We start from the raw sequence: 60,948 nt of genomic DNA, 5'->3' as shown, positions 1-60,948 counted from the left end.
TGGGGATTATACGTTGGACCTGTCGACTTATAATATGTGAAAAACCAGTTTCGACACCGCGCCACCGATGATTAGAATAGTGGTTTCTGGACACTGTTGCCACTGGTGACTAATAATAGTAGTTTCTGGCACTTTGTGCAACCCATGCCACTGGGTTACGTGGCCGTAGCCTATCATGTTGAGATTATTATATCAGAGTTTTGTAAAAATAATATTATTTGTAATTTATTCCAGACATTATCCTGTATTTTGATCTGATATACTCTGACCCCACTCTGGGGTATTTTGTTGTTTACTGGGCTAGTGTAGCTCATTATTCTGTTTTCTTCATTTTTTAGATCCAGAGGCTTGATCGCACGGGGTTGGAGAGTGCGTTAGAGTTTCCGATGATTTTTCAGTTATTGGCATTTTAGTTAGTTTAGTTTGGATATTTGAATTATGTTGGCATATGTTATTTTGGAGTTTTGTAAGACTGCTTTTGAACGATTTTAAGTATTTTGTCAATTTTAAGCATCTGCTATTAATCCTTAAATAAAGTCTTGAACATCTGTATTTGCTTTGATGTAATCCGATGCCTTGCACGTCTACGCGGCCCGACGTGCGGGCGTGCGGCGTCTGCCGCGCCTCGGGCTCGGGGCGTGACAGATGTAAATCACCAAAACTTTAATACCAACTTTATTAAATCTCTCAATTCAAATATTTTTTTAAAAAATGGAAAAATGGAGAAGATCGACAAAAGTAATGTCTAGTTCCTCTTTTCTTTCGTTAATCCATAACAAATGAAGATACATAGCTTTTATTTATGCTAATGAGGTCCTTTTTGGAATAATTTGAGTTAGAATCCTTTTCTAATTTAAAGAGGACACAACCTTCTCAAAATAGACATGACTAATGGTAATATTCATGAAAAAGCTAAAATTCTACAAGAGATAGATTTCAACTTGTACATCGATTTTGGCTAAAAAGAGTCAATCGGTGCTGCTCCCCTAAGCGGCGTCGAGGAACGCCGACCTTCATAGCCTATCTCCACTGCCACCGGGACTGCGCTGCTCGGATCCATGGCTCATAAAATGTTTTCATAGAGCTCAAATAAGCCATCAAAAAAGATTATTGCTTTTGGCCATTATAATAGAAGATATGATCATTATTTGCCAAGTTAATATAAGAATATTGACTAATGCTACCTTTTACAATTAAAATGACATGAAATAGAGGCATAATGGTGTTGTTATTAAAAAAAGAGAGTCAGAATTTATAGAGTATGAAGTTGTTTTCTTTATGCTTTCTTAAAAGAATCTATATAATACATGTCATTATAAGAGCCCTTTTCACATTTAATCATGACCAAAGTCCCTCCAAATAGACTAGCGGAGGCATCTATTATCGCTAAAGACATTCTCTAATCTTCAAATAATATTGTTTTAAAAAATATTTTATTTCCCTCGATTTCATAGTCGTCGTTTGATGCTATAATTTGTCAACAAAATAAATTTTTCGTAAGAAAATGCAATAACATGTTGTTGATCCTTGTAGTTATTAAGCGACCTCGTATGGCAACCTATGTTATATAGGTTGCATTTTAGCTACATCGTCTCAGCAAATAAGTTCTTGGGCTTGCCCATTTGATTCCTAAGTGATTGCTAAGATGGTGCCATTCATGCCATAATGAGTGGAGCATACATGCCTCAACCATTGAGTAAATATGACTAAACTAATTTGGCTTGAAATTGTCTTCTTTTATATATGTCAATTATGGATCAACACATGAGCTCAAAAATTGCAACCAAATAACGATGGGACAACTAAATCATGCAACATTACCATCAATATCTTTCCAAATAATTTGTTTTGCAACATTAGAAGGCAATAGCACTCAAAGAAGTTTGATTTCATATATCAGAACTATGTTCTACTGCATTATTATCAAAAGAAAAAAAGAAGGAAAAGTAGAAATAAAACATGTTCCATCATTTAGGTGACATTAGTATGTGCTTTGCATATTAGGAGCTGCCTCGTGAATAAAGCTCAAATGGATCATATAATAGTATGTATGTATATATATGTATCCATTTTTAATTAACCAATATAGATTTAAATATAGATATTAATTGGATATATTATTTTAAGAATTTTTCTCCAGTCTATAAAATACTTTACCCCACAATCTCTCCTAATGACAATCACATGTTTCATATGAGGGCAAAAAAGTAATTTAGCCACATTTACTCCTTTACCTCTTTTTTATTCTATTATTTTATTAAGACTACCATTATCATTGAACTCGTTTATTTCTTGAATTGTGAAATTACCATCACAAATGATTATTGAATTTGATAAGAGAGTTAAAAACTCTAGCCTTTTAAAGTAAAATAAAGTGCCGGTATAGTCTAGTGAATGGGGGTAAAAGAAGCGATGGAGCGAGGATAAGATATTATATGTAAAAGAGTAGGAACCTCATTTTAAATGAATATGGACATAAACTAGACCTTTATATCGGTACAAAGTAGGTACTGATCATAAAAAATATTAATGCATATATAAATTGGATTGTTAAACTTTTATGAACCGCCAAATCAATGAAATTATTATATAAAAGATGAATTAAGTGAGATATTTTATCATGTCACCTATTTTACATTGAAGTGCATTAGAGCTATATAAAACTAAATCAGATTGCAAAATAGAACGAGATATGAGGATACCAATCGGATAATTATCCATCGATATCCATGTGTTTTTTCTTTCATGAGTATCGATGAGGATATGATTGTTGATCAAATGCTAAATTTGTATCCAAATTCAGATAAATTTGAATGCAAAAACAAATCTGAACTGATATTAGCCAGTCCATTTGCACCCTTATAAAATACCATGTTTCACAGATTTTTGATAACATGATCTCTTGTACAATACGTGAAAGAACCTGAACATGGCAAGATTATCGATAACAAGTGTACATTCTTCCATATTACATTGTAGACAGGTAAACATGAACATAATAATGAAGGTAGGTAATTGTAAAGCATACATGGAACAGCAAAGAAGAGACCATCCTTTAATTCACCAAAATCAAATAAAATTTTGGTCACAATTCATCTGAGAACATGAAAAAGAAGTATGATTTCATAAATTTTACAAGGAAGGGGCACTTTGGAGGATATCATATGGGGTCACTTCTAGAGGAAGTCCTCTTAAGTCTCAACCTTCTGGTGACCTGATATATTTTGAGCGAACTATAAGAAACTCAAGATGGCTCACCAAGTGCATCAATTCCATTCCCTTGCTTGCCTCCATGTGATGTGACATGTGAACTCAATGTGGTGCCAAATTGAGGCTGCAAGTAAAGTTGAATATTGACATCGCTTCATATTGAACTTTAAAAACTCAAAGAAGATATCATACTTCTAGTTTAGGAAGTAAAAGCAATTTAATTAAATCATGGCTACTGAGACTGGTACAACATTTAATACGGTGAGTATATGGTACAATATAGTTAGTGATATGGTTTTTGATGCAGTTAATGACTTGATTGAGCTTGCTTATGGTTGATGCATTTTGTGGTCTAATTGTGCTTACTACTACAAATTTTTGGCTAGGCCAATATTACACTAGAAGGTATAGTGGCCACGCAGAAGAGCTTAATTATTTAAAATATAAAAAAAATAAAAATAATAAGAGAGGTGTCTTATGGAAAGAAAACAACAAAAGTGGAGACATACTATAAAGATAGCCTTGTTTACAAAAATTCTTATTTCGACAAACATCAAAATAATCAGGAATTAGAAAGGCTTAAACTTGTCATTTAGTTAGAGAATAATCTTGTTATGCCTTCAACTGATAAATTTTTGGAAGTGGTGTCGAAGATAACATGGTCCTTAGTTTATCTAATCTCTTTTTTGTTATTTGTCCACTAAAAAGCATCTTGTGCTTCATTGTTATATTTAATCTATACACATTTGAATAAATGTTTTCAAAGATAAAGTTTTAGATAATAGAAAGCACTGGATCATAGGGGTGCAAATGGGTCGGGTCGGGTCGGGTCCTAAGTGACCCCGATCCGACCCGGTTTTTTGTTCGGGTCCCAATTTTGGACCCGGACCCGACCCGGTTGAAGATCGGGTTGGGTCGGGTCGGGTCCGAGTCGGATTCGGGTCGGGTTCGGGTCTGATTCGGGTCGGGTTCGGGTCCGATCGGGTCTAATTTTTTTGTGCTTTTGGGAAAAAATTTGGGCAAATCTAATTTGGTCATATCATAATTATGAGGTGCTGGGTGACCCATGACTTGAAAGACTTGCAATTGAGCTCCAGTCAGAACAGATGACCCATGACTTACTAACTAAGTCGGTCTACAAGCCAAATTTCATATCACACTATTTTTTATCTGTATGACTGATTGGACGGAACTCGGTGTCTCCCAGCTCCCCTCTCACGAGGACAAAAAAAATCCCAGACCTTCTTCCAAAATCCAATTCCATTACAGAAAACTGGCACATGACCCATATTCAGTTGCAGTGTTCCCTCACTTTCTCCCTTCAAAGTTCAAAAGTTAAAAGAAACAAAAACCAAAAAACAGAAGGAAAAAAAAAAAAAGGCAGCTACCGAGACACCAGAGGTCTCAACAGTGTAATAGATCGAGAGAGAATCCTGACGGGCCGACGTTCCTTTGGATTCTGTGAACCTATGCTTGTTGCTAACTTGCTATCCTCCCACACTGACCAACAGTACCACAACCCACGCCCAAAAAAAAAAAAGAAAAAGAAAAAGAAAAGACTTTCTTTTGCTTTTCCTCTCTCTCTCTTCGGGTCCATTCGGGTCGGGTCGGGTCCGTTTGGTAAACCCAGACCCGATCCAGAAAATGATTCGGGTCCAATTTTAGGACCCGACCCGGACCTGCGGGTCCTAAAATTCGGGTCGGGTCGGGTCTACGCGGGTCGGGTCGGATCGGGTCACGGGTCGACCCGACCCATTTGCAGCCTTACTGGATCATCAATTGCAGGAAGGGGAGGACCTAGAAAGTAGCAAAAATTGCTAACCATGCCAAGAAGCTATACAAAAGTATTTCTTCTCCGTTCTATCCTGTATCATCTTACCACAACTTACCCTAGGATGCCCCTACCCTTATGTCAAAATTTGCTATTGTACGATATATTGTGATGCAACAAGGTATGCAGATGTACATATTTTAATGGTTACTAAAGAAAAGAATGCAATTCTTTTCTGAGGGAAAAATAACTCCATTATTGAGTGGAGCTAATCAGCTAAGTGGCTATCATACTTTACATGTAAATAATTTGCCCAAACTAGTTTTATTTGAGATTTTTGCAGAAAATGATGATGTTTAAGTACATTGTTAGTAGTGATTACAGGAAACATGTTGAACATATTGACTGTTGCACACCCACAAGTTGTTGTGCTTTGAAAAGTTCATCCATACTGCAATTCGATAACAAAATAATTAATGATGCTTAACATAGTTCAACAAAACCTTGCCAAATATATTGACTAGAAGAGATAATCCTCCATGCCAAGATCCTACTCTATTCTGCAAGACAACCTTGATTTACCTGATAGCAAAAATACAAAAAAGTGTAGATGACCTTAAGATGTGCTCGAAGTGAATAATTGATCCTAGATGACTTGGTAATAATTATAAGAGTTAGGATATGAGTTAGCAAACTTAGAAACATCACAAAATATGTGTACTAATAAGGATAACATTTGACTTCTCTAGGCATTTCATACTCAAAGATCTAAAGCCTATTGATGGCACTGACTAGATTGATAGGTAGATTATTAGCACTGCAATTAACTGCTTCACCATCCATAATATATTTTGATTTTTTTTTTTGGTTAAAATTTGGAACTAAGGTTTTCAATATATAGCACCATTTGTTGATTTTTTTTTGCACAGATGTTGTTGATCAAGGGAAGCTCTATTATTAGGTGCCTCTAATCAAATCCTAGGTAAAAGAAATGCATGAGGGAATATTACTACCAGGTGAAAAGGCCATTTGCATGCACACAAAATTATTTAAGCTATATGTTAAAAGTGTGATTAGCTTACTTCATAGGAATTGGTGGAATAAAAAGGGATGGTTGACATGATAATGTGCCAAGCTATCAATATATGGACCTGTGGAGCTTTTCGTGTGCACTAACAAGCACTGCTAAGCATTCACAAAAGAACTACACTCAATGCATGAACAACATTATACAAAGAATTTTTCTAAACAAGGGAGAACCAATTAATTACGTGTGGTCCTCATGGATTTATATGCATCTAATATGCCTGATGAAGATGGCAGATACTGATCCTTAAGACTAGACTAAACTATATAATGGTGAATACTTTAAAAAATACGAGATTACACATAATTTGTTTTCTAGATAAAGAGACAATGATATAGTTTAATTTTGGTCCACCCAGTATTTATTTGATCTTATCAAGAGATGTTACAGCCACCAATATTTAATATTGTTATTATATATTGTTTCTAGATGAGGAATTTATGTTATCCAAATTAATGCTAAAGTCATCGTACAAAGACTCCTTGAGAGCTCCTTTTTTCAATTAAAAAAAGAGAAAATATACCATTGTTGCTTGAGCTTGTATAGTCTTTGTCGATCTCGTAGGTTTTAGTGTCTTTGTTGTTTTCATAGTGCTGTTCGGATGGTAGCCTTAATCTTGAGTAGCTCATCCAAAGACTAAACTAGTCCCTTGATTTGATGAATAGTACTTTGCTAATTACCATTTTATGTTTAGTTTTATTTTTATGTACAACTAGACATGTTGTAGACTCATGTAAAAAATTCTTTGAAAGTCGAAACTGAGGATATAAATAAAAATATCAATCAAATTTCTATTAGAAAAAAGTAAGAGACAACCGAGATTAAACATAAAATGGCAGTCAATCCAGAAGGCAATCTCAATTTCTTTATTTTAATTTTACGTAAAATAGTTACAACACTATATATAGACAAATGGCCCTACCCACCACATAATGTCAAATGAAAGACCATCTCTCCAACTTTAAAGGTTCATTTTTGTCAAAGATAAAAGGTGCTATTACTTTTGACTATTGATGGAGGTTGGTACGCGTCTTTATTATAAGTGCATGGCTCCTAAAATTAACCAATCAAAAATAAAGTTTCATAAGTATAATGCTTTCAAAAAATCTAATTCTAGTTACCTTGCTCTTCTTTGACTATTTGTCCTTGTTAGACCCATTTCTTCCTCGTACTCCCCCTCTTTGAAGATCATGATATGAGGGGATTGGGAATCCGAGAGGTATTGTTTTATGGAAACCAATTAAGCTAATAAGACATGATTTAGAATAAGCTACAATTAATCATATATTAGCCACTTGAACCACATATATAACCAAGCCCCTACATGTGACCAAGGCCTCTGTTGATTCCATCCACTAGTTCTATGCATTCTTAAACAATGGCATTTCCTTCTAATGCAAATTAAAATTTTATGCAGGTTAAGATCTGCCACTTGCATTGCCCTTTTGAGGCCAACATTTGCGTGAGTTGTGATATACTTACACAATTTGCATGCACAAAATGGTATCCTATAATGTGCAAACACGACATTAGAAAAATGCGGCACCCTTATATCAATGCGGCAATTGCATGGTGCATGATCATGAAAATTTCATTATTTATGTACGTGTGCAAATGTTTAATACGACATCATCCACTTGTACATTCAAGAGGAATATTGTTCTTTTATACCATTAGTAGGTAGATTGGATGCGTAAGGGTGGCGATAGAGGTAAATTAGGATATGATGATGAAATTTTTTTTAGTTGACCATTTTGAAGTTTGTATTGTCCCTTGGAATAATTCTAGTTAAATCATGCCCCATTCAGATTGGGTTTTTTTATGTTGTTACTTATAATCAGCCATATTTAAAGTTTGTTTTCCAACCAAAATTCTAACTTCATCTATATCTACATATTTTTTGCCTAACTAGGACTTAGGTCAATGCAAGCAAATTTTATATGCACAGCTTAGTCAATTCCATCTAACCCATATGCAGGGCCGGCCCGAGCCTTAGGCGACCGAGGCGGTCGCCTAAGCCTTTGGGCCAATGGAAGGCCTCCAAGAGGGGAAGGGAGCAAAAAGATTGAGAGAGAGAGAGAGAGAGAGAGAAGTTCGATCCTTGCCTCTGTGATGCTGACCAAAAGGAAGCAAAGGCCCCATATAAAGCGGGAACAGGAGTTACCGGAGCTGGCTACGAGTCTTCCCCTTTGATGGAAGGGAGGTGGAGAGTTTCCTGGCCTGCAGAGGGGCAATTCAGGAAGTTGGGGACGGTAGTTTTGTTTTGGATGGAGAGGGGGAGAGAGAGAGAGAGGAGGGATTTGGTTGGCTTGATACACGCTTGAAGCCACTCTTATCTTTCATCCCTTCTCTTTTTTGGTTTTGGTCTTGGTTTTCCTTCCCTCACATTACTCCTGATCCAGCTGGGCCATCAGGAAGAAAGATAGGGGGATTGGAGATGGACTTCTTGGAGGGTGGAGATCCTTTTAATTTTCTACTCTCGGTTTCTTCTCCCATCTTGGGTGGTAGAGAGAGAAAAGGAGGGAGGGGGTTGAATGGCTGCTGTGCCGTGATGTTGCAGTTGCTGCTTGGGTGCTCACTTGAAGGGGCAGATGGTCTTTAGCAAAAAAAAAAAAACAAAAAAAAAAGAAGAAAGAAAAAAGGGGGGGGGGGAGATGGTGGGATGGGACTTTTAATAATTAGATGGAGTGACTTTCCCATAATGCCCTTACTTTCTCTTATAGAGAGGTTCCTTTCTAGGCAAATTCTTTTCCTTACCTTGACCATGAAGTGCCATGGGATGACCTTTTCCTATTCTGCTCTAGCCTGACATGGTAAACAGTATTGCCAAGCATTATCTCAGTTATTTAATCAGTTTCATGGCCCTTCTTTTAGGACAATTATATTTCTGTGCTTCCATTCAAAAGTTATATTAAACTGAAGAGGCTTCTTATCTAGATTGTTGAAATAGTATACTTGATAGCTATCTATTTTTATATTACTTTTTAAAGTATTTTATACTTATTAAGCATTTTTATTATTAAAAAAAGAGGCCTTATTTATTGGATTCGCCTTAGGCCTCCAAATGTATTGGGCCGCCCCTGCCTATATGCAAGTTTGAAAACTGATGTCGAACCTTCATTTTTAGCCTAAAGCGATCATAAAGTTAGGTGGAGCATATAATTTCAACTACTCTCTTGATCATACCTACTTTGTTGTCTAAACATTCATTGATATGTCAAATTTATGACAGCATGTATCTTGTCCAGTAGAAAATAGTAGTCGCTTCTTGACAATCAAAGAACTATTTTGGAATTTTATATACTTTATGTGATTTATATGTAATCTAATGCTCAAGACATAGATTTCAACCATGGGCAAACTATTTAGAAAATATCAATCCTTCTATCTAATTGCTAAGATCAATTGACACATGTCTTGACACGTTGATCCTTCTTAATATTTCTTTAATCTTTCGGTCATGCCAAATCCAAATGGCTGACCTTCGTATGCTCCACCCCTATGTAATAAGTGGGAGGACTCGTGCGGGCATGTATTTAGTCTCATATTGATTATTCGCTAGATAGATCTTGGACACTTATATAGGATCAAGAAATCCAAATAATACCTTCCGACTAGCCCTTTTGGGTGAGGTTTTAGATTGTGACAAATAGTATTAGTGCTGCAGCAAAGATTCATTGGGCTGACTACGGACTGCTCGTGGTGTTTATGACTAGATTTGAATAGATTTGAACTCTTAACCTAACGAAGACGTTTACAAACAACAGGACAAGTAGTTGAGTTACACTCATGCTTGTAACTTTTTATATATATAATTTTTTTTGTTACTTAAGTATTCTCCATATACAATTTTTATAATTATTCTAATCAAAACGATGTCTTAATCCAACTAGCACCCCAAGAAGCTTCTCCTAGCTTGCCGGTTGGTCTGGCTCTCCGAGGTTAAGTCGCAAGCCCGTCCGAACCAGTAGCAGGCATCATCCCCCGTTGCCCCATCCACACATCGACACGTGTCCACTTTATATCCCTCCTCCATCTCCTCGCTACCCGGTTAGATATCCTCAAGATTTTTTTCCCTCTCCCATCCAAACGCTCATACAGTCCCCAGCTCAACTCCCAAAACTTAACGCATCTGACGTGGGCTTACTTGATAAGTTAAGTTCAAATAATCTGTCAGTCAAAAGGAAGCCACGTGGACAGATAGATGGTTTTGTTAAATATTTTGAGTAGTGTAGCTTTCTAGCCTATTTAACCCCACAATTACGAGAACGCGAAGCCGACGAGGGACCAAAAGATAAAAAACGGAAACCCCGCGTTAAAATAAAAATGATATAGAATAAAATAACACCAAGCTAAGCTCTCTTTTCATCTCTCGATCCATAAATAGCAAAGGAAGTCTCTTTCTTCTCTTCTCCCAACCAGAAGCTTTGCCCAAAGCTTTCTTAGCGTCTTCCATCGTCCTTTGAGAGAGAAAAGAGGACAGAGGAGAGAGAGAGGCGAGAGAAGAGAAGATGGGGAGGGGGAGGGTGGAGCTGAAGAGGATCGAGAACAAGATCAATCGCCAGGTGACCTTCGCGAAGCGGCGGAACGGACTCCTCAAGAAAGCCTACGAGCTCTCCGTGCTCTGCGACGCCGAGGTCGCCCTAATCATCTTCTCCAACCGCGGGAAGCTCTATGAGTTCTGCAGCAGCTCCAGGTAGTGGGCAGAGAACGAGAACTCGGTGAAAAAGGAGCGAGGAAAAAGCTTCTTTCTTATGCTTTTTTTCTTGTCTGGATGTTTTGTTATCTTTCTTGGTTTTGATCTACTTTCCGGTTTTAGATCTCAGGGAGAGGGGATGCTCTTGTTGCGGTTCTTGTGCTAGGTTTCCATTTTGGTGAAACAATAAAAAGGAAGTCAGATCTACTGAAAAAAAGAAACTGGTGATCTATAAAAATCGGAACTTTTTGGTTTTTAATTATATTTTTCTTCTTCAACTGATGATCGGAGCCATCTAGTGTTTGTAATGAGTTAGAGAAGGATCAGATCTGTGGAAAGATGGTGTTTTGGTTGCACCAGCTCTGGCTTTATGGGTTAGGGTTTCTAGTTTCTTCTCAGATCCGTTGTGTTCTTTGTTTAATTTCCTTTACATCTCTTTCTTTCACTCTTAGATGGGTTTCGGTAGTTTTTCCTTCATTAAGCTAGGATTTTTGTAGTCTTTTATGCAGTTGTGACGAATAATACGCTAGCTCTCGACGTCTGCTCATAAATTCTAGGTTTTCTCTCCTCAGATCTTCGTCGTGAATCTTTTGGAAAGTTTTATAGTTTATTTGCTGTGTCATATTTCAGCTGTGAAATTTATGCAGTGCAAAACGGTTTACGCTTTCTTTTCTTTTTCTGATAATCTTTAAGCTTTCTTCGAGGTAAAAAAAAAGGAAAAAAACTAAAAGAAAGGGTCTTATCTAGTTATGACGACATGAAACCTAGGTCGAGTTACCCATCAGTCATGTCTTTCTGTGAAAAAAGGTTGGTTGGTTTTCAAGTCTTCCACGTATTCTTCTATTATTTTCTGGTCTTAAGGTTGTGTAGTTTTTGTATGTGGATTCCATATGTACATGGTAATAACCATACGTTTGAAGCTTGTGATCTATAATCTCTGCATGGTCGTTTCCATTCTCGAGACTTTCTGAGTTGACCATTACTTTATGCTCTAATTCCTAGTATTTCTCTAGTTTTCCATGTCATTTCTGGTGCTTGTTGAGCAATAAATTACATTGAAGCTTTATGATGTGATTCTGATTTTGCTCTAATGAGTTTTCAGAGTCTCAGATTTTCAAATCCATCAGCAATTTAGCATATATAAGATTTTCATCAGCAATTTAGCGGATATAAGATTTTCATCAGCAATGTTGGATCTAAGAATTATCATCTGGTGAAATTATTTTGAATGTAAGATTTCATATGTAACAATTCCCCAATTGAAAAAAAGGAGGAAAGTCATGCTCAAAAGATGATTTTCAGATTGTTTCTTCTGTTTGTCCTTCCATTTTTTTTCCTGGAAAGCTAGATTCTGAAATCCTTGTTCTTCTCCCTCTTTCTATTCTTCGAAAGATATTCTGACCTCCAAGTCACTTTTCATTTCAGATCTCACGGTTATCCTTCTGATCAACTTCTTTTTATGTAATACCATTGTTGATCATTCTACTCATCGTTGTTTCTTCCCACTTCTTTGCCAATGGTTCTTCATGATTAGCAAGAAATTAAGGTACAACATATTGATGGTTTTCTAAGAATGAAAAGTGAACTTCAAGGAGATTGTTATTCACAAAAATTCATATAGGAGAGAAGTATTGGCAAAAGGCAGGTTAATATATACATATCTATTTGTAACCTCTCAAGTTAATAGCTTTGATATTCTAGTTTGATGTCATAATTTTATATGGTTACATGGTAAACTTCAAGGAATTTTTATATGGTAGCTTAGACTAGAAGATGTTTGATAGATATCTCCTTCTAATGTCTAATGTGTCATGCTTTTTTTTTCTTTGAGGAATCTAATGTTTTATGCATTAGATTTTGTGCTTTATCCTGAACTTCCCCCCACCTATTGTCTATATCCCGAACTTCATGAGCTTCTTTATCTTATATTTTAAGTTATGCATTTAGATTGCATTTACGTAATATGATGCATAAGCAAAGAGCTCACTGAGTAATTCTTTTCACTAGATGTTTACAATGTGCATGTTATGGAAGTGTTTCTTTCATGTGATAGGCCTTCACACTTTGAGTGTCTTGGCAAATCTAGTGAAACAATGCCTTTAACTCATTTTTCATAATTTCTCTAGAAATTTCTATTTTACATCTGCATATAGAAGTATTTTAGTTTGAATTGGAATCATTATACTTGCATCTTGTTTGTTCTTTTCACCCATTTTGTCTTGTTTCCATCATTCTAGTTTTATAGAGGTTGATGTTGCACCAGCATTAATTTTGTATTGTGATGTATTTATAGAGATCTTATAACTCCAATGTTCTTCATGGTGATCCAAATAAATAAATAGATTAGTTGGCATTGAACGAGCATTCCATGAGAGCCAAGATATAACATATGGCACTATCAAAAACTTGTGAAGGTCACTCAGATATAGAACCTACTGCTTGGCACAAATTGCGACTTTAGCATGTGATGGTGATTGGCATGAGTTAGAAGCAAGCTTGGGTTCTAGTTTCATAATGTATGTAGAGCCTTATATTTTGGACAATATCCTATTCATTTCATGCATGATGGATGGTTGCTCCTTTTCTCAACTTTTTCTATTGTTTTATCTTTAGTGGAGGATCAACGTAGTGGCAATTAACATAAAAATTTTTGTTCTTGATGGGTTAGCAACCCCAAAGGACTACATAGCTACTCAAAATTAGATGTGCTCATAAATTTAAGAGGTATGAAGATTCGTTAAACAAAACTAGCAACTAATTCTTCGGGTAAGCATGTACTTAATTGGAACATATGTGGAAGGACATTGGGAGAAATGAAAAATTGAAGGTGTTGAAAGAGGAGGAAAAACAATTGAAGGAATAGGTCCTGATGAACCGAGGACCTGCTATTGAACTCCACTTATTTGTAAAACTCTTAACTATGCTCGAATTAGTTTGACAATTTCTTTTCAAAGTATTTGAAATGGTTAGTTAGGAATCCACACTTGTTATTCAATGCTTGAATGCAAACACTCAACAATTTTTGTCTCCAATGTACAAAGTGTTCATTTTCCCCATCCCTTTCCCCCCTAACCTCATAATCAATACTTTCTAGGTCTTTTATGCCATATGTTATACTTTTGGAATGAAATAAAACCTTAACACAAACATCATTCCAATTTGTTAAAATCATATATAATAATGAGAATTTGCATGGCAAGGCAATGGAGTTAGAAAAACTCAAATGGTAAGTTCAATATCTTGCCAAATGCAGAGTTGTATTCTTGGTCTTATTATATATAGCAGCTATATGGAGTCTTTCCTGAACAAGGAGAAGAAGCTAAAGAGTCATCTTTAACCTTCTGAAAAAATTGTTATAGTTTCACTTACAAAGACTAGGATTGGTTAGAAAGTCTAATAAGTCACTATATTTATATATTTAACAATGTAAGGAGACATAACTATAATAATGAAGTGAGAACTTTTGAGTTTTCTTTCACTTATCTTCGCCTCCATCATCTACAATTGGTATGCTTGAGTGGATTTTTAAGAGAAAGCCCAAGGTTTATGAACATTGACAAATAATTGAGGCAAACAATTGGTATGCTTGAAGGCAAACAATTGAACATTGGAAAATCCAAAATTATGTTTTCTAGTGGAGAACTTATTTTTTATAACAATATAGGTGGAGAAACATTAAAGCATTTTTTTGTCCAAGAGATTGAAAAATATGCAAAATCTGAAGTATTTAAAGGCCAATGTTGCAATTTGCAAAGAGAAAGAACAATTGCACTCAAAGAAAGATCCTATACAAATAAGCAAAGATCACTATCCTTCACTGGAATTTGTTGTATTGAATGCATTGATGGTTTTATAGAAGCGAAAAAGTGGTTAACCCTGTTTTCAAAGTTAACTATAATATATTTTGAGGAATCAACTGTCTGAATTTGTAAAGCCTCTTGGTGTTAGAATAAGAGTCTGAGTTAAAGCCTCACTTTTCATGAACTCAATAAATTATTTATAGACATTGTCTATCTTCTTTTCAACAAGCATGATTTCTTTGAAAATTCTATTTATAGACATTGTCTATCTTCCTTTCAACAAGCATGATTTCTTTGTGAATTCTATTTGTATGGCATCCCGGTTAAACAGTGAGAAAACTAGAAGAGCAAATTTAGATGATGCTTAACTATTTGGAAGGTATACTATACCTTCATTTTTTTTTTAAGAGGAGAGTAATATAGAAAGTCTCCAAGTTAGTACCAGGTCAATTTGTCCTCATAAAAATATTTAACAATGTAAAACTATCATTAAATTGGATATTTTGAATTTTGCTCTCCTTATCTCCTCCTCCATCATATACTATAAGTTGAGACAAAGAACATCATACGTAACAATGAAAGACTCCCCAGAAATCAATGAAAGTATGGTTTTTGGCCATATGAAGTAGATAAATATTTTGTTTAACTATTATCTTTATTGAAGCGGTATCTATAAAACTAGCTAGGACAAATAAATCTTGTGGTAACAAATAACTTAAGATTCTTATAATGATGATAAGACTAACAAAGTCATAACACTTCATGCAATGGAAGGTTGGGAGATCCTTGATGAAGTATTCTTCACTTAACTAACAAAGTCACTAAATTATCTTATTCATTGTATTTAATGTAAAAATTTATTATGGTTATATGATAATAATAGATACTTTAAAGAAATGTTAAAATTATTTTTCATTTAGCTTGAATTTGTGTTAATGTTGATATATGAAATAAGTACTACTTTTTGAAGAAAGTAATATTTTTAGAAAGTATTTGTGCCCTTATTTTCGAACATAGTCCCAAAGAGATACACATATATTGTCACTCAAATGACATATGTCTACTTTATTTATTAATTGGTTTTCTACGATACCTTAGTAGATATAATTATTTTTGGCAATTCTCATTATGAGGTGATATCATGTAAAGCTTTTAGAATAAATTAATCTTTTTATCTTGATGAATATTAATACAATTAGAGGTACAAAAGAGAATGTATTGAAGTTAAGGGATGTTTGATGCTTTGTAATTATATTATCCAGAAATTTTCTTTATACATTCTAATAGAAATTTTAGTTTTTATTATTTCTCCATCTAAATTTTTATTGAATATCTGGTTAATGTATGCTAATCTTTTGAATATAGTATGTTGAAGACACTTGAAAGGTACCAAAAATGCAACTATGGCGCACCAGAGACTAATATTGTGTCAAGAGAAACTCAGGTAAATGGATAAAACTATCTTTATTTTTTATCTTAATTTAACTTGAAATTTCTATTTGTAGTGAGTTTCCATCTTTTTTTTCTATGTTATTTCCCCTTAAGACCATTCTAGCAAACTAGTTTATTGGTAAGTATGGTCTATCAGTATTTTTAATATTTCTTTTGAATATATTAAACTTTAATGGTACATATAAATATATTTTTCTTATTTTTCTTCTTAGACAACATAGCTCAAAACTTGATAAATAAGTACATAAAATAGTAAATTAAAAAATTAAATTTAAAATGATAGTAATTGTAACTATTTAAAGTTTTATCTTGGGATGGTAGATTCTACATAAGTTTTAATTCTTTGTGTTATTTTTTTATCATTATCAAATATACTTATAATTTAATGCAAGATAAAAAAATCAATTTACAGAGCCATGTTCTATTGCTGAAGTAATATGCTTGAATTTAAAAATTGAATTTCTTTTGATATATAGAGTTCTACTAGGTTGTCATATTATTAAGAATTCCAGGCACAATATTGAATTTTTATTTTCATGTAAAAATTATCTTTTTATTAGTTTGCATCAATAGACATTCAAGTTAATGAAGAAGGCAACTTGGTAAAATATGTATTTTATTTGTACATTTAATTCTTGGATTATTAAAAAAAAGGCTTACCATTATTTTAGAAAATTACGGTGTAAAGGTAGTAATTGATTATAAAGAAGATTAATTCACAAGATTTTAGGATTTTTTTTTATAATTTCAAGTTCATAGCCCTTAATATGAATCATTCATGATGAAATTCTATACCACTAGTCTTACATATTGGAATAAGGTTTAAAGTTACAACTATATTGAGAAATTATTCAATTAAGAATTGAAGCTTAAGGTCAACATATGGCCAGGTAATTTAAATATAACAAATAATTGGGTTGAATAAAGGAATATGTGCATGATAATATTAGTAATCGTGTATAGAGTTCTTTATTAACAAAAGATTAGGTCCTTGAATTTTCACTCTTTTTATTGAACTTTATTCAAGTTTATAGCTCTTAATATGAATCATTCACGATGAAACTGCATATTACTAGTTCCACATATTGGAATAAGATCTAAAAATTATGGCTATACTGCGAAATTATTCAAGAAAAGATTGAAGTTTGAGGTTAGCATATTATTCTTTTTGCAATCTTTGGATCCCATCCATTTTTTATTTACATTTTCCACCATGATCTTCATACATGAATTAGAAAATTATATTTCTAAAAAGGTGATCATATTCTTAATTTTAGTTTTCATAATATTACTTTTTTGGGTTTGTCTTTCATTCTTTTCTTTTTCATATCAACTATCCTGTTTTCTTAGGTTATCTAAATTTAGTTACTTGGGTCTGTCATATTTTACTATTCAAGTTTACTACTTATAATTGAAGTTAGCATTAATATTGAGAAAAAGCATATTCTATGATCATTCTAGATGTTGTAATATTTATTGTTTGATAAATAAATTTATCAAAGACTTCTACAGTAAAAATATGGAGGATAAGGGCTACAAAATCAGTTTTACAGATAAAATACATAAAATGTAGTTTTAGTAAAAATAAATAAAGATAATATTCCATTCAAGGTTGATGGATGAGATTATGGATAAAGACATACATAACAGAATTGCAGCTCGTTGGATAAAGTGTACAAATGCATTTTGAGTCATATATGTTTGACTCATACTTCGGTAATTTAATAAAAATATTTAGAGAAATTTATATATATATATAGAACGAAAATAAATATATAAAATTAAATATTCATAGAAAATAAATTGAGATGAAAATATAGAACATTATATCCTATAACATTATATATTTTGAAAGAAAATATTTATAGAATGACCATATATCCTATAACATTATATGTTAAATATATTGGATATAAATGGTATGCAAAATAATGAGTTGAATATAGAAGAAGTAAAAATATTGAGATGAAGTGTGATAAAACTAGGAAGAAGAGTGTATTAGAATAATTATAAGAGTTACATTGTTTAAGGATGAAGTTAAGGGTTTCCTCAAAAGAAATGGATAAACTTATGGAGATTGGACTTTTTAGGTGGAATGGATATATAGAAGGAAAGTGCCAAGAAACATCAACAAAGAGATGTAATTTATTTTTTGTTGAAAGATTTAGGAAGAGTAGGATAAAACTTGAGATACCATCAATGAAAGTTGTAAGGACATGGAGAAATTTGAAAAAGCTATCAATGCAATCTTGGATGAAAATGCTCAAATGAATATTCATAAAGCTGATCCCAAGTAATTAGGATAGAGCTTGATGATTATGGTTTGCTATTCTTTTACTTTGCTCTAATGCCTATGTTCATCTTTGTCTATTAAAGATCCTTTGGAGGCTTAACATAAAGCTTCAAAGAAGAGTTTGATAGGTGAATTTTGTGGGTAGACTTGATCTTAATCTTTGTTACCAATATTTCAAATCCAAGAAATAGAAATTGGGTGGAAGTCCTAAGTTATAGTACACATTTTCTACACTCAAAATTAATGTTCTAGAAAGAAAATTAAAAGGACAAATATTTTCTTAGAAGAAATAAAAGTTATGTACCAACTCGTTGTTTTGGAACAATCGAAAACTTTTATTTTGTTACAATACCCTGCAAGAATTTTTCTTAAGAGAATCTTATGAAAGTTGAAGATACCTACTCTAAAAATGCATGATTGAGCAAATCCAAGATGATGACATTCTAAGTATCTGTAAACATTGGAAGGAAAAATCATAGAAGGTGAAAAGATTTAGTTTTAGGCAAGAATACAAAGAAATAGAAATGATGTAGAGGAAGATCAATATATTTGAAAAAATCTTAGAAGTTTCGTGGATGAACTTTTAAGAAAAGGTAAGTTATTTATGTTATTTTGATTGTGTATATATATTTTTTAATGAAGTTGGAATGATAAGAACATGCAATTTACTTGTCATAGAGTTGATTTAGGATTGTCTAATGATGATAAAATAATGTTCAAATATAAAAGAAATTTTGAGTAAGAGGTGGATACTATGAAGAAGATATAGAATTTGAAGAGCCGCTAAATGGGTTGGATATGCTTTAGAAAACATATGTAACCTTTCTTGTTCTCTTTATCGAGTCTGTAGTATGAAAGAGAAAAAATAATCATTAGGTGAGCAAGATATTAAACAAAGTCATAAGTTATATTTTGTACAAAGATCCTAATTCTCTATATATAGAGGTAAATTTTCTCATGCAAGTCTATTATTGAGTTAAGAAAGAAATATTCAAGATATCCAATAAGCTTTTTTTGGATAACGAGTATTCTTTTAGACAATGGATATCCAATTATCATTAGTTTTTCAGGTACTTTTGTATTTCCTTTTTTTTAAAAATTTTGCATATATTTTTTATTTTGGCTACCTTTCTCATGCTTCTACTGTCATAATAATGCGCGGATATACTAGACCTTTTAAAGACTAGAGATGGGGATGCTTTATATGGCCCAAGGTTTTAAATAATGTTTCATCCTATTACAATGGACCCCATCGATATAATTATTGAAAACATTATTGACCATTATAATGATTTTTATTTTTTCAAAAAACTTCTCAAATTTTTAATATTAAAATAATCATTGGCAATGACTGTTACAATTGTGTTGTAATGAAAATAATGGATAATAATGAGAAAAATATAGAATTCACTTTCATTAGATAAAGTATTATTTTTTTGACTAAATAATCATTTTTGGAGAGAATTTTTAGTTAAAAATGAATTTAAAAATATTATTTTATTCAAATGAAAGTACAATTAAAAGATATTGATCATTGTTTACATTATAACAATATGTTTAATAATAGAAAAATAATGAAAAATAATGAAAAAATTTTCATTATTTTACATTAGCTTATCTCAATAACCCTTAATTATTATTTAAGACCACTGTACAGCAAAGTTAGTGAAGTTTTGTATAGACTAATGAGCTAGCTATTATATGTGCCTGAAGGCTAATAGTAGTATTTAAAGTGGCTTATTGGAGCCAAAATTGCTCATTCAGTCGCAAGAAAGCAAAATTGCTTCATTATGTTTCATAGTCTAAATGGCTACAACTTGAGTGGGTTGATTGGGTTGCAAACAAACTCTAACTTAACCCAACCTAATCTTGGGTTAGGATATCTCTAGCCTTTAAGCGACCCAATCCAATCTCAAACTAAATTCCGATTAGATTAGGTTACATGGGTTTAGTTTGTACCACCTTAATTGGGTTAGATCGGCTTGAACAAATATTTTAAGATAGGAAAATGTTTTAGATCTTTTTGTTAGATTACATATCTATTGAATTGAGATATCAATTGTTCATCAATTTCAATGATATACTTACAAATAATTTAACATGACTACAAATATAAATATATAAATAATCTATATAAAATATATTTTTATTTATAAATAATTGGATTGGGTTTCCTGTGAACCCTAACCTAAGCTACTTAAGATCGAGTTGGATATTTATTCCCAAATCCAATCCAAATTTATAACGCTTCAATCTAACCCCATGCAATGAATGGGTTGGAGGGGCAGGTTTAAATTGGTTGAGTCCTAATAAAGTTGCACCCCTAGTAATCTAACTAGCCCATAGTTTCAGAACCTTTTCTTTATGTATCTTTTTAACTGTCATCTAGATCTTTTTAATAAAAAGAAATTAGCAAATTTATTATATAATTACTCAGGAGTAGAATTAGACAGACTGTTTTGGGTTTTCCGATATATTGAAAACTAGCATGCTTCATCTTTTACCATTTGAATAGCAGCAGTGTCCAAAATATTGCATATCAAGTTTTGGCACTTCTACGAAAAAGTGTGAACTCTAACATAGCATTAAATTATGATTCAATCTTTGTTATTAAAAACACTTCAACAGATCTAACTGATTGTACATTAAATATGTACAAGCATACATATTTACACATACATCTACTTGCTACTGGTATGTATTCTTATGTTTAATTTCCTAAATTTTGTTTGTCATTGTTTTTTCGGGACCCCTGGATGCTTGATACTTAATGTGGCCTTATAACATTCTGTTCAAGGAAAACTGATATCTTTTTGATAGGTTCTTGTAACTTCTTTTGGATGTAATCTACATTGACATCATATATCTAACAATTACTAATATCGTTGTGGGCTTGGCCTTAACCAAGATGGGTTAGACTAAATTTATTTGAGAAAATGTTGTTAGACTAAGTTTTATAGGTAAGAATATGTTGCTTGGAGTTGATTCAGGTTTGGCTTCCCTTAAGCTTGAATGGAAACCATTCTAGATCTCAAAAAACACGCACACAAGAAGCAATAGCATATTCTAAACTCATCATAGGTAATATATTACTGTCAATTTGATATATGCTCACTACTTAAATGGATCATAACTATTGGCGATGGAGGGACCTATCATGGCTATGTTAGTTTACACATTTCCTCTCTGCGTAAATCAACCTGAACTTTTTTTAAATGTTTCTTTGAACTCTGCCATGGGCCAGGCAAAGTTGTCCTTTTTTCAGAAATGGTTCAAATGTGTCGTAGAATGATCAAGAGGCTTCCATGGATATCCCTAACTGACTTGCTAAAAGAGGCCAAATTCAGCTAATGGTATAATTCAGTCCCGTTGAAATGGTATTTCACCCGAAAAAGCTTATAGCAAATTTCCTAACTCTGGTTGATCACCTCATTTTTGGCCATCTACATAAAAAAGCGAGCATTATGAAACCTAGTATAGTCCCTAATTCAATCCAGAAATATACCTATAAAGTGAGACTTGGGGATATAGTGCATATGAAAATTCATGCGGGTTGTCACCCTTCAAGTCATCTAGGCATCAAGAGGATTTTTGACATTAAAGGGTGCAACTTCTGTGTACTGGCGGACGACTACAAAGATGTAGTCACTTCTCCTGGCTTTCTTGAAACATCCAGTGATGAAGTCCATTTTAACACCACATGAAGGCACTCTAGCAATCTGCCAAGTGTTGATAACAATTTGTAACATTTAGGTATTAGTAAGCTTTTAAGAACTAAGACGGGTGGAAGGCCTGGCTGAAATTGGTTGCGACGGGGATATTAGTAGGTTGAACTATATGCTGTGACAAGAAGATTTGAATACTCTAAACGTTATCACCTTGTAATGGAAATAAGGGATACAAACAGATCATCACCTAGCAATTTCCTTGTGATACAACTTTTCAGATTATGTGAACCTTGTGCACTGGGGAAGACTAATCTACTTTTTTGATGGCGCAGAGTAGTCAGCAGGAGTATTTGAAACTTAAAGCACGTGTTGAAGCATTACAGAGATCACAGAGGTGGATTTCTTCCTCATTGATGATTTCAGTCTCTTCTATGCTCTGCAGAATTAAATGCAAATCTATATTTAGCCTGAGTACTTGAAGACCAATAATGGCATCTTATTTGTGTTCTTAAACCCCTGCAACTCCAGAAATCTCCTTGGTGAGGACTTGGGGCCACTCAGCAGCAAGGAGCTTGAGCAGCTTGAGCGGCAACTAGATGCATCATTGAAGCAAATCAGATCAACAAGGGTACTGTATATATTTCTTTCCCCACGCAGAATGTTTAGCATACAATGTCAAAGGTTCATAATTTTCTCTAATATAAACGCTTTTTCGGCTTGAGAAAAGTTACTGCATTAGTATCGCGGTTGAAGTCCCCTCCTACTCCCATGATGAAAAATAATGTCTCATTTATTTTAACGACCACATTTGTGAAGCTGGTGAATGCTTCATATATGGATAATTTTTCATAATTGAAGTCAGCTAGTTCCTAGTTTCTGTAAAATAATATAGGATATATTTACCTTGTCGGGCTACTTAAGCAACTCATACTGACCAATTATCTTCTCACAGACCCAATACATGCTCGATCAGCTTGCAGATCTTCAACGAAGGGTATGGTTAATGCAATCAAACAGCTTTAAAAAGCACCTTTTTTTCATTCCACCATTTCCTTCCTACTACCATTGTTCTTTCTTGCAGGAACAAATGCTCTGTGAGGCCAACAAAAGTCTAAAGCGAAGGGTAAGGAGGCCTGTTGTACCGAGAGCTCTAAATATGAATATTCTAGGTACATGGATTGTTTTACTAGTAAAAACTTGGAAGCTTATTATAGATTTTTCTTATGGATGTGCAGCTGGAGGAAAGCAACCAGGCTACTCAGCAGCAAGTTTGGGATCCCAATGCTCATGCAGTGGGCTATGGCCGGCAGCCGCCACAACCACAGGGAGATGGATTCTACCAACCGATAGAGTGCGAACCAACTCTCCATATCGGGTACCTTCTTCCAAGTGCCAGTTCTTCTTTTAGTTTTCTTCTCCATACATGAGAAAATGGCTCTATCCTTTGGAATAAAAATCACCCCAACTAACCTGTTAAAAGGGTCATGTTAAGAATTTGGAAGTATGTCAGCCACCTTGACCAAGAAAAGCAATGGCTTTTAAGGTCTGATCTCTACCTCCTTTACTTGCCGATATGGTGGGATCCATTGGTAGGTTGCATGTGGTTCTGCTACCAATGCATGGGAAATGCCCCCCAAAAGAGATCTAAAAATGACGGCCTACTCACAGAAAAAGGTGGATGATAATATCAGCCTCAGCTGGATCTTCTATTTCTTTGAGACTGCTGTCTGTTTTGGAACTCCTTCGTGGGTATTCAAAGCATTGCATGGCTGTTTCCAATCTTATTGATGGCTGAACCGCTCCCCTTAACATGCCTCGCCCACCATCTTTTTCAAATCAAAATGTGGCTCTGTTCTTTCAGACTCAAAGGACACTTGTCTTGCAAACCATTTTGTCAACTTAAATCGAGAATCCAGTAGCCTGTGCTCCAGTATACCTTGGAAGCCTATCACGCAAACAAATTCGATTCATTACTGAAGAACAATAATCACTGCATACCTGTTGATGGAAAGTAATGGAAACCACTTTTAACTCCAAACACTTAATATCAGGAATTACTTCATGCCGCAAAAATATAACGTTGCATTGTAATGTTGGGTAGTGGTTCTAACTCAAAGAGCTTCACATCATAATCCATAACATATTCAGGCTACTACAAGAATTTGGCAACTTGTGATCCAAGAAATGTATTATGAACTGTGACCTAGACAATGCGACGAGATGGTTTAAAGTTTTAGATTTGTACAAGATATATGGCTGTGGTATCTGGTCTCCAATCACAAGAATTATGAACTGGCAGTACAAGTGCATGCTTTTAAGATATGATAATCCCCATTAATGCTTTAATTTAAAAATAACATGGTTTTACACTTACCGCAAAGGAAAAAGCTCAAGATTTTTTCGTCCTTTCATGCTCCAGTCCACGAAATGCAAACCCAAGTGTTCAGATTACCTCTTCCAAATATTCTAGCAAACTATTTCATGAAAATGAAATCTTTCCTAGATGACCAGTCATGGTGTCAGAAACATCTATCTGCCACTCTTAATCTATTTATTTTTAATCAGGGCACTTTGTTATTTTTCCTGCAGGTATCATCCAGAACAAATAACGATTGCTGCAGCGCCTGGCCCAAGTGTGAGTAATTACATGCCAGGATGGCTTGCCTGAGGACAGATAATTGATTTACCTCTGCTTGTGTCCTCGGGGCATGTTGTGTGTTATATGACAATAGACACTTGCACTCCATGTCTTGATTGTAATGATCTGTAATTGGTAACTTCCGTTGTTTCTAGTAAGACAATATTGTCTACAAACCTATTCTATAAAAACTCCCTGAAATGGAGCTATTCTGCTACTGTATCCGAGATTTTTTGTTCCCAGATTCATGCTTAATTTTCTATATCAGTGTCTTGGAAGTAGGACTTCTTATATTTGGGTGGTAATTTTTGATCAGCCTGTTTTAGTTGTAGGTACAAGTAAGCTGATAGTTAGGTTATCATCTTGTTAGACAGCATTTTTCACCTGGTAATAATCTGTCACGCTGAAATCTTATTATGTAATATGGAATCTATATGCAAATATTCATCTGTTGAGGCATGCCTAGGTTCTTGAGGACATCCCCTAGAGTCCAATTCTGGTGTTGGGTCCCTAATAGATAAATTGGGTTGGCACAGTGTATTAACTTGGTCTGGCACAAGTTAGCCGTCAGAATCTCAGATGTTTTAGTGCTCTGCTCCCCTATCCATTGAAAATTACTTTTGTTTTTTAAATGCAGTGATTTCTGGCTACATTCAGATTTACACATATGACTCCCAGAGAGATGGTTGGGGAGGGTTGATATTTAGTGGCACTGTATCTGCTAGTGCTTGTACATGGCTAGTGATTGAGATGTAAACAATCATGTATTGCATCAGTGGTAAGGCAAGTTCTTTTTAGTGGCCTAACTCCTTGATATCTTTGACCATTCCATAGTTCATGCTTTTTGGCATGCTAGTGAATGCAACTTGAGGAGTTTAACACTTTCATACACAGAACATGTTGCCTCTATTTGGAGTATTTGTTTCATAGCGCATCCCATTCTTTAGTAATCCCAGTTTGCGTTGCCCTAATAATCCAAGTTACATGAACTTATTGCTTTTCCTTTTCTTCTACATAACGGCATGACAACATGCAGCTGTGAATCGACCTTCTCTTTTGAGCTTAAAATTGTTCGTATGTTGTCATGATCTGTCTCTGATCTCTCTGGAATGGTGTTTGCCTTCTCTGTCAGCTGAATCCATGCCAATTACGAAGATTCAGGACTGGCAGATCGATCTAAATGTTTGCTCTAGAAGAAGCTTTTCGTAAAGTTTGAAAGCTTGTAGAATATAAATTTTCTACAACTCCGTTTGCAGCAAATTCCTTCAAACAGGGCATGTGGCAATTTTCTAGTTGCCATATAAGCTCGGTTCGTCCAGCTGGAACGACTGGTTCTCAGTGGAGAAATATTTTTTTATATAGATTATTTTGGCTAATCAGAACCTGCCATGATCTCTGCTCGAGATGGAAAGAAGAGGTAGGAACTTGGTTTTAAGTGCAATCTTCCCAAGATCTGATATTACTGATATTTCCCAATTTGCAAGCAATGTAAGTCCAAAATGGAAGCAAATCCTTAATAATATCACGCTACAAAGGGGAGGGGATGCAAATCTAACATTAGCTCTTATGCCCAACCAGCTATCAAAGTCAAACCTACAGGGATTTGACACTAGCTGCTTCAATTCCTGGGATATCTCCCTCATAATATCCGCTGGTTTTTGATATATGCCTCGAAATTGATCATAACTGATATGGCAAGTCGACCAGTGAGGGCTCACCATGTAGCCGTAGGCTGGTCATTGAGAGCCCGCTACATGACCGACTTAAAAGGCATACAAAGAGTTCCTCAAATTTCAAACTCTCTTCCACTTGATGATAATTCAACCCATGATTGTGAGTAGTTTCCTTATGTACACAATGTCCGAACTATCTGCATAGGCATGATCCTCGGGTGAGATGTATATGTTGTTACCATAATTACTAAAGCACGTCCCTGATTTGGTTGGCAACAGGTGCCAGCCCTCGTCTATGTAAAATAGACTTGGAGGATAAGTTCTTTTCAACCCTACCATCATGCTGCCATTTTGCTATCTCAAACCTCCTATGTTCTCTAAGATCAGCATATGACTTAAGCATCGGAGGATTTCCTGCCGGACACTCTCAAGCAAGTGGACTTCCGTATTTTCTATTGTAGGTTGGATTGGGGTGCAGGAGCACCAGACCGAGTGTGACCATTATGTTAGGGTTTTCCAGTGCCCTAGGGCGCAGCGGAAGATACGGGATTATAAAATTTTCTTATAAAACCCATTATATGAAACCCTAATAAGCCAAGATCGCCTTAATAGTATAACCAAATAATATAGAAAATATAATCTTGGTATAGAAGAATACCTATCACGCTATATCCAATATATCTGAAGATGTCCTAAGGTGCCCAAATGTTCACCCTCCGATGTTGATCCACACAGGAATGGGTTCAAGACTCTAGCTCCACCAAAACTTGATTCTAATTGTTCAATCCTTCCAAAGGATTTAATTGGCTGATTTTCCTTCACTTCCTTCTTCCTTTCTACCTTTAAAACATTCACTAGCCTTTTTGTCCTAAAGAAGACCCTCTTGTCTTGGGTTAGGACAAAAGAGAGAGGCTTGTAAGAAAGAAGGGATAAGGGAGAGAGAAGGAGAGGCTTTTTCTTGGATGATCTTTAGAACCCCAAGGCACCTCCTTATTTATAAGAGATGGAGGGATGCATCATAAAGGGATGCATCCCATCCACACACCTCATCATGATGAGGCATGTGCCAAGAGATGCATCCCATCATGATGGGGTGCTAAGGAGAAGGGTGTATCAACTTCTTTCTCACATCTCCCTCTTAAATCCTGATGATCCAAGGGCCCAAATGCAGTGAACCAAAGCCAATGGTCCAGATCTAGGCGCCATCTAATGGTCCAGATCAGGGCATCATCATCCAGGGTGCCATCCAGTGGTCCAGATTCAGGCGCTGAGCAACGGTCCAGATCTTTCATCCAGAGAGCCATCCAGTGGTCCAGATTCAGGCGCTGAGCAACGGTCCAGATCTTTCATCCAGAGAGCCATCCAGTGGTCCAGTTTCAGGCGCTAACCAGTGGACCAGATCCTTCATCCAGGAAGCCATCCAATGGTCCAGATGAAGGCGCCAACCAGTGGACCAGATCCTTCATCCAGGAAGCGATCCAATGGTCCAGAAGTGAAGGCCCTATCAAACCCAATCCAATTGGGTTTAACCAACTTAAAGAAAACATTAAACCTAATCAAATCAGGTCTAATTAAAGCCAAATGGGTTTCAACTCTTGGCTAACCCATATTAGGTCATGATCTAATCATATTAGATCAACCTAATCTAAGAATCATATTCGAATTTAATTCGAATCAGGAGCTAGGGTTTGCAACACGTGCTAGCATGTTCATCTTGCAAACATGATCTAATCCAATTAGACCTTTGATCAATTCCCTTGTGTGTGACCCATTGGGTTCCTTATCTTAGCCAGCAGTAGGTGCAGGTGCAAGTTGACCTAACCTGATTAGAATACCTCTAATCCAATTTAGGTTCAATTTAGTGCTAAACCTGACTTAGCAATCAGAACCTTTCTGATGCTTTGATCTAATCAAACTCTTTGATCCGATCAACCCACAAGACATGATTGACGTCTAGCAACGTATCATGTCTACCCGGAAGATGAGGAATGTATTGGACAAATCCAAACATACCCTTCAGTGGAAAGTTACTGTGCAATTCAATCCTCAGTCATACTACATCCTGAATAAGTGCTCGAGTATGGATCAATATCAAACTCAATCACTTATTCATGTCTCTCTCAATCTTTTATATGATAATTCAAACAATGAAACATTAGAAACTCTTTCTAATATTCATTTTGCTTTGATCAAAGGCTTCTTGAATCATCATAAGATTAGAGTAAGTAGGATGTTACCTTCTCTTACTAGAAGTGACTGATTCCTTGTTGACCTACTCACAACCTTCGTACAAAATCCACCATATCCAGAATACCCCGTACACAACGCAATGTCGTGAATGAGGGTAAACCAAAACATAGCTTCAAGTGCACAAGGTACCATGGTGATCTCAGGTCTAAGGATCACTTGCACAACTCCCACTATGAGAACCATCTTTTGATAATTAAGTAAGAATCCATAAGATGTTCTCATGGCTGGTCATTTCAGTGAACTCATTCCTCTAATGAGCACCCACATCTTTGTATTAGTGTCTCACACAAGTGATTGTGAGATCAATCACCCTCTACATTGAGCATACATAAGATGTGCCAGTCTTTCCGGTAATATTGATCCCCGACTCAATATACCAATTTGACTGGGAATATTCTAAATTAGGATTTTAGGATTTTAGGTCTCACTGGTATGATCTCATCATAACCCTAAAACCAATGTCCTAATTTATGGGGTTCATCATCCAATAATAAAATAGATAAGCAGCAAATGATGAAACACAATGCCTTTATTGATATATATCGAGTGTCAAAGTACATGATTTGGAGGATTACAAAGAGAAACCCATCAAATGATTGGCTTATAGGGCATCTACTCTTTCAATCTCCCACTTGCACTAAAGCCAATCGCCCTTATATTTTAACCCCATACAATTGAGGTGACGATTGAATTGCTGCTGTGGTAGAGCTTTAGTAAATGGGTCTGCTATATTGTTCTTTGTGTCTACTCGTTCAATCTTGACGTCTTGTCTTTCGATTATCTCTCGAACAAGGTGGAAGCGTCTCAAAATGTGCTTGGATCTATGATGAGACCTTGGTTCCTTAGCTTGTGCAACTGCTCCAGTGTTATCGCAATAAACTGGGACTGGTCCGGCAATCTCAGGAACTACACCCAGCTCTGTGATGAACTTCTTCATCCAGACTGCTTCCTTAGCAGCTTCACTAACAGCTATGTATTCTGCCTCAGTAGTTGAGTCAGCTACAGTTTGCTGTTTGGAACTTTTCCAACTCACAGCTCCACCATTCAAAGTGAAGATATATCCAGAGATTGACTTGCTATCATCTGGATCAGATTGAAAGCTAGAATCTGAATAGCCTTCTAGTTTCAATTCTGATCCTCCATAAATCAGAAAAACATCTCTAGTCCTTCTCAAGTATTTGAGAATGCTTTTCACAATTTTCCAATGATCCTCCCCGGGATCTGCCTGAAATCTACTTACCATACCCAAGGCATAAGCTACATCAGGCCTGGTACATAACATAGCATACATGATCGACCCTACTGCCGAAGCATAGGGAATAGAACTCATTCTATTCCTCTCTTCAGATGTCTTAGGAGACATCTTCCTAGAGAGTTGTATGCCATGTCCTATGGGTAAGAAACCTTTCTTACTTCCATCCATGTTGAACCTCTTCAGCACATTATCAATGTACCTAGACTGGGACAAACCTAGCATCCTTTTAGATCTATCTCTATAGATCCTTATACCAAGTATATAGGATGCTTCACCCAAGTCTTTCATGAAAAATTTCTTTGATAGCCAAGTCTTGACCGATTGCATCATTGGAACATCATTTCCAATGACCAATATATCGTCCACATATAATATCAAGAAGACAATAGCACTCCCACTAGTCTTCTTGTACACACAAGGTTCATCTATATTTTTAATGAAGCCAAACTCTTTGACTATCATGTCAAAATGGATGTTCCAACTTCTAGATGCCTGCTTTAATCCATAAATGGATTTCTTAAGCCTACATACTTGATTTGCTCTCCCTCTTGAGACAAATCCCTCTGGCTGTGTCATATAGACCTCTTCCTCAAGGTGACCATTAAGGAAGGCGGTTTTGACATCCATCTGCCAGATCTCATAATCATAGTATGCAGCTATAGCAAGCATAATCCGAATAGATTTGAGCATAGCTACTGGCGAAAAAGTTTCATCATAATCAATGCCTTGTTTTTGCCTGAAACCTTTTGCCACTAGCCTGGCCTTGTAGGTTTCTACTTGGCCATCAGCTCCTATCTTCTTCTTGTATACCCATTTGCACCCTATTGGAATCACTCCCTCAGGTGCATCAACCAAAGTCCACACTTGGTTTGTATACATAGAATCTATCTCGGATTTCATGGCGTCCAACCATCTGTCAGAGTCCCTACTCTTGACAGCTTCCGAATAGGTCAGAGGGTCATCGTTATCAACGATGTGGCCTTCATCATTCTCAATGATAAATCCATACCTCTCAGGTGCATTTCGCACTCTTTCTGACCTTCGAAAAGGAGTAGTGTGTAGTGGCTGTACCTCTTCCATGGGTACATCTGGTTGAGGATTATTATGTGTCTCACCTTGTAGGTCTTGAACTTCATCAAGTTCAATTCTTCTATCCTTGCCCTTTTCTAAAAAAAACTCTTTTTCCAAGAAAGTGGCATGCCTAGCAACAAATACCTTTTGTTCGGTAGGATTATAGAAGATATATCCTAAACTGTCTTTAGGATAACCTACAAATATACATTTGTCCGATCTAGCACTTAGCTTATGTCCAAAATTTCTTTTGACATAAGCATGACAACCCCATATCTTAAGATACTTAAGATTAGGTTTTTTTCCTTTCCATATCTCATATGGAGTGCTAGATACAGACTTAGATGGTACTCTATTTAATACTAATGCAGCAGTTTCTAGGGCATGTCCCCAGAAGGAAATTGGAAGATTTGTGAAGCACATCATGGACCGTACCATATCTAATAAGGTACGATTCCTTCTTTCAGCTACACCATTTAATTGTGGCGTATATGGAGGTGTCCATTCAGAGAGTATACCCTTTAATTTAAGATAGTCTAAAAATTCACTAGAAAGGTATTCTCCTCCTCGATCAGATCGAAGGATTTTAATACACTTTCCAGTTTGTTTTTCGACCATACTTTGATACTCTTTAAATTTATCAAAGGCTTCGGATTTATGTTTCATTAGATACACAAAACCGAACCTTGATAAGTCATCAGTAAATGTGATGAAGTAAGAGTATCCATCTCTAGCTTGAGTTGACATAGGACCGCACACATCAGTGTGTACGAGTTCTAACAACTCACTTGCCCTTTCTCCATGTCCCGAGAATGGAGACTTGGTCATTTTACCCATAAGACAAGATTCACAAGTTCCTAATGATTCAAAATCATAAGGGTCAAAGAATTTATCTTTATACAACTTATGTAACCTTGTCTCACTAATATGACCTAATCGGTAATGCCAGAGGAGGGTATTATTAATATTTTCTCTTTTTCTTTTATTATCTTTGCCAATATGAAACATAACATTATTAAGACATAATACTAAAAGACCATTTTCCATAATGCCATGACAATAATACTCATTAGATAAAGAAATAGAGCAACCATTGCTCTTTCCATTTATTTCGAATTTTTTCTTAAGCAACAAAGGAATTGAAATTACATTTCTAATGATTTTTGGCATAAAATAACAGTCTTCTAGCTTCAAGAACTTTCCGGAGGGTAGCTCCAGTATGTAGGTGCCAATAGCTTCAGCCTGGATGGATTCTCCTCCAGCGCCATATAGCTCGAAGTCACCTTTCTTCAGTCTTCTAATTTTCTGCAGTCCATGCAAAGATTTGCATATGTGAGAACCACAACCGGTATCCAATACCCATGAATTAGAATCAGAAGAACTTAATGTCATATTGGCATGTAATAAAAACATACCTTTTGATGCAACACTTGCATCAGGCTTCACACTTGCAAGAAAGCTCTTGCAGTTCCTTTTCCAATGCCCCGTCTTGCCACAGTGGAAACAGGTACCGGGTCCAGAGATTTTCTTTCCCTTCTTCTTTTTGATGCGACTCTTAGGGTTTAGTTTTTTCTTTGAACCCTTGTTGCCCGACTTCTTCTTTGAGCTCTCACCAACAAGAAGGATCGGACCCTTGTCCTTCTTGATGTGAGACTCTGCTGTTTTCAGCATATTTAGAAGCTCAGGCAGGGAGGAATTCAGTTTGTTCATGTGATAATTCACGACAAACTGCGAGAATGAGTCGGGTAGTGATTGCAGGATCAAATCCTGACTGAGCTCACTGTCCATAGCAAAACCAAGTTGACTTAATCGAGTGATTAAGTCTATAACCTTTAAACAGTGGTCTTGCACAGACGATCCCTCGATCATTCTAGCACGGAACAACTGTTTAGATATCTCATATCTAGCAGTTCTGCTCTGCTCACCATATAGCTCCTTTAAGTTAAGGAGTATGGAGTGAGTATCCATGCTATCATGCTGCCTCTGCAATTCATTATTCATAGAAGCAAGCATGATACATTTGACAGTCAAACTGTCATTTTTCCACATACGATATGTGGCCAATTCCTCCTCAGTTGCATCTTCCCCTGCTGACCCTAGGTCAGGGGTTTCAAGAATGTAGGAAAGTTTTTCTTGTGTGAGAACAATCTTTAAATTCCTCAACCAATCCACATAGTTGGGACCAGTCAATTTGTTTGTATCTAAGATACCTCTAAGTGAGAGTGAAGATGCCATTTTTGCAGAATTAATCTATAATTACAAAGAACACTAATATAAGCAGACCAATCATGATGACATGTATTCAATCAGACAAGGACTTTTATCTAATTGTTACTCCCACTATTTTTATCGAATATCATAACCCTCAAGTATGATGAACGAGAAAATACTAATTTTCTTAGTGGGGTTGAGATCCAAATTTCTTATAAAAGACCTTGTGGGAATCACAACAAGCCCTTATAAGTTCAAAGGTAGGAAACTCTTTCCAATTGCATCCCATGCAATTCCCAACTTTATTCTGTCCTCTAGCACACATATAGTCTTGTGGGAATCACAACAAACTATTGTGTCTAGTTAAGTCAAACCCTTCATTTTTATACAGTCATATTTGAATAATGCTGCCCTTGTGGGAATCACAACAAGGCAACATATTAAAATATGCCATATGCATCATATGCACCAAGATATTACAATATCAATCCCTAATACTAGCCTTGTGGGAATCACAACAAGCTAGCGTAGATATTGACATAATAATATCTAAGCATGAAGGAAGGACCTTTATAGTGTTATATCAGCAATTAGCTTTTCCATGGAGGTCAATCAAATAGTTGGCCAGGTAAGCAGATGGGAGGCTCTCCTTACTTAGTAAGGTCCTAATTAAATAACCACCTGTAGCCTCTTTCCTAGACACCAACTTAGTCAATTGATTCAGAATGGCTCAGCTTAAAGCAATTAACACTACGACTTAATTATGAATTTAGTGAGGGCTTTCAAATAGTAGTATCTTACTAACATTAAGCTCAACCATAAAAGACAATCAAATAATTGGCCAGGAAAGCAGGTGGGAGGCACCCCTCACTCAGAGAGTGAGGTCCTAATTAAGTAACCACTTGTGGCTTCCTTCCTAGACACCAACTGAGTCGATTGTTCCAGAATGGGTCAGCCCAAAATTTTCATACTACTATACTGGTCTCATTGCACATTCTATAATTTAGTACTAGCAATTATACTGTGCTACAACATGAATATAACACTATCTCATAGCATAAACTAATCATGCATACAAACAACCTAGCTATCTCATAGCATCAAGATAATAGCATGTATTATCATTTGGTTAAACTGATTAAGGGTGGCTCTGATACCACTGTTAGGGTTTTCCAGTGCCCTAGGGCGCAGCGGAAGATACGGGATTATAAAATTTTCTTATAAAACCCATTATATGAAACCCTAATAAGCCAAGATCGCCTTAATAGTATAACCAAATAATATAGAAAATATAATCTTGGTATAGAAGAATACCTATCACGCTATATCCAATATATCTGAAGATGTCCTAAGGTGCCCAAATGTTCACCCTCCGATGTTGATCCACACAGGAATGGGTTCAAGACTCTAGCTCCACCAAAACTTGATTCTAATTGTTCAATCCTTCCAAAGGATTTAATTGGCTGATTTTCCTTCACTTCCTTCTTCCTTTCTACCTTTAAAACATTCACTAGCCTTTTTGTCCTAAAGAAGACCCTCTTGTCTTGGGTTAGGACAAAAGAGAGAGGCTTGTAAGAAAGAAGGGATAAGGGAGAGAGAAGGAGAGGCTTTTTCTTGGATGATCTTTAGAACCCCAAGGCACCTCCTTATTTATAAGAGATGGAGGGATGCATCATAAAGGGATGCATCCCATCCACACACCTCATCATGATGAGGCATGTGCCAAGAGATGCATCCCATCATGATGGGGTGCTAAGGAGAAGGGTGTATCAACTTCTTTCTCACATCTCCCTCTTAAATCCTGATGATCCAAGGGCCCAAATGCAGTGAACCAAAGCCAATGGTCCAGATCTAGGCGCCATCTAATGGTCCAGATCAGGGCATCATCATCCAGGGTGCCATCCAGTGGTCCAGATTCAGGCGCTGAGCAACGGTCCAGATCTTTCATCCAGAGAGCCATCCAGTGGTCCAGATTCAGGCGCTGAGCAACGGTCCAGATCTTTCATCCAGAGAGCCATCCAGTGGTCCAGTTTCAGGCGCTAACCAGTGGACCAGATCCTTCATCCAGGAAGCCATCCAATGGTCCAGATGAAGGCGCCAACCAGTGGACCAGATCCTTCATCCAGGAAGCGATCCAATGGTCCAGAAGTGAAGGCCCTATCAAACCCAATCCAATTGGGTTTAACCAACTTAAAGAAAACATTAAACCTAATCAAATCAGGTCTAATTAAAGCCAAATGGGTTTCAACTCTTGGCTAACCCATATTAGGTCATGATCTAATCATATTAGATCAACCTAATCTAAGAATCATATTCGAATTTAATTCGAATCAGGAGCTAGGGTTTGCAACACGTGCTAGCATGTTCATCTTGCAAACATGATCTAATCCAATTAGACCTTTGATCAATTCCCTTGTGTGTGACCCATTGGGTTCCTTATCTTAGCCAGCAGTAGGTGCAGGTGCAAGTTGACCTAACCTGATTAGAATACCTCTAATCCAATTTAGGTTCAATTTAGTGCTAAACCTGACTTAGCAATCAGAACCTTTCTGATGCTTTGATCTAATCAAACTCTTTGATCCGATCAACCCACAAGACATGATTGACGTCTAGCAACGTATCATGTCTACCCGGAAGATGAGGAATGTATTGGACAAATCCAAACATACCCTTCAGTGGAAAGTTACTGTGCAATTCAATTTCTCAGTCATACTACATCCTGAATAAGTGTTCGAGTATGGATCAATATCAAACTCAATCACTTATTCATGTCTCTCTCAATCTTTTATATGATAATTCAAACAATGAAACATTAGAAACTCTTTCTAATATTCATTTTGCTTTGATCAAAGGCTTCTTGAATCATCATAAGATTAGAGTAAGTAGGATGTTACCTTCTCTTACTAGAAGTGACTGATTCCTTGTTGACCTACTCACAACCTTCGTACAAAATCCACCATATCCAGAATACCCCGTACACAACGCAATGTCGTGAATGAGGGTAAACCAAAACATAGCTTCAAGTGCACAAGGTACCATGGTGATCTCAGGTCTAAGGATCACTTGCACAACTCCCACTATGAGAACCATCTTTTGATAATTAAGTAAGAATCCATAAGATGTTCTCATGGCTGGTCATTTCAGTGAACTCATTCCTCTAATGAGCACCCACATCTTTGTATTAGTGTCTCACACAAGTGATTGTGAGATCAATCACCCTCTACATTGAGCATACATAAGATGTGCCAGTCTTTCCGGTAATATTGATCCCCGACTCAATATACCAATTTGACTGGGAATATTCTAAATTAGGATTTTAGAATTTTAGGTCTCACTGGTATGATCTCATCATAACCCTAAAACCAATGTCCTAATTTATGGGGTTCATCATCCAATAATAAAATAGATAAGCAGCAAATGATGAAACACAATGCCTTTATTGATATATATCGAGTGTCAAAGTACATGATTTGGAGGATTACAAAGAGAAACCCATCAAATGATTGGCTTATAGGGCATCTACTCTTTCACATTATTACCCAACTCTTCCACGGTGGCTCAAAGATCAACAGTGACCCCAGACCGACCTTACCAACATGAACGGGCAACCTGCCTATTTCTCCACCCCTATAAGCTGCTTGACACCTAAGGTCAAAACGGATTCTAGCAGCAACAGTTTTATTTCTTAAACACATTTCATTCAGTGGATATAGGTGAATGATTGGAGTCAAGATAGTTAGTTGGCAACATATATAAAGCAATAGTAGGATCCAATCATGCTATTCAGATCGCATGCGACTCATTGCCTTCTTATATGCGTCACCTTAGTAGCGCTTCCATCATTGTGTGAACTATGTTGCATTCTAAATAAAAACGAGCACTTTTCCATTCAAAACCAGCCTTCTTCATGACCTGGCCGTGGGCAAATGTTGCACATCCAACAACTAAAATCTCACATAACCATGACATTGATCAAATGTCGAAAACTCAGTAATGTTGTCTCGGAGTTCACACAATACCCAATATAGCTGGACATAGGTAGGGTAATTTGCATTATTTTATGAGGTTCAAACTTGTGTGGCTCCTGATTCATGTAACAAGGCATGCACTCGGTATTGGAAGAATGATTTCAATGTAGATGCAGAATGAGAAATTATCACATATTTTTATCGGTAGTTTGAGATCTGTTCCAAGGAACAACATATTTTTATCGCATATGTACACATATTTCTCAAATTATATCAAGTTTGCTGATGTTATTTATATGCAACCAGTTCATCATGTTGGAAAAATGTGCCTCGAAACTTGAAACGACTGTAATTGAATTTGGCTCAAGTTTGCTTGAAAAAGTCTGTGCCAACTGAATGGAATCAACCCCTAGCATCTAGGAGTCGACTCATGTGAAGCTTGAGTCGACCCCAAGAATGAGAAGGTCGACTCGCTATGTGCCACGTGAAGAAATAGAAAGCTGTTTTTGGGGTCGCTTGCAGGAGTCGACTCCAGCCCTGCAGGAGTCGACTCGAGGTCTACTCGAGTCGACTCCAAGATTGAAGGAGTCGACTCTCTTAGGAAGACAGAGCATGCCAGTTTTTGGAAGACAGAGCATACAAGTTTTTGGTGCTGATACTTGGAGTCGACCCGAGGATGTCCGAGTCGACTCAAACTTATCAAGAGTCGACCCCTGAAAGTGAAGAGTCGATTCTTGATCATGGGATTGATTCAAACGATGGCAAGATGGGCTTTTGACTTAGGGTTTTGTTTGGCAAGTCTCCCTATATTTTGGAAACCTATAAATAGGGGTCTTGTGTGAACCCTAGGTGCGTAGAGAGTTCTTTTTGAGTCCTATCTCTCTTGTAAACCCTAGAAAGCTTGGATTTCTCTTGTAAGCCCTAGTTATGCAATCTCCAACGGAAAAGAGAGATTGTTGTAACCCTTGCTGAATATATTGAATCTGTGTGTGTGGCCTCCGTGGACGTAACCCGTATTGGGGTGAACCACGTAAAATTGTTGTCTTTGTGATTGTTTGATTTTATTCTCTACTACTTATTCTTCTCGATTCGTCTTTCCATAGTTTGGATTCAGAAAAGAGAATAGTGTGATCCAAGGATGAGTGCCTTCATCCGTAATACATCATGCAGCAGGCCTAACCTTTAAAATATTTGGCGTCGTCGAGCAAATTATGGACTGGCCCCATCTCGTGGGCATCCAATAGCCCTTATCTTGTTTGCTTGTACTGTTTGCATATATGAACCATAAATTAAGATCTCTATAGATGTAAATTCCCAAAGCTTTAATACCAACTTTATTAAATCTCTCAATTCAAATATTTTAAATTTTTTTTGGAAAAATGGAGAAGATCGACGAAAGTAATGTCTAGTTCCTCTTGTCTTTCGTTAATCCATAACAAACGAAGATACACAGCTTTTATTTATGCTAATGAGGTCCTTTTAGGAATAATTTGAGTTAGAATACTCTTCTAATTTAAAGAGGACACAACCTTCTCAAAATAGACGTGGCTCATGGTAATAAGTATGAAGAAGCTAAAATTCCACAATAGGTAGATTTCGACTTGTACATCGATTTTGGCTAGTGCCACTTCATCTGATTCTTTTCGAATTAAGAGATATGCCACGCCCAAATTTTTCTCAAAAATGAATTTCTTTGTATCTTGACACTGGCATATTTCAAAATCCAAAAGATGGAATTTAGCCATAATCGCCCAGTTAGCTGCACCTTCAAAAAAGGCACCATGTTGTAAAGTTTGAAAAGTTACTTGCTTTTTAAAAAAAGAAAAGCATCTTAATCGGATATTGTATTGTATAGACAAGTTATTGCTTTTAGAAGTTTGAAATAGGATTTGTCTTTGGCAAATATCACTTCTAAATATTATCTCCAAAGTACATCGCATCTCCAAAATGCTCTACATCGAATTTGAAGATCCCGTTGAATCATCATTTTTTTTTTCAACATATAAAAATTCAATATGCATTTTGATGATTATAGCATACGTGGATTCCATTTTATAAATATTTTAGTAAACAAATATTTTTGTGCAGCCACACCGACCCTTTTCTCGGTTCCTAAGGCCAAAGGGTTTTAATGGCCATCAATAAGGATAATGTTTTTTTAAGCACATAGGGTTGCCATTTCATACCATTAAAAAAATGTCATTCAAATGCAAAAGCATTCGTAACGCTGGTACTATATTGCTAGAAGCTTTTATTTCTAACCCTTGCTTTAATACAGTGATAATAAAATTAAATTTATTAATTTCTATCCCAAAAGTTCATTAAATGCCAACAATACTGTTAACAGTAACACTCCGGCCCTGGAGTACAATCACCATGCACCGATTTATTAGTTGTGCCCCTAACATTTTAGGGTATCTTTTTTGAGTGTGACATTTTAGGGTATCTTTGGCTAGATATTTGATTATATTTTTTTTTTCTAATTCAAAGCATTTCGAATAAAACTTTGGACTTCACTATTGCATAAAGCATTTGCAATTTGATCCCAAGATTTATTTATTTATTTTTTGCTCAGGAAAAGGGAAGAGAGGGATGAGGAGAACCTCACCTGCGTAGCAGCTCTTACTGGGCCCCCTCTCCACTGGAGAGTGTTCGATGTGAGTAGAACATTTTTTACTCATATCCTCCCCGCCCGTGGCAGAGCCTCACCAGGGTGGTAGCCCTATCTCCATGTGAGTATGTCACACCAGCATCACCTAAATAAAGGCAAACCAGATAGCAACTTTATCGGGCAAAGCAGACAGAGAGCATCCAGTCCCCGCATTTAATCGACGCCCACGTGTTTCGAATCTGAGCCACTCCGATAAAATCGAAGCTCCGTTCCTGCCGTGCTACCATCCCAATGGTACCCAAGATTTATTTTCAGTACAGACTAACAAAAGAAAAATTATAAAGACTCTCGTTTTGTCCCCCTCTCTCTCTCACACACACACACATAATACAAAAAAATAATTTCATATATTTAAATCTCTCATCGAGTTTGAAATATAATTATATTATTTTCGACCTAGATCTGGCCAACCTAAATATTATTTTTCTCTTACTCTTGACCCTCAAGGAATAAACCGAGTCCTATCTTCTTTTAGCCATTGTAGCCTAGATTTCAAGCCGACTCTTCGAAAGCTATCCAGATTCTTTACAAAATTAACAAGCTAGGTCATTGTTCGCTGCGAGGCACGAAAAAATCACTCCCGTTAGCTATAATCTGATTAAAACTTTTACCTCTTCTTCGTACCTCGTAACATCTAAGCCAACTTTTTCCTTCCTAATTTTAAACAAAATAACCTTTTAATTACTTTAGGAAAACAAGATACCCTATTAATTGCTCCAAAATAAATAACTACACTATTGATTCACTCTTTGCTCAACTAGTTACAGTAACCCGGGTGGATATATCAAAGTTTGATTATTTTAAAAATTAAATACTGTGTCCGCATGAATATTTATATCCAAGATTTACCCGGTGTGGGACTAAATATGCGCCCGCATGCACCCTCGGGAGAGGGTAGAGTTTTGATCCCATTCTATCCACTCCCCCGCCCACCTCCATCGCCGGAAAGTTTATCCGCCGCCCGGGATATTTTGGGAATCCTCTTCTCCCTCCTCTCCCTCTCTCTTAGGGCCAGGGTTTCTGCCATGAGAGGCGAGGACGAGCCATCGCGGGTTCTCTACGAGCTCTGCTCCCTCCTCCTCTCCGTCCTCCGATCCCCCCACCTCGCCGTCCCGGAGATGCCGCCGCCGCCCCGGCCGGGAAGGCGGCCGCAGCCGCAGCTGTCGCCGGCGGGGCTGGCGTCGCTGCTGATCGGGATGTCGCTGGCCATGATGTTCTGCGGGTCAGTGACGTTCGTGATCGGGTTCATTCTGATGCCCTGGGTGCTGGGGATGGTGATCGTGCTTTGTTTCCTTGGGATCGTCTCCAATCTCTTAGGGTTGGGGGCGCGCGATCCTTTGCCTCGGCTTCCCCGCAGCGTGTAGAGTGTCATCCAACGAGGCGCCAGGTGAGATTTTCTTGTCTATGGATTGTTTAGTTCTTGTCTATGGATCTCTGTTGTGGTATCAGTTGAATTTTCTACTAAAAATTGGATTCTTACTTTGTTTTTCTGCATTTCTGATTGATTGATTGATTCTTGTTCCAAATACATGTGCTAATCAATGAACTTGATATGTTGCTTATTTCTGATGAATAAAATTTTTGATGTTTAGTTTGTTCCTGTTCTAGATCACTTTGAATCTTTCTGAGATATTCTGTTTCATGTTTGTAAAATCAAAACATGGTTTCATTTGTGTAAGGCGCTCTTTTGTCTGATTTAATGTTTGAATTTAATTACATACTTTTTTTTATATGACATAATTGCAGGTTTGTCGAATTATATGGGACATGTGAAGGTCTGGTAGGACGCTATATGTTTATTGGACTGTCAAGATTATGTCTTTGTTTATTGGTACTACAATAATAGTCTGTTTTGTTACCAAATGTTAGCTGTTTGTGAATGAGACCCCCTTGGAAGGCCTCTGGTTAGGGTTTGGCATAGTATCGGTCCTTTCCAATTATTCGGGGATGCATTCATGTATTTTTTTTTGTTGCTAAAATAGGCATTTCATACATCATGGGAATGAATGCATTCATGTATTCTCTGTAAGTCCTTTTCCTTTAGACAAGTGCTCAATTATTCTGATTCTTTGGCTCATAATCTGTGTATGGCTTTTTGGTTCCTCATTCTATCTTGTCCTTGTCTCATTTCTTATTGTTAAGGTCCTCAGATTCCCTATAAAAATTATTGGAGTGCAGTTGGGCACGTATATGTATGCATGAACCCTTTCTCAATGATGTGGCAGCATGTGGGGCATGCATGGTCCATCTGCTTTGGTCATCAATCTCATCCTAGAATCCTATAGATGCCATTTGCAGTGTGGGCTTGCTTTTTAAGTCACTTTCATGAATGAAAGTCCATCTCGGCGTGTCATTTATTTGATTTTTTAGAGTATTTTATTCTTTCCATCTAACATTAACTCACATCACAGACTGATCTCATGTTTATACACATTTTGAACTACATATAGCTGTGATGTGAGTCTTTGGGAACCGACAGATGGCACATGGAGAAATCCTAATATTTTCTTTTTGACCAAAGTAGAGCATGCTATTATCATGTTGTGATCTCATCATTTTGTCAACATAACCAGCAAAAAAAAAAAAAAAAAAAAACAAACTTCAAGATGTTTCAGTAGCCCAAATGATACATCCAATTAGTGGAACTTGCTGTTATAGTCTCTTTTGTTGATCATCCAGTGAAAAAGCATGCTCGAAAGCACTTAACAACAATTTATTCGTCCAATACAAGTTACCAACACTGTAAAGTGATCATGATGTTTGCTATTTCTTATCAAAGAAAAGTTCTCATTGCATATTTAATGCAATAAGTTAAAGGTCAATATATCATGACTTTAGTGTTGTCAAGAGCAAGCTTAAAACTTTTAAATTACATGACTGAAAAATGTGAAGCTATTTAGAGAAACGCAAGACTTCTGAAGTCATTATGACTTTTCTTTCATAGCACCTTCACCAAATGCAGGTGCTGAATATGATCTAAAAAGCTATTTGTGAATGTCAGTGTTGCTAAATTGGAGTTGGTGGTAGGCAGGCATGCAGGGAGTGTCTGGCTGTTGGAACCTAGGCCGGGTCCTATAGGTCAAGGCAGCCCAAAAATGATAAATTAAAAATAAAGTTAAATACAAGAAGCCTTGATGATTCATAAAACCAATAAATGGAACATAATTAATTAAATAAGATATAGTAGGCACAGTGAAGGGAAACTTCAAAGTGCAATCCCCACTTAACTCTAAGGATATTCCTATTCTTTCCTTTTTCTTCTTAGGGATCTGCTACTAGGCATCTGCACCTAAATCCACTTCACACACTCTCCTACTTCAGGTGACAAAGATAATAGTCAATTGGCTACCAACTTGGCAACATCTAGTACCAATTTATATATAAACCCCGTTCTCCATATTTGAACATTATGTGAAATTTATAGGCAGGTTCCCAGTCAGTCCCACCTGGTGGGCCATCTAGGCAACCAAGCAGCTGTGTTTTAAATCATCAATAGAAACTTAGCAATAAAGTGTTTTGTCACTTGTTTTGAAACCTGCATATCGTGCAGGTACATTTGACAACTCAGACAACATAACGAGCAACTCGTAGTTTTTTTCGTGTCCTGAACACTGTCATTTATCTGTCAGCTTGCAGGTGTATGTAATTGTAGAAAAGCATTGTGGAAGTCAATCATTAATTAATCCTGATAATGAAGCCAACATATTGTCTAATAAGAGATTGATTGCTAATAGAGTAATTGTACTAATGGTACAGACTGGAATCATGTATGACAGGATGGGCTTGTATATATAATTATAGGCTTCTGTTTCCCCACTGCAGTTGTGCTGAAGTTTGTTGACTTCACAGCTTTCTACATACATGGGCAAAGTGTCTATGATGTCTGTGAGGCCTTCAGCAAAGAGCTAGGACCATTCTCAATTAGCTCCTCATTTAGCCGGTTTTCTATTTGTTGTTGTAGAAATTTATACGCATTAGGACTAGTTCAATAGTGGAAATTTGGAATTGGTGGCCTTCAAGATCAAATAAATTTTATGTTGTGTTTTCTGTCAGATGTTAATGTTCGTGTGCAACTACCCCTTCTGTTCCAAGAGAAGTTTGTACACGGTAGGAAAATTTAATTTGTAACAGTGGTTCTTAAACCTTTTATTCTTATTAATTGTCATTAGGTATTCCTCAATCTCCTTGGTGTCTCTAATAGTGTTATGAGTTCATAAAATTCCTCAGGCATTATCCACTATATGCTTCCTTGTCCATCTGCTCTTAATTGAGAAGTATTTCTTTCATTGTCGCCTCCATTTTCCCACTTTAAATTCCTGACCTTTTAGGACCTGTTCTGTCCATTCCTATGCAACGTCCTCTAGATAGTTTGATGATTTCAGGTCATCATTATCATCATCATTATTGAAAAAAACTGCTGATGAGGTTGCTGCCCCCCACTGCTAGGCCTGCAAGTGGGTTGGGTTGGATCAAGAATAGACACAACACAAATCCAATCCATATTTGAATCAAGTCAAAAAATTGAATCCAAATCTAATCCAGATCCATTTGGGTTGGATCAGATCGGGTATAATACTATATTTACAAGTCCATCAAATTCTTTGGATCAAATCGGTCACAAGTAATCTAAATATAAATCATAATAGACATATATAAATTGATTGTGTAATTATCATATATTTATAATAAACATAATGGTATGCAATATGTCGACGTAATATAAGATTTGATTGACAAATAGTTATAATTAACAACATAAATCATTGACTGAATATATTGTGAAAAGAAAACTAATTTTCTTATATTTAAGGAGAGTTTTGAAGCATATGTCATACCAGTTTGGGATTGGTTCAAGTTGGTTTCGGTTCTGATTAGAAACTTAGTGATTCAAATCCAATCCACTTCAAAAGAGGTCATGTTTTGGAATCCAAGCCTGATCCAAAAAACACTCTGCCTCAAGTTGGACCAAATTAAATTTGGATTGGTTCCAAATTGGAAGCAGGTCATCCAATTCACTCGCAGCCCTACCTACCGCAACACAGATATGCAAAGAGGCAGGACAGCAACCAAACCCTTATCTCAGTGGTGATAGATTAGATGCATGGCTAAAATTTTCTACAAACTTGTAAGGATAACTGTTAAGGAGATTGCCGCACCCACCTCACACCCACATAAAAATAGGCAGACTACAAAGAAAACCCTTATCTAAAAGGTGATAGATCAGATGGATGGCTAAAATTCCTACCAACTTGTGGGGTTACATAAGGAGGTTGCTGCACACCAACAATGACGCAGAAAGATGCAGGGTAGCAACCAAACTCTTATCTAATAGGTGATAGATTAGCTGGATGGCTAAAATTTTCTACAAATTTGTAGGGTTAATATATTATAGACTAATGGTGAATATGTGTGGATTCAATAAAACTTTTCTAGTGGTAACAATGTTATTCCTTCTCCCTGAGGTGGATCCCTGATAGATTAGTCGTTTCACTTAAATTTCATTTTTATGTAAGTTTTGGCAGCAGATTTATCCCACATTAGATATGACTTTTTCTGGCAAATGCTCTATGATATACTTCATAATTAGTCAAATGTGTTCTACTGCATATTTAGGATTCAAATCCAGAGATTCAGCAATCCTGCAATCCTCTATTTCTCAAAGCATGTAACCCTATCATAAGGTTTGCATTAAATTGGCATTGCAGCCCAAAGCTTGATGCTAATTTTAATTAAGTTTTCATGTCGCTATTCCATCATGGTCAGGTTGTATCTCTTCGGTGCCATAAACTTCCTTGAGTCAACTAGCAATAGCAATGCAAAAATTATAACTCGAAGAGGGTCATTTGCTAGGTTAAGGAGGTTACCCAGCAGTCCCCTGCTGCTTTTTGTACATGGGATTACCTGTGACCATCTTCACTTTCAGTGCTGTAGAAAGATCCATATGTCCTTTGTTGTGGAATTGCTCCCAGCAAAAATTATCTTATTTTTTGAATGTTTTCATCTTGAATTATGATTTCTTCAACCCAGAGGTTATGTTTGATGAAAATACTTCGATACATCTTTCCATTTTGTCCAAATCTGATAGAAGCCGATATAAAGACCCCCATCAGATGCAGCATTTACCAGGAGGTTTAGATCCTTCCTCATGAGTCTTTCACTGTTAATATGAGCATTTCTGGACCGGGACCAGAACCAAAACCTATACACTTTAGTACCTGGCCATTTTTGTCATGAGCTGTGCCACAGAACTAAAGTTCCGAGCAACACAGCTATGTTCTTTCACAAGACAGACATACCAAGCTTCCAAAAACATTAGTACCTAGAAATATGCGCAGTCATTATCTGGTTAATGACAACATGATCCATCCTGAGGTGGTTATTTGTGTGATTAAATTTCTTTGAATAACAATTACAATGAAATACATGTGCAAGCCACTTTTGTTTTTAATAACTATTCAACTTTCATAGAAATCATATCCCTGCTATTAAAAGCAAATTAGGGGAGCAATTAAATGGATCTTCACAAGAATCAATAAAGTGGAGATATGGTGGTCTTATGCATGGTAGAAAGTAGGAACAGCATCATGGTTAGGCCATCTACTGCAGAGCATTGCCATCGGATAGATATTGTCTGGGAGAGGAGGCCAAGGAATAGAAGGGAGAGGGAAGGCATTGAATTTGTAGCTCTACGACATTTGGGATTTATGCTGTGTTTTGTCAGTCCTAACTATCCACGACCCGAGCTGGTTGTTTGCTGTATTGGATGATGCACAAGTTTTCCGACTCCTAATCTTGTGAGACATGATGATTTTATGTAAGGTTAGCTTAATTACTTGCTGTTTGATGACCTGACCATTTGATAGCAGTTGCATACTTCTCATCCTTCATCTTAAATAATGGCTGCTATGATGATTATAATGTTTTATTAACCATTGCAAGGCCAGTATTTATATGTTTTGGTTGATTTGGCAGTTGAATAACGTATTAGCTGTCACACATAAATAAGGGTTATAATAGCCATTACCTGATTTTTTTGATGTTACAATATTTATTTCTTTACTGTATTTTTTTCTATGTACAGAGTGATGTTCATTAAAGCATAACAGCACATCCTATGAATATGTTTTGCCATGTAACATCATCAATAAAAAGATGCTATAATTTTTACTCACAAAAGATGCAGTAAAAGGTTGGATTTAGCGCACAGCAACTGATATTACTTTCACAGTTGGTAACAGAGTGACCTCAGAATGATGTTATAACAGATCATAATGGTGCCATTGGGACCTTAACATGGAATAGAGCAGGAAAATTACACATCAGCTGCGTAACTTCTATTGTCATTTCTCATTGGAACCTTGATTTCATCTCCTTCACTTTGTCGTTGCAGGCCAGCTCTTTTCTAAACTTCCAATTGATGCCATGCCAAGCTACAGCTGAGATAGCAGTCGGCTCTCCTGTTTATCAAGAGCCGTCGAATTTTATATTGCTGGTCCTGGCCCACCGACGGTGGTACCAGATGCCTCTACTCTCCTGTCTAATGTCCATCCAAATGATTGGTTAAAATGTACGAGATAATAGCTATTGTTTGGTTCCTGTAACAACTCAGGACCTGACCCAAAAAGATTAGTCGAAAGGTATGGATTTTTTGATCCTGTATAAGTCTTCAAGATTTATCCAGCAAATAACTGATGTGAGACCAAACACACGCCTGCATAAGTCTTCACAGTTCTTGCTCTAAATTTCTCATCTTTTTATTATATTTTACAGCAACTTAGTCAGGAAAGATAGATGCAGGTGATGGTTGGTGAAACTATTTTTCCTTGGGTGCAGTCTTAGGTTGCCGGCAGCTCTCTGAGCTCAGACTGTTTCTCCTAGACTAGTGTCTTGGGTGCCCCCACCCTGCAACATGCTTAAAATCAACTTTGTACTTTATGCTGACACTCCTCTCTCTGCTGCAACCTCAGTGCCAGAAGCGGAGCTTCAACCAGCAGGATTTATCTTGGAGGCGATTCTTTTACGGTCGAACAGCATCCAAATGCCTATGCGGTCTCTTTATCCCCTGTTCACTGATATTGTCCACTTTATTTCACTGTTGGAATATCTCATTGCCTCCCATACTCTTACAGAAGCTAACCAGCCAGCAGATGGGTTAGCTCGACTTGCTGATAATTTTGTTTTCTACTCTGCTTCCAGTCTTCCTCAACATATTCGTGCTCTTATCATGGCTGACATGGTAGGAGTCCATTTCGCCGTCTGTAAATGCTTTGAATTCTTTCTTTTGTTCCTGTTGGGGCTCTAATTCCCCCTGTGTACATTTCCTTATATTAACGTTCAAATCCAAGTTGTTCTCTCTCTGTATCTTCTATTATTTTGTCCGAGGGAGAACCGTGGTTCATCTAATATTGCATTCAGGTTAGAGACAGGGACGAGCAGAATCCTACGCACGTCGATGAATCCTACGCAAATGAAGCACAGAAAATTATATTTAGCTGTCACTCACTATCAGAGTGGATCATCCATATCCTTGCTTCTTTTAATCAATATCAATATCCTTGCCGAAGCCTGTGGGCCCTATGAGCACCGACTGCCATGCAAGTGATTCCACGTCCAAGATTTCTGCAGCCAAGCATCCCTAACGTGGGCCCCGTTGGAGGTCTCCATCTATTTCAACCTTCATCACCATTAATTAAGACTAATGCCGTTTCGCCTCTCTCTCTCCCTTCCACGCACACAGATAGAGATAGAGAGAGAGAGGGAGGCTGTCAGAGTTGTAGGTTGTACCAAGTCTATGGAACAAAGGAATATTAAGAGAAGAGGAGGAGAAGGAAGAAAGATTGCATCTTGTGCGCAAAAGAATGATTCATCTTTTTTTCGTATGAATCTACTGTTGGATTGTGCAATGATCGATTGTGCAACGGAGCGATTCAATGGTCAACGTCGCGAGAGAAGAATAATTATTTTTTCGTGCAAAAGATACAGCCCGAATTCAGAAGGAATTTCGTACGAAGGATGCAATCCGAACTAGAAGGAAGGAAGAAAGAAGAACGAGCCTCGTGGCCGTCTAGGCGCGGCTCTGTTCTCCCCATCTTGCGACGTTTGTTTTATTTGGTTCTGCTTTTTTTTGGTGCGTTTAATCCTTGGAAAAAAACGGAGGATGGTGTGATTTTGGTGCCTTGAGTCTGGCTCCGACTGACAGTCACGTAAGGGGCTCGCTACTTGGGATCCTTTCCCTCAGCTGGTCGAAATAAATCTTTTTTTAATATAGTTTATTATATGTCATTTTAAAAAATAATTATTTATATTTTTTAAAGTTATAGAAAATTTTTCTTGTAGGGTTCTATTTGGATTAATTTGAGCTAAATTTTCTGTTGAATTAATGAACTCAAAAGCTTATTTGAGCATGATCCACATCAACTAACATGTGAGGCTGAATCTTGTGAGAAAGAGAAAAAAAATTAATTTTTTTTTCTTCTTGCAGGCCACAAACCAACAGGCTACGATTTAGTTTGGGACTTCGATGGATCTTTAAAAGATGCCAGGTTGGGTGAGCTAATAGGCTCAAGTTCTGCAAGATATTTTACAAGAATATCTAAATAGATCATAATTTTTTTTTCTATTAGCCTGGAGGGGATCCCAAGTTGATATGGATGATATACTATGTAATTATCATCAAAATCTTTCTAAATATAGCTGGATTTGCCTTTTGGAGCATATCCACCTAGTTACAATTTAAGTCAATTCTTGAGCTGGTTAGTCATTTTTATGCTCGATTTAGAAAATATCAACAGAGTCAAATAGATGAACTAGAAGAAAAATTGTGAGGCCCAATAGTCCCACATCGGAAAGACTCGTTCCAGAGCCTGGGCATATGAGGCGGGTGTCTCCAAATCCTGCAGACGCGTTTTGGGTGGAAAACAAAACCGGGAAGGGGTGAAGGACGCTTGCGTGAAGCCCCGAAACCGGACAATATCTGGCAGGGGAGCCCCGTGTTCCTCCCTCATATAGCCCCCACGTGGGCACTAGGTGCCTCACGTGCCTCGCGGAGGCGGGGGCGTGACATTTGGTATCAGAGCCGAGGACGGCTCTTGTCCGATGGTGGGAAGGGTGTGAGGCCCAATAGTCCCACATCGGAAAGACTCGTTCCAGAGCCTGGGCATATGAGGCGGGTGTCTCCAAATCCTGCAGACGCGTTTTGGGTGGAAAACAAAACCGGGAAGGGATGAAGGACGCTTGCGTGAAGCCCCGAAACCGGACAATATCTGGCAGGGGAGCCCCGTGTTCCTCCCTCATATAGCCCCCACGTGGGCACTAGGTGCCTCACGTGCCTCGCGGAGGCGGGGGCGTGACAAAAATTATATATCTATATCCATACTGGGCAATCAAAGGGGAGTCTAGGCTCTCCCAGCAAGCATTTCATACGCCATGCAATTTTTTATTCTTTTCTTTCTTTTGGTAGCCTCTTCTTGGTTAGCGGCACGGAGAAGGGCGCCCGCCCGCTCTTCCCTGCATGCTAACATGGAGAGGGATGCATGACCTCTCTCTCATGAATTTTTCCTTTTACAGTGACTACGGCGGGAGTAGAGCTGATCATGAGCCGAATTTTGGGCCTAAACTCTATTTATTTTTAATCGGGCTTCAGGCCAGCCTATGTAAAATTTGATATTTTTTATGCCCAAGCCTGGCTTATGATCATCTCAACCCCTCGTTGTATACATACTCTCTCCCACACTCTAATGTGAAGGTGACCACTCCATCTAAGAGAAGTGGAGGATGCTTTTGCCATACCCTCATGCACCCTCCCCATATTATGCCATGCACCACCCAACCTCTTTATAGGTCAGACCCGCAATGTCTTCCATACCACCCACCTCTTAAAAATCGGATCCAATCTGGATCCATTAAGCAAGTCGGATCCGCTTTCCATCTAATCCGTACATGCCAGCTGTCCATATGAGAGAATCGGGGCAGAAGCCGATGATTCCACCATGTCTCCGTACATCCTCACCTCACCCCTACCCTATGCCACCTACCCCCTTTATAGGTCAACCCTTCACCAGAGCTAATCATAAGCTAAGCCTCGGGCCTAACTTTTATTCATTTTAACCGGGCTTCGGGCTGAATCTATGTAAAATTTGATATTTTCTCTGCTCAAGCCCGACTTATGATCAGCTCTACTCACCACCCTCTACTCTTTCATACACATCCTACAACATGATCCCCCCATACGGCCAAACATGGTTCAAAGAGGAAACGGACGCAGGTCCCCTCATTTCTCTTTCCTATCCCCATGCACCCTGGCTTGTACCCCTTGCCCCCTCTATAGGACAACCCCTCACCGCCTTCCATTCCTCCCATACCCCATGCAGAACCTAGTGCATCTGCTCTAATTTCTCTCCTCGTTGTCCTAAGACCACCACCACCATCCCCCCTTCTCCCCTCCTATGTTTGTCCACCCTCACCACCATTAACCACTGTCGCCAACACAATCATCTCCTTTTTTTCCTCTCGCTACTATTCTGCGTGCCGAGATAGGAGAAGATCAAGAGATTTTTTTTACTATCGCTACTATCAGATCGAAAGATCTATGATCGAGACAGATAGACAAATAATGTCCCGTCACTACCATTAGATAAAATCCATGATCTACACTAGCCAAAGCATTTGTGGTGTTTATATAATTATAAATTTCTTAAAACTGCTATAATAAAAAAATAAATATATTTAAATAGTTAATTTTAATATAATATTTATTTATAGCGCTTTCTCTATCTTCACTCTTTAGTAGGGCTGAAAACCGGTTGAATATGGACCAGATATTGATATATCTATATTTGTACCAATATTTGTATCCATATTTTTTGAAATGAATATGGAGATGAATTAGATATTAATACAGATACAAATCAGATATTAAGCATATCCATATTTTTATATCTAGATACAGATATAAACTGGATACTATTTCAGATATTAATCAAATTTTGAGCAAAATTCAAGGATGAAAACCAATAACAATAACATAATCGTAAAGAAAAGATTCAATTTAAAAAAATGTAACTTTAACAAAAATTAATTGAAACAAGAAGCCATAATCAAAATTAGAAAACTTCATTAAAATCAAGAATTTAATAATATCGATCAGGGCATCAGTGCTCCTACATTTGGCGTGAGATGTGCATTCGAGTTCCTCTGGTACTTCCTTGCATCTCCTGGGCGGTGGGAGATAGTCGCAGTATCGATGTTGTTGAGGATAGTTGGATGGCCGGATTGCCGCTATCCAGATGGCCTACCATGTTCGACCCAGTTGCGACGTTGGGGAGCAGATAGGATACTGATCGGATTCATCTGCTTTTTGGCAATGACTTAGCTGAGAGGGTGCTGGCCACACCTTTATCCCTTGAGGGGATGGTAGATAGGAGGATGTGGAGCTCAACTGGGAGGGCGAGAGATACAGTCGGTGATCTCCAGAAGATAGTGGACCCAGAGACGGCCCGCCGGTTGGAGGGCCGCTGGATTTGGCGGTTACGAGTACACCCACGTGTGGCTATGTTCTTATGGAGGGTGGCATGGGGCATTCTACCGACCAGAGGGATCTTGTCCAGGAGAAGGGGTTCGGATACCAACCGACTGCGAGGGATGCACTGGGGAGGAGGAGACCATCGGTCATGTTCTATTTACATGTTTGCGGGCACTTCAAGTTTGAGGCCTTGCATTTGCTCACCGGCAAACCTTCACTTCGACGGAGTGTTTTCTGCGGCAGTTGAGGGATTCAGCTCGGAAACATGACACGACAGATAGGGGAGCAGTATGGGTCTATGTGGCATTTCACATCTGGATGGACAGGAATGTGAGGATCTTCGAGGGCCGAGGATTTGATCCAAGATCAGTGGCTGATAGAGCTCTTGCACATGCAGTCGAGCTGGTGAGCGCTGTAGTTAACATTTCACCTGGAGATTACAGGGATACCTGGGGTTCCTCTTTGGCTCCTGCAGCGCCTGGGCATGTGATGATACCGATGGTATCCTGGGATCCCCCACCCTCTGATTTTCTCAAGGTGAATTTCGATGGCAGTGTATCGGAGGGCGACAGTAGGCTTTGTGATCAGAGACTAGTACTCCAGATTGATTGCGACCGAAGGTCAGCACACATTTGGTGGTTCCATTCTTGTGGCGGAGTTGCACGCAATGTGGGAGGGTCTCGTTCATGCTAGAGTACACCTGAGTACTCGGCAGGTATTCCTAGAGGATGATTCCACCACAGTGATTAGCTGAATCCGGGGCCGGCAGGCCAGGTTAGATTTGCATCCACTACTACGGGACATTTGGTGCTTGGCGGAGGAGCTAGATTCATTCCGGATTTGACATGTGTTTCGGAAGGCGAACAATGCTGTGGACTGGGTCGCCTCCTTTGCAGCCCACCACTCCGAATTTGTAGTATGAGGTGTTTCCGATCGAGTGCTGCTGGCATTAGATCGTGAATATTTGATTTAATTAAAGGATAGATTTAATTAAAAATTATAATTTCAATAATACTTATTACATGCAAGAGAGAGAATATAATCCATAGGAACCTACTTTCTACATCAGATACCAGATCAATAGTATAGTACAAGCGAATATTTGACGACTAGACTAAGGGTTCAAAATTTCCTACCTAGATTTAGAATTGGATTGAATGATTGACACTACCAACCGCCTCACGTTACCATTCACAATAGCTCGTCACCAAACTGGACAAGATTACCTAAGAGCAGGAACCACAGTAAAGAAAAACAAAAAGAAAACAATCAAAATCCAATCAAGTTAATGAAGAAACACTAGCTTTTTGAGATAAGACGATGTAGAATCAAGAGAGAAGAAGGCCAAACACGGCAAAGGGGAAGAGAGCTCACCATTTTCAGATCAAAACTTGGCCGAGGTTCAGCTAGATTTGGCTGCAATAATCCCCAAATTGGATAGGAACCATGGCACCTCCAAAAAATCTCACAATCGTCACGGGTTGCAATCGTTGGGCTTTGAGCCTTCGGGCGTCGGAACCTAGTTGCTCGAAGATGATAAAGAGGAAAGAGGAACGAGTTCCGAAGTAGTAGAGGCATGTGGGGTGAGTTCTATGGCACCTCTAAAGAATCTCACAGTTGTCGCCAGTTGCAATCACTGGCTTCGGATCTTCGAAAATCGGAACCCTAGCCGCACAAAGACGATGAAAAGGAAAGTGGAATAAATTCGAAAGTAGTAGAGGCACACAGGGTATGGCACCTCCAAGTAATCTCACAATTATCGCTGGTTACAATTACCGTACTTCAATCTTCTTGAACCTTAACTGCTCAAAGACAACGAAGAGAAAAACCAGATTATCGAACGATAGAGGTTGCGGGGTGAGTTCGAATGAAAAGAAGCCTGATTGCTGAAGGTTAAAGCTTAAATGGTTAATCGAATTGAGGTGATGGATTATCAACAATCAAGTGCATTCACCATCGGGCTTAGAAGATCATTTTTTTGTCATACTGATGTTTTTGGATCTGAATCTAGGTAAACTAATTTAATCTGACTTTATATCCGTATCCGAAAAATTTTTGAATCAACTATATCTTATCCGGTCATATAAAAAAATAGTATCTAAAATTAATTCAAATTAGATATGAAAAAAAATACGGATAAAATCTGCCCCACTTTCGGCCGCGCAGTTACTTGCCGGACCAGTGCTTTTGAGTTGTTTTTTAAATATTAAACCAAAGATATTGAGGGGTGGAAAGGGGTTCTCATGGGTGGGTTAGAAAGCTCAGGGGGATTCGCTGTCGACATGCTAGGTCGGACTTGCACCCATTACTCCGGGACATCCGGAGCATGGGGGAGGAGCTAGACTTACTTCGGGTTTCACATGTGTTTCGGGAGGCGAATAGGGCTGCGGACTGGGTTGCCTCCTATGCAGCCCACCATTCTGGTTTTGTATTTTGGGGTCCCTCCGACCATGTGCCGCAGGCATGTGATCGTGTTTTGCTTTGTGATAGTTCTGAGCTCTCTCATCGTCGTATGTAGTGAGAAGCCGGTTTAAAAAAAAAAAAAAAAAAGAAAAGAAAAGAAAAGAAAGAAGAAGAAGAAGAAGAAGAAGAAGAAGAAGAAGAAGAAGAAAGAAAGAAAGAAAGAAAGAAAGAAGAAGAAGAAGAAGAAGAAGAAGAAGAAGAAAGAAAGAAAGAAAGAAAGAAAGAAGCTCAGGGAAGCACGGAACTATAAGTTGGGAGTGGGGCCCACGGCTGTGGGACCCTCCCTGCCCTCCATCGCCTCTGTAAATTTAGCTTGGCGATGGCCTCTGGAGCAACTGCACTTTGAATCCGTGGTTCTTAACCGTTCTATATTCCTTGGTTTTTTTTATTCTAAATCTCCCAACCCCCTCCCCTCTCGCTCTTATATTTTTGGCTATTAGTTTTAGTTCTGTGTCTAATGGTTCCCCTTCTTCTATAATATTTTTGTCTATCTCTACGGTCTTGCATTTTCTTTTATTATCCATCGCTTCTATCATTAAGCATGCCAATAATAACAATAAAAATATCACGTATGATTATATGGTTTTTTTTAAATAAAGTAGGTTAAAATTATAAATTCTTTGCTTGTGATTCTGGATTTTCATCTAAATTTCCCGAGCAAATCTATATCCTATGGTATTTAATTATCTATAATTTTTTATATTATTCAACTTATTAAGCAGAGGCATGTTTCCAATACTGCCTAAAAAAAAAGACATGCATAGGATGATCTATCTTTAATTAATACTATGTTGTTTTGTTACTTATTTTGTTTATTATTCTTTACTACTTATATCATTTTATATGCATATGTATTTTAATTGTTATTTTTATCAAGTCCTACCAATGATGGTCATACTATAAATTGCTTAAATCATATTTTTCTATACAATGAACCCATACCAAATGACATAAAATGAGAAAAATAGGTTCCATCAAATTTATTTATTCTTTTATCATCAATGCTGATAATTTTTCTTTTCTTTTTTTCACCTCTAGCATGGATGAGATGGGAGAAGCAAAATGGAGGTGAAGTTTCAGAACTCTCCTCAACCAAGTGAAAAAAAAAATTGTTCAAAAAAATTTAACTATAATTGTATTTTTGTAAGGAAAAATAGCTTTTGCATTTATGTACCATCTATATCTTGATATAGGAGCAGTATTTTGTCAAAATCATCCCAGACAAATATATCAGAATTTTGTTCGGTGTCTAATATTTGATACAACTATAGTTTTTGCTTATCACCATATTCCTACTTTTTTCCCCCTATTTTTCAATTAGACTTGCCAACACAGTATGGGTTACTTGCTAGTAGATCAAAAAGGTGGAAACATTAAAATAGATGGATTTTTTTTTTTAAAAAAAAGAACTAAAATGGAGGTAATCTAGAATACCTCCTTGTTGACATATATCACATGCTCATTTCTTATGTTACTTTCAAGTATAGCTCTACCTAGACATTTCTAATGAAGGATCAACATCATAGGTTAAACTAGAGAATACAAGAAAGGAAACCTAGAGACTTAACTTGGGTTACATATGCATCTAAAAATCAAAAAAAATTGGTTAAGAAGGATCATGAGATAAATGTTACCTGACTCGGGTTAGTTTGAGATTAAAGCTTAGTTAGGGCGAGCCCAACCGTGATAAGAAGGCTGATCTCGCCCTCAACCGGGACCGAATCTCCGGTGAATCCGATTAGTGGAGCATTCATTCTCCGGAGCTGGCTTTCCGTCATCCCCATTTTTTGGTAGGCATCGTAGTACAAAATATTTGCCAAGCTTCCATTATCAACTAGGACGTGCTTTACATCAAATTTATTTACAATCATAGAGATGACCACAGTATCATCGTGAGGAGTCTCAACTCCTTCTAAGTCCTCATCCGAGAACAAGATAGCTTCGGAAGTACGTGGGCGCTTCAGAGGGGTTTCTCTCCCGGTTGGCTCTTCGGCCGAGCCTCTCCCGATGGTGTTGATAGTGCCAGCAATGGGCCTGTTGTCGTTTGGATTTTCGGGCGGCGTGGCATTCTCCGCCGGCCTTCTTTCTTCACATCGGTTCTGCATGAACCGGTTAAGTACTCCTCAACGAATGAGTGCCTCGATCTCATCCCAGAGCTGGAAGCATTCCTCCATGTCGTGGCCGTGGTCCCGGTGGAAGCGGCAATACTTCTTGGGGTTGCGCTGAGCCCCTGTATCCCGCATCGGGGGTGGAGGTCGGAGGTAGTCTCGACCTTCTATCTCTATTAGGATCTCTGCCCGGGGTACATTAAGGGGAGTGTAGTTCTCGTACTTCCCCAGGGGCATTCGTGGCCGCGATGGAGATCTCGATCGAGATGGGGACCTCGGTCGAAGCTGTCCCCGCTGTCGAGGTGGACTTCTTAGCCGAGGCAGGTTCTTATCTCGGCGGGGAGATCAGCTCCTTGGGCGGCCACGCTCCTCGTGGCGTCTCTTCTGCTTCTTTCAAGCCTGCTCGGTTGCGCCTCGTCTAGAGGCGATAGCCTCTTCGGCCTTCGCATACTTCCGAGCTCGGGCCAACATCTCAGTGAAGTCAGCGGGGAAACTCTTCTCAATAGAGAAGAGAAACCTGTAGGATCGAGCCCCAGTCTTCAGTGCCGACATGGCTATCGACTGGTTGAGCTCGCGAACCTCCCAGGTTGCAGCGGTGAAACGGTCGAGGTAGTCTTTGAGGGACTCTCCCTCCTTTTGCTTGATGTTAAGGAGGGAATCCGACGTTCGCCGCTGACGTCGGCTGGCAGCAAAGCTGGTGGCGAACTGTCTGCCGAGCTACTCAATAGAGGATACCGTGCTCACTTCAGTCTAGAGAACCCGAGCCGAGCCGTTTCCCGAAGAGTCGTTGGGAAGGCCTTGCAAAGCACATCCTCTAAGGACCCCTGCAATGCCATTAGGGCTCGGTAACTTTCCAAGTAGTCGAGGGGGTCGGTAGTTCCATTGTAGGGCTCCACTTGGGGCATTTTGAACCTCGGTGGGATCGGCTCATCCTCGATCTGGCGGAAAAAGGAGGACTTGGTTGTGAACTCAAAGTCACCCTCGCGCCTTGCCTTCATGCTGTGGAGCGCCTCAATCTGGCGCTCGAGCTTCTCGACCTTCCTGTCGAGTTCTCCGCCCTGGGGGATTGCCACGGTAGTCTGCTCCGATTCGGATTGGTCCGGGGCTAACTCAGCTTTCGAGTGCTGCGGCCTTCTGTCTATGCTCCTCCCTAGCAGTTCTCTCCGGGGAGACGCTCGGGCTGAGCCTTTGTAGCAGCACCGTTCTTCATTGTTGGCTCTCGAGGAGCCATGAAGATTTTGGCCATGGGGCGCCGGTTCGTCTGGAGGAAGCACTGGCTGGACCTGGACCTGTGGAGGCGGCATAAGTGGGGCCTCCGTACGTTGCAGGCCTTGGACGGCTGCGGCCAAGGCTTGAACTTGTTGCACCAGGATATTGAACTATTCCGGCTGGACTTGAGGGACTGGGTCCGCCGGAGGTCTTGGCGGTGAATTCTGGACAGAGTGTCTAGGGCTTGGTGGGGGACGTCGGGAGGCATTGGAGGCTCCTTTGCTTTTCAACTTCATGGCCACAACTCGGTCCCTTCCTCTAGCGCCAACTGTTGCTGGAAATTGGACCCGGGGGCGACCACTGGCTGAGAAGGAGGAAGCTCCGGCAAAAGATGGTGGGTGGTGGTTTGTCGGCAGGCGGCGTCCTCCGGGGGACCTGCAAAAAGCCGGTGACCGGGGTTTCCGGCGCCAGCCCTTCGATGCTTAAATCAGAGAGGGCTAATGTGTAAGGGGAGAGAGATTATCTTCTCTATTTTTCAAAGTCCAGACCCCCTCTAAGAGGGAGGGGTTTTCCCTTTTATAGAGGTGTACAGGATTACCTGTGATGTAACGGGGCGAACGAGTTACCGTTATGATTGAGTACGATCGTATGAATTAATGCACGATCGTGTGAATTAATGCATTACCATGGGAGATCAGGCTAGAGCCAGTGAGTCGTCGCGGCTGATCGGACGTAGTCGAGTAGGTCAACTGGTTGCCGTGGAGAGCCTGAGATCCGTGGATAGCATGCGCATTAATTGTTGAATGAGCCGGAGATCTGCAAAGGCCATGCGTATTAACTGTTGAGTGAGCTGGAGATCTGCGGAGGCCATGCGCATTAATTGTAGACAGCGGTAGCAGGGCATGGTCCCCGGTCGAGCTGCAGAAGGATGTGATCGCAGCGGGTGGATGGTGAGGTCGGGCTTCCGAGGTCAAGAATGCTGAGGTCGGGTGCCCGGGTCGGACATCTTGAAGTCGAGCGCCTGGTCGGGCGCCAGATTGGGAGCCCTGAGGTCGGGCGCCTTGAAGTTGGGCGCCCCCAGGTCGGGCGCCTCCAGGTCGGGCGCCCCCAGTCACGTGATGGCGATGCGTTCACGTGTTTTGGGGCAATTCATTTTTTCCCCAACAATTAGTTTTCAGAATTGAGAAGAATAGATGCTTTCTTCTCTTGAGGGAAATATAGTCTATCTCTACATACGCACGCGCGCACTCATATATATATATATATATATATATATATATATATATATATATATATATATATATATATATATATATATATATATATATATAAAGTCTCGTCGCTTCGGTGAATCACTTGAGCCCTGAGACATTTTCGGTGCCATGGAGATATATGCCTGAAATTTTATTTTGATGATGATACAGATATTATTTATAAAATTTTATTAGCCGACAAACTTTATCCTTTTTAACATACTTGTCACATCATTTGAGATCGTGGATGTTATGTTTGCAAATCGAGATAATCCATGCAGCTAAAATCAATAAATGATAATTGCATGACTAATTTATTTGACAAATTACTGAACATTAACTACCAAAAAAATATAGGAAACACATCTATATATTTTTTTAAAAAAATATTATCTCAACAAAGTTGGAGGACTGAGATATCCCCTCAACTACTTGCTAGTGTTTCATCAATAAATGAATTAGTTTTGAGTAAATGAATTAATTTACTTTATAAAAAGGAATTGGGCAAAGTCCAATTAATCTTTTTAAAAATTAATAAATGAATGAATGGACAAATGACTTTACAACCGACCCATTTTAGTCTCGAATAACCTACTGTACTCTACAGGAAGGAATATTTTAAACTGTCTTTACTTTTTTTCTCCCAAAAATTATTTAATGGATTAATTTTTTAGTTAGTATATTAAAATAGTTTATTACACTTCAACCTTGAACCAAATGGAGTTCCACAGAGATCTACACAGGAGGGGTTACCCTTCCACACTCTCTGAACATAAAACATTTTTTCATCAATGGGAAAAAAATGGTTGTGCAATTTTTCCTATCAAATCTCTCTGTTACTACTTTAGAATTTAGAAAATTGATGATGCAAAGGGTTACCAAGCACCATATGATCTCATACATTAATGCTCAAAAAAAAATATTAATGAATTTTTTCATTATCCCGTAAATTAAGCCAAAAAGGCAAAACTATAGCATAAACGATATCTTTTATTAGAAGCATGATGTGTCAGAGCCTTGATTGAAATCTATGCGGGATTATGGTATTCCGTACCGGTCTGAACCAGATGGTACGAGGCAAATCATACCGGTTTAGTACCGGTACTCGGTACAGGTGGCTTACTGAAATTCGATATGCCAAAAAATCTCATACTGTACTGTACCAATACTGTGCTAGTGTGGTATGGGTATAAAGTCTGGTATCGATATCGAGACGGTGAATCTTACTTGAAATCATTCTAAATAAAACAAAGTAAGGAATCTCAAGCTCCCAACTTTGTTCTGGCTATTTGCAATTCTATTGGCATCTTGAAAGGAGGACAGTCATTCGAAGTCTATTCCTTTGCCACAAGTTCACAAGGAAACAAGTAATTAATGGGTCTCGAGATAGCTTTCCTAAAGGCTCATTCCCAACTTGTCCTACCACCATACGAAAAGAAGCCATGAGTGGCCCATGATCAAAAGGATTGGTGTAAAGCATGTATTCCCTTTTAACTTAAAAAGCTACCACCCCTTGGTTCTTTTCCCTCCCCTTGCTTTCTTCTTAAGTGTGGCTTCTCTTCCTTCTCCAAGAACATTTCTTATTACCACCTACCATTCTTATCTGCATCAAAAAAGAATAAACCATCCTTCTTTTGAAGCTTGGGGAGGAGAGAGATCAAGATGTCGACGGATTGGGGGC

General features: G+C 38.0%; 2 protein-coding genes and 2 long non-coding RNA genes across 8 annotated transcripts in view; 3 read left to right on the top strand and 1 right to left on the bottom strand.

The window, feature by feature from the left end:
* Positions 1-10,455: 10,455 nt before the first annotated feature.
* LOC120112189 (agamous-like MADS-box protein AGL9 homolog) lies at positions 10,456-24,877 on the top strand. Of its 4 annotated transcripts, none has more exons than XM_039130962.1 (8): positions 10,456-10,764; positions 15,930-16,008; positions 22,310-22,371; positions 22,506-22,605; positions 22,930-22,971; positions 23,059-23,100; positions 23,213-23,352; positions 24,567-24,877. In XM_039130962.1, exons 1-8 carry the CDS (start codon positions 10,580-10,582, stop codon positions 24,643-24,645), a joined length of 729 nt encoding a protein of 242 aa, XP_038986890.1. In that variant the 5' UTR covers positions 10,456-10,579; the 3' UTR covers positions 24,646-24,877. The 4 variants fall into 4 exon arrangements, with proteins under 4 accessions (XP_038986890.1, XP_038986889.1, XP_038986891.1 ...); XM_039130964.1 differs by lacking the exon at positions 10,456-10,764 and adding an exon at positions 11,069-11,138; XM_039130961.1 differs by having other exon boundaries at positions 22,930-23,100.
* On the bottom strand, positions 24,597-26,473 carry LOC120112190. The gene is made up of 2 exons (XR_005513699.1): positions 25,664-26,473; positions 24,597-25,622 (listed from the first exon to the last, which is right to left on the bottom strand). It is a non-coding gene; the product is annotated as an uncharacterized LOC120112190 (long non-coding RNA).
* A 14,116-nt stretch (positions 26,474-40,589) lies between these two features.
* LOC103713696 lies at positions 40,590-48,080 on the top strand. Of its 2 annotated transcripts, XR_003386894.2 has the most exons (3): positions 40,590-41,101; positions 47,105-47,351; positions 47,485-48,080. It is a non-coding gene; the product is annotated as an uncharacterized LOC103713696 (long non-coding RNA). The 2 variants fall into 2 exon arrangements; XR_003386893.2 differs by having other exon boundaries at positions 47,105-48,080.
* Positions 48,081-60,779: 12,699 nt separating this feature from the next.
* The window catches only part of LOC103713697, a 622-nt gene continuing 453 nt past the window's right edge, over positions 60,780-60,948 (top strand). The window contains exon 1 of the mRNA XM_008800707.4: positions 60,780-60,948. This exon is cut by the window's right edge and continues 453 nt beyond it. Within this exon, the coding sequence (XP_008798929.1) occupies positions 60,930-60,948 (19 nt within the window). The 5' untranslated portion in view covers positions 60,780-60,929.

The sequence above is a fragment of the Phoenix dactylifera genome, chromosome 10, assembly GCF_009389715.1.
Source record: "Phoenix dactylifera cultivar Barhee BC4 chromosome 10, palm_55x_up_171113_PBpolish2nd_filt_p, whole genome shotgun sequence".
NCBI classification, from domain to species: domain Eukaryota; kingdom Viridiplantae; phylum Streptophyta; class Magnoliopsida; order Arecales; family Arecaceae; genus Phoenix; species Phoenix dactylifera.
The sequence above is the reverse complement of the archived record's forward strand: the minus strand, read 5'-3'. Positions and strand labels throughout refer to the sequence as shown.

Coding starts and splice junctions, on each gene's coding strand:
- LOC120112189 (XM_039130961.1), top strand. CDS start 10,580: ATGGGGAGGGGGAGGGTGGAGCTGAAGAGGATCGAGAACAAGATCAAT. Junction 22,372..22,505: donor GCATTACAGAGATCACAGAG/GTGGATTTCTTC, acceptor CTGCAACTCCAG/AAATCTCCTTGGTGAGGACT. Junction 22,606..22,929: donor AGCAAATCAGATCAACAAGG/GTACTGTATATA, acceptor ATCTTCTCACAG/ACCCAATACATGCTCGATCA.